Source organism: Amblyraja radiata, chromosome 8, assembly GCF_010909765.2.
Source record: "Amblyraja radiata isolate CabotCenter1 chromosome 8, sAmbRad1.1.pri, whole genome shotgun sequence".
Lineage (NCBI taxonomy): Eukaryota > Metazoa > Chordata > Chondrichthyes > Rajiformes > Rajidae > Amblyraja > Amblyraja radiata.
The window spans coordinates 71,505,472-71,577,560 of NC_045963.1; the positions used below are offsets into that span (position 1 = coordinate 71,505,472).

General features: G+C 42.8%; 1 protein-coding gene and 1 long non-coding RNA gene across 2 annotated transcripts; one reads left to right on the top strand and one right to left on the bottom strand.

Annotated features, from left to right (window-relative positions):
* Positions 1-27,171: 27,171 nt before the first annotated feature.
* LOC116976372 lies at positions 27,172-29,513 on the top strand. The gene is made up of 3 exons (XR_004412940.1): positions 27,172-27,219; positions 28,285-28,451; positions 29,308-29,513. It is a non-coding gene; the product is annotated as an uncharacterized LOC116976372 (long non-coding RNA).
* A 1,670-nt stretch (positions 29,514-31,183) lies between these two features.
* On the bottom strand, positions 31,184-35,322 carry foxa2 (forkhead box A2). The gene is made up of 3 exons (XM_033026210.1): positions 35,206-35,322; positions 34,278-34,693; positions 31,184-33,315 (listed from the first exon to the last, which is right to left on the bottom strand). Exons 2-3 carry the CDS (start codon positions 34,362-34,364, stop codon positions 32,116-32,118), a joined length of 1,287 nt encoding a protein of 428 aa, XP_032882101.1. The 5' UTR covers positions 34,365-34,693; positions 35,206-35,322; the 3' UTR covers positions 31,184-32,115.
* Between the last annotated feature and the right edge of the window lie 36,767 nt (positions 35,323-72,089).

A 72,089-nucleotide genomic window follows, 5' to 3' on the forward strand; every position in this document is an offset into this window, starting at 1 on the left:
TTTTACTCTTTCTTTTAATGTTTTTATTGTCGTTAAATAATTTCTTGTCCATGACTAGTCATGTACAGCACTTTGTTGCAACAGTGGTTGGTTTTAAAGTGCTCTATAAATAAAGTTATTATTATTATTATTATTATATAGAGAGAAATAAAATGAATGAAAGATATGCATTTGTTCCATATCTCTCTATATCTCTGTTTATATTTCTCGTTTCCCTTTCCCCTGACTCTCAGTCTGATGAAAGGTCTGAATCCAAAACATCACCTCATCAGGTCATAAGGGATAGGAATAGAATAGGCCATTCGGCCCATCAAGTCTACTCCACCATTCAGTCATGGCTGACCTATCTCTCCCTCCTAACCCCATTCTCCTGCCTTCTCCCCTCGACCTATTCTTTTTCTCCAGGGGTTATCATGTATTGTCTTAAGTCACGCAACCACTGCTTTTCACTGTTCCTCGGTACACCAGACAATAAACTAAAACCAAATAGGCCACCCACCTTCCATTGCACATTTTGCCCTGTCTTCCAAAGTCAAGGTTCACTGGTCTCTCTTCCCCAACTCTCATCGTGTGATGGACCTCAATTATCTGCATCTATAGCATCAGTAACGTAAACACCACGCAACAACACCACAAAAAAACGCATCATTCAAGGGTTTATTTTTTGGCACGTTTCCATATGAATTTATAGAAACATAGAAACATAGAAAATAGGTGCAGGAGTAGGCCATTCGGCCCTTCGAGCCTGCAGCGCCATTCAATATGATCATGGCTGATCATCCAACTCAGTTTCCTGTACCTGCCTTCTCTCCAGACCCCCTGATACCTTTAGCCACAAGGGCCACATCTAACTCCCTCTTAAATATAGCCAATGAACTGGCCTCAACTACCTTCTGTGGCAGAGAATTCCAGAGATTCACCACACTCTGTGTGAAATTTTTCAATCTTAATTATATTCCCTTCTTTAGGTTTCCCCATCACTCATCCATCATTCCTTGAGCAGACCACATCCCTCAGCAAAACACATAGCTGATAGGACCGTACACTGATCTCTGATTTTTATTTTTAATTTCTTTCCCTTCAAGTATTTTAATGGCGACAAAAACAAGCAATGAATTGTAGCTTTTACAGGCTGTACCAAATAAGCTTGAATAATAGTTTGATAATAATATCTAGGTTGCGTAGCTTTTGAGTTGCTGCCTTAAAGCGCCAGAGACCCGTGTTTGATCGTGACTACGGGCGTGGTGTATACTAATTGAAAAAACTTTTTCACCCAGAGAGTTGTGAATTTATGGAATTCCCTGCCACAGAGGGCAGTGGAGGCCAAATCACTGGATGGATTTAAGAGAGAGTTATGCCCCTGTCCAACTTAGGAAACCTGAACAGAGACCTCTGGAGACTTTGTGCCCCACCCAAGGTTTCCGTGTGGTTCCCGGAGGTTCCCGGAGGTTTTTGTCAGTCTCCCTACCTGCTTCCACCACCTACAACCTCCAGCAACCACCTGCAACCTCCGGGAACCGCACGGAAACCTTGGGTGGGGCGCAAAGTCTCCAGAGGTTTCCGTTCAGGTTTCCTAAGTGGGACAGGGGCATTAGGTAGAGCTCTAGGGGCGAGTGGAGTCAAGAGATATGGGGAGAAGGCAGGCACGAGCTATTGATAGGGGACGATCAGCAATCATCACAATGAATGGCGGTGCTGGGTCGAAGGGCCGAATGGCCTCTTCCTGCACCTATTTTCTATGTTTCTATTTTTCTATACAGAGTATGTACATTCTCCCCATGACCATGTGGGTTTTCTCCAGGTGCTCCGGTTTCCTCCCACACTCCAAAGACGTGCAGGTTTGTTGGTTCATTGACTTTAGTAAAATTGTAGATTGTCCCTATTGTGTGTAGGATGGTGCTAGTGTACGGGGTGATCGCTGGTCGGCGCAGAGTCAGTGGGCCGCGGGTCCTGTTTCCACGCTGTATCTCTAAACAATACTAAACTAAGTATTGAGTCTGAAAAATATAAGTTGCATTATAGAGTTAGGGATAAGATTATAGAGTTATGCCCCTGTCCCACTTAGGAAACCTGAACGGAAACCTCTGGAGACTTTGCGCCCCACCCAAGGTTTCCGTGTGGTTCTTGGAGGTTCCCGGAGGTTTTTGTCAGTCTCCCTACCTGCTTCCACCACCTACAACCTCCGGCAACCACCTGCAACCTCCGGGAACCGCACGGAAACCTTGGGTGGGGCGCAAAGTCTCCAGAGGTTTCCGTTCAGGTTTCCTAAGTGGGACAGGGGCATACGGGATTAACATTTCAGCATCATTTGCAGCGACTTTAAGTTCAAGTGTATTCTACTGAAAGGGGGAGAATGCTTAGGTGTAACCTACTATCTACTGATAAAATCAATCTCCCAGGACATATCTGAGAAGCAAATTCCAGACATTTTTTTCAAAGAAATGTTTGCCAACTTGTTGCACTCTACCCAGCTTCATTGATATATTGACTACCTTTTTACATTGCTCTCTGCTCTTACAGGGATTGCTGTGTTCGGGCTATTTTGAGCTAAGCTGTGTGACCATCCGGACCATGTGTAGGGGAACAGATGTGTCTTAAGCACACACCATCAGGGCCATCCATTATTGGACCTGCCACATTGCTGCTGCACTGGGTGAAAGGTAATTACCAAGTCGACTCTCACACCGAGATGTGACCTGCCCAGAATAAGACCAAGAGCATAAACTACGTGGTATCAGAACTGAAGCCCCTTCTTTTCTTCGAACAAAGCACTGAGGAGGAGGAATGCAGTTCAAAGGCGACGGGCGCCCATTCACAAAAAAAATCCTCAACAGGCCAACCCTCTACCATCAGTCATCCACACAGCTGCTGAAAGAAATCGTCTGTGGAAGGAATGGATGGAGAAAGTGAAGCCCAGAATTTTGCATCTCTCTGCAAGACAGCCGTACAGGAGACAGAAACTGCGCCAACCGAGCAGTCAGAAAGATTCTTTAAGCAACATGGAACAAGGTTCACTTGCACTTCCTCCATCTTGAACTACTTACATAGAAACATAGAAAATAGGTGCAGGAGTAGGCCATTCGGCCCTTCGAGCCTGCACCGCCATTCAATATGATCATGGCTGATCATCCAACTCAGTATCCTGTACCTGCCTGCTCTCCATACCCCCTGATACCTTTAGCCACAAGGGCCACATCTAACTCCCTCTTAAATATAGCCAATCAACTGGCCTCAACTACCTTCTGTGGCAGAGAATTCCACAGACTCACCACTCTCTGTGTGAAAAATGTTTTTCTCATCTCGGTCCTAAAAACATTTTTATCTCGGTCCTAAAGTCTCGAAAACCAAATTTCGTTTGAACCTCAATGAGGTTCAAATGACACAAATAAATTGTATTGTATTGTATTGTATTGTAAAAGACTTCCCCCTTATCCTTAAACTGTGACCCATTGTTCCGGACTTCCTACTGTGTCTGGTGTTCTCAGTGTGGACTCCTTGATATCGGCAAGACCATTTCGCTGAACACTACCGCTCAGTCCGCCTAGGCCTATGCAATATGAGATAGATAGTTTCTTGATTAGTACGGGTGTCAGGGGTTCTGGGGGAGTAGGCAGGTGAATGGGGTTGAGAGGGAAAGATAGATCAGCCATGAAAGACTTGATGGGCCAAATGGCCTAATTCCGATCCTATTTTTTATAACATTATGATTCCCTGGTTGGCAAAAATTTTAACTGCCCTACCCATTCCCACTTCCCATTACCTTTCTGTACTGGGTCTCCTCCACTGTCAGAGTGAGGCCACATGCAAATTGAAGGAACAGTGGGCAGCTCACAACCCAGCGATATGATTATTGATTTCTCTAATTTCAAGTGACCCTTGCATTCCCTCTCTCTCCGCACCTCCCCCACCCTAGTTGTCCTGCTTGTTCCACCTCTTCTGCACCCAGCAATAGACTATTGTGGGCTCCACCCTTCCGTGATCATTGGTGCCCGTTCTGATTTGCTTTGAACCTTTCCATACCTTTAGTTTCCCTCTCCCCTGACTCTCAATCTGAAGAAGGGTCTCGACCCAAAACATCACCTATTCCTTTTCTTCAGAGATGCTGCCTGACCCACTGAGTTACTCCAGCATTTTGTGTCTATCCTCAGTGTGAATTAGCATCAGCAGTTGCTTCCTGGTACTCAACCTGGTACTCAACCCATCAAAGACAAAAGAACTGGTCGTCGACTTCAGGAGGAAGAGGAGAGAGGAACCTGCTCCCTTATACATCAAAGGAGACATGGTGGAGAGAGTCACTGGCTTTAGGTTCCTGGGAATAAACATCTCCCAGGACCTCAAATGGCAAATGAACACCGTCACTCTCGTGAAGAAGTCACATCAGCGGCTGTATTTCCTGAGGTCTCTGCGGAGAGCAAACGTCTCACAGCCGCTGCTGCTGTCCTTCTACCGATGCGCCGTGGAAAGTATCCTCTCCTGAAAAGGATTATTAAAGGAATAATCTATGGAATCCTGGTGTGGTTTGCTAGCTGTACTGTGGCTGAGAGGAGGGCGCTGCAGGGAATTATAAAAACTGCACAGAGCATTACAAACGCTCAACTGCCCTCCTTGGATGATATATATAGGGCCCGATGCTTGCGCCGGGCCACAAATATCAAGCAGGACACATCCCACCCTGCCAACCACCTTTTCACTCTGCTACCCTCTGGGAGGCGATTCAGGTCTCTGAAGGCTCGCACCGGTAGACTAAAAAATAGTTTCTACCCATGTGCGATAAAAGAGCTTAATTCCAACAGAGAACACTGGGGAAGCCAAATGTAATTCCAAGAAATGCCGCCAAATTCTTTTTAATTCTTTTTAAATACTTATTTATTATTTTACTAATAAGTGTACATATGTGTCAATGGTTGTCGTGTTTGTATTTTTTTTAACCGGAGGAGATGTAATGGAATTTCGTTGCACAGTATTGTGCAATGACAATAAACGTATTCATTCATTCATTCCTATGCATTATGGTTCTTTCCCAGTGGACTCAGCCCACTGAGTCCGCGCCGACCAGCACCATCCTACACACTCGGGACAATTTACAATTTTACCTAAGCCAATTAACCAACAAACCCGTACATCTTTGGAGTGTGGTGGTAAACCAGAGATCCCAGATAAAACCCACGCGGTCAAAGGGAGAACATACAAACTCCGTACAGACAGCACCTGCAATCAGGATCAAACCCGGATCTCTGGCGCTGTAAGGCAGCAACTCTACCGCTACACCAACATTCCGCCCTTATTATAAAAATATATTCTTCATCAGTTGCTTTTGCTTCAGCGTCGGTTGATAATGTATGCCATTACTTTCACTGGACCCGATCGCTCAGTCCAATCTCTGTTCTCGGGTCGATACATGAAATAGCTAAGGCGGACCGCAGTCTAATGGTGCTGCACTTGGTAAAGGGAGAAAAATCAGGACGGGAGAGATAAAGAAGAAATGAGTTAATCCGCCTGTCATTACCAACCTGGGAGAGCAGGTTACAAACACTTGGTCATTTTAAACTATCAGAAGCAAATCAGATTGGATCATGTTACAGCGTTAAACTTTTTCAATAAACCTGACAATCTGTAAACAGCAGTCCTTGGCCTATATTTGCTGAACGTGTGTGAGTGTCTCCTTCCATCCCCCCACTGTCTGACTTGTGGCTAAAGAGTGGGTAAGTTCATTCAGATCTTCACACTAATTTAATTCCAACGCTCTGCTCCCCCCACCCCCCCTCTTCTCTCCTGAAGGATTCGATCTTTGCAAGGGTAGGTAGCATCTCGCAGCAATGGTTAAAGTGAAGTTTTTTCTATAAAGTAGGATCTTAAATACACCAAAGTATTGTAACCTTTGACCTCGGTCTTATCAGCTGTCTCTCCTTTGAGGCGAATCTTATTTTTCAATAAACAGCTGATTTTGCTTTGAAGTGATAAAGGTTTCCTTCGAGTAGATCTGTCACATTTTATTTTGAAAATCCCAGAGTTATAAGTAAGGAATGAACTATTTGGCCTTTGATAATTGTTTGATTTCAGTCCCCTGTTTGCAGTTTAGGGTCTGAAGAAGGGTTTCGGCCCGAAACGTTGCCTATTTCCTTCGCTCCATAGATGCTGCTGCACCCGCTGAGTTTCTCCGGCACCTTTGTCTACCTGCAGTTTAGGAATATTGTTTTGAGATATCATGTTTTTTTGGTCTGCTGCATTAACAGGTGGTTTTTCAGAATCTTGACAGAACGAGCAACTGGGAATTAAGCGATTTTATACAAGCTACTCTTCTAAATTGCGTGCCATCCATTGCCTGCATGAGGTCTGCAGAAGGGCCTCAGCCCGAAACGTCAGCCATTCCTTCTCTCCAGAGATGCTGCTTGTCCCGCTGAGTTACTCCAGCATTTTGTGTCCATGTAGTAATTCTTGTTACACAAAGGCTTGCATGGGTGATTTGCAAAATGGCATTTCCAACACACACAACCAGATTTGCTGGAAGAGCAGTCTTATTTAATGGTGCCTTATGCCCCACAGCAGTGCAGTTAGTTTTATCATCAGAATGGCAATAATGGCGATGGTCTAAGTTAACAGGATTTTATCTGATGGCACATACCTAATATGTGCAGTATTTATATCAATCACCTAAAGCAATATCAAACGCATAAAGAACTGGAAGCAGTAATGCTCATTTGAAGTGAAAGCATTTAGTCAAGGAAGTAATGAATTGACCCTTGATCCAATAGTTTTGATGTGAATTTTCCTCACTTGTGTTCTGGTAAATGATAGAAGTAACAATGGTCCATTCACTCCACAAACTGCTGTTCAACTAGTTACATGATATGTACGCCAATCTATTTACATCTTGAGCTTTTACACTACTATTTTTGCACGACTCCCTTTTCATCTGTGCATTAATTGCCTCATATTGTGTTTTGAATTGAATTCTGTCTTTACTTTGTGTACTAGTCATGTCTCTACTATTTATTTCATTCCCCTTACATGTTTTTCCTCTACCTGCTAAATTTTTGTAATGTGTCCTTGAGACTCTTGAAAGGTGCCCATAAATAAAATGTATTATTATTATTATTATTATTTATTTGTATTACTTTTACATATATACACAGAATGTTTTTGGTGTTTATTATAGGTTTTACAGAGTAATAGTTTTACATATCGATTCAGCTGCTCTTAAGTATGAATTACATTGTAGGCACAAAAAGCTGGAGTAACTCAACGGGACAGGCAGCATTTCTGGAGAGAAGGAATCGGTGACGTTTTGGGTCGAGACCCTTCTTCAGTCTAAACCAGCATCTGCAGTTCCTTCCTACACAGAATAACATTGTTCTGTTTCAGGACATTGAATAATAAAGCGGTCTTGGCTCTTGACTCTGAACCAACAATAACTAATGACCTTAATTTTTACTATTTTATACGGTACTTTTTTAAATTGCATGACATCCATTGCATGCATGCAGTCTGAAGAAGGGTCTCGACCCAAAACGTCACCTACTCCTTCTATCCAGAGATGCTGCTGTTTCGCTGAGTTACTCCAGCTTATTGTGTCTATATTAGCTTCAAAAGGTTCACTCATTTTGGGGAGATAAAACTTCTGATCCCTTGCTCTGGATTCCTCCAAAATAGGAACTACATTGGCTGTCTCTGCCCTGTGAGAAGGATTTAACAATTTAAACGCTACTCAACCTTCTTGAGTCACTGGAATACATGCAAAATATGTTTGTTCTGTCCAAAACTATTAACTCTTCAAAAACCATACTGTTGAAACTATATTGTGTCGGAAGGAAATGCTGGAGTAACTCAGCGGGACAGGCACCATCTCTGGAAAGAAGGAATGGGTGACTTTTCGGGTCGAGACCCTTTTTCAGATGAATCTGATGAGTCTGATGAATCTATATTGTTCCCTCCCCAATGTTCTGTATCAGTGACAAAAGCTTTTCACTGTACCTCAGTACACATAGCAATAAAGTAAATTATACCAAACTAAACTAAATTACCTCAATTGTTGAGTGGATGAAAAGGAACTGTGGTGAGATTAATGCACGATCTCACGAGCAGAAACGTAATCCATTTATAGGTGTTTTTTGCATTTTATTACAACTTAAATTCATCATGTAACTACAATCTCTCAATTATTTCCGCTTCCCATCTCCTTTGTGGGCATATGCTGCAGCTTTAATTTATAAAAAGAAATGCATACAGCTGGATCTTATTTATACCACTGTTCGAATTGTTATTGGGAATTAGATACAATTCCTTAAATTTTATTTCTTCCTCCATGTTTGAAAAATATTTGGCCTGCACTTGGAACCTTCTGTTGACTCTGTGCCTAAGATACTGAGCTTATACATGGGTGAAACACAAACTTGGATCGGCCTAATGCCGGACCTGAAGCAGTTTCAAGCACCAGGTATCATCTGAAAAACATGATGTGACTTTTGCTCCTCTTGAAATCTGTAACTCTTTTAAAATATATTTATATATATTATGCTAAGACAGAAACTGAAAATCCTGAGTAAGCTCAAAGTTTGCTCAGCGATGTTCTTTTGAAGAATTTGAACCATTATTGACTGCTTCTTTTAATGGTCTTTTTTTTGAATAATTCAAAGTCTTTTATGTTGCTATGCATAGGCACTGTTGCAAAACGTATTGAAAGAAAAGCAGACATATTATTCCTTCAATGTTCTTTGAAGCATCTTCCTTTTGAACACCCTTTCAGAAAGCAGCCATTGCTGCAACTTTTCTGTTGTTAGTTGCCATGGTAATCTTCCGTTGATTGGATTAATAAAATCGGTGTTAAGCTAAAGAAGGCTACAAATTCTTTGCTTGATTTAAACATGAAGCCTATCCACGGTGAGAGTCATCTAATTATATCTCCCAACATTAGCAGCTTATTCCAAAGAAAAGAGAAAATCAGCTAATAAATATAACGATTTTAAATCACTTTACAAGTGAGTAACACCTTCCATTAGATAGGCTCCCTGTTTCGACAGAATATAATGTTATTCTACAGGTCCTATGTTCTAACTATGTTTGCTATAATCTTGATAAACATATACCTTAAACAATGCATACGATATATATTCTTTGCCGTATAAGACAGCTAAAGTCAAATTAATATATGTTGATAGAAACCTACATCAAAGAGATTGTTGTTGGAAATGTTTTGCAGAGAGTATTATTCATTTTCTTCCCATTCTTGTTGATTCTGGGGTGAACACATCTAACTAAACCTCATTTGGAAATGATCAAGAAACAGACTGTTTCTATATCTGTATATTTGTACTTTCTTTCTCAGTAGATACTTCGAAATTTGTATCAGGTAAAATTTAGTATCTTCATTCCTATTCATTTCAATGAACAGAATATTAAGTTAAAGAGTGAATTGATCAATCCCAGCCAGGAATAATGATAATTGAAAGTTGTGCAGGCTAAAATATTATTAAAAACTGTGATAGATACTAAACAGCTGTAAACATCATTCATCTAAATGAAAACATTTCCCTTGTCCAATTGAAAGGGGAAAGACACAACTTGGGAACAAACTTTGGGCACATATTTATTGCCTTTAGAATCCTGGGTTAAGTATGAGTAAAGAAAGAATTGGAAAAGCTAGAATTATAAAACGAAACATAAGGTGCTAGAGAAGAAAATCACAAATAAACTAAAGTGGATAAAATGGCCAGAAATTGGTAGAATAATTGCTGAATATTATTTTATAATCAAAAATGTAACCAAAATTGAACGTAAGTATAAAAACTCAGAATGCAATGATCCAGCTATTAATAAATGCTAGAGGCATATATAGCTAAAAGCATATTAAATTATATTAGTTTATTAAAAAAGATACAGATTTGTTCACCCCAGCTGTGCAACAAAATACATCAAGAAAGGCAAAATGCAAATAAAATGAAGACAAATTAATAAAGAAAACATAATTCTTCAATATATTTATTCTAATAATTTATAATTGAATGCTTTGAATCAGATTATGGAATTCAAGCATACAATTGCAATGCATTTACTTACAGCGCTATCATTTATAGTGATGTATAAATATATACGAACATATATGAAATATACGAAAAAATAAATACACAAAAAAATAAAAAATAATAAAAAAACATGTTTCAATTTATTGTATAGCAGGATAACCGACAACAGGGAGAAAGTGAAAACAAAAGTCCTATATCATGTGACTAAGGATGGGTTGAGATTTAGAGTGAATTATGATTGATTTGATGGTGATTAATTTGTGTGATAGTCTAGGCTTTAGAGAGATAAAAAATAAAGTGAACAGAGTTTGCGTGTGTGTGTGGAAATACGCTCAGAAAACCAGGCCAGTGGGTGAGTTGTTCAGATATCTATCTGTACTTCTACCAGTTCTGTGAAGCGGCGAGAGTCTATGTTATTTTTTCCTGTTTATTTTTCCCCAAACCTGAGCTCAGGGATTGAGATGGAAAATAGTGAGTGTCAGGCGACCCAAAGAGTGAAATCAAATTGATAAAAGCAATTGCAAAACGCCGCGGAATAAGCTGTTGGGCCCACAGAATCCATGCTGACCATCTGACCATAGCCATTAAATCCAAACCAGTGAATTCATGTGTGGGTAGGAACTGCAAATGCCGGCTTAAACCGAAGATAGGCACAAAACGCTGGAGTAACTCAGCGGGACAGGTAACCTGTACGTCTTTGGAGTGTGGGAGGAAACCGAAGATCTCGGAGAAACCCCACGCAGGTCACGGGGAGAAGGTACAAACTCCGTACAGACAGCGCCCGAACCCAGGATCGAACCCGGGACTCCGGCGCTGCGTTCACTGTAAGGCAGCAGCAACTCGACTGCTGCGCCACCGCGACCGCCCGTGATGTTTGTTTTGGTTGTAATGTTTTATTTTTCGTTGAGGTGATGGGACGAACATGGATTAGGAATTGAACGAACAACTGCAACTGTGAAAAATGCTGGTGCTCTCTGATTAAGCAGTATTTATTTTCTTTAGATTTTGTCCTCTAACTTAACAATTGGGCATTTTCTAGGGGGTGGCTGTTGCTCAGTGTCGGCGATGAGTGTACGAGGTAGACTGTTAGAAAGTGGACACAATGGTAAAAAAGAAAGATGCAAACATTCCCGCTATAAACTCCATAGGATTTAAGGAACAGGCGGACACATTAATCGGCCGCAGAAACTGACGGACCGGATAGTTTCCACTGTAATTTAAAACAGGATTTTTAGGTACCGTGTGTGTGACTCTGATAGTTTGAATCTTCCATGCAACTGATCTTTTGAAATATATTTCATATTCAAAGGCTACCACTATATCAGCTCGATTTGAAACAAAAATGCAACTGCTTCTAGGCAACTTTGTTATAAGCAGCTATATGGAAGAGAGAGGGTGTGTAAACTTATGTGTGTGTGTGTGTGTGTGTGTGTGTGTGTGTGTGTGTGTGTGTGTGAATTTAAGCTTTTAATATATTCCACAGCAGAATCTGCAGTTCTTTCACATATATTTGTGTGTGTGTGTAATTATAATGCATTTTAATATCCTATGTATATAATATGAATATATATGTGTATATATAAGATTATATATATATATATACAAGATTATATATATATATATAATGCATTTCAATATCATACATATATAAGATATGAACATTATATATACATATATATAGAGCACACACACACACACATATGTGTATATATATACACACACACATATATATATATATATATATATATATATAGGGGGAGAGAGAGAGAGAGTGAAAATTGAAAATTGAAAGAGAGAGACCGAGAGAGACACAGCGGGAGAGAGAGAGGCAGATATAGACAGAGAGAGAGAGAGTGACACTAAGAAATGAATATTGAATTGCTAAACTTGCTATTGTGTTGTACTGCTTACAGCTGCAAGAACGTGTAGCAATCAATAAAGGGCTATAGGCCTATTGCGAGTTTATGTGCAGGGACATATCTATCCATGCACTGTATACTTGTATGTATACATGCATTTTAAATATGTATGTCATGTTTTATACTTTGGCAATATAACAATGTTATTTTATCATGTCAATAAAGTTTTTAGATTGAAATTGAATTGAATTGAATTGTGTGAGAGAGAGAAAATTATAGTATCATATATGACACTGAAATACATTATAATTCTCTCCTGCCAGAATGAGTTTGTTAAATTATAAAGGTGTTCAACAAATACGGGTAGCGAAACCTATCCCAGAAAATGATAAAGTAAGCAAACCAAAACTTTTTTTTTCGGTACAAACAATTCTCAAGGTAGAATTGCCAAGCCATTCTGTCTCTTCTGTTGACTGGCGAGGTCCGGGTAACACCGACCAACACTGTAATATATTCCTTTGTGCGCTTTGTCTGTCCGTGGTTTGGTTAATTTAAAAAATAAATGATTTGATACTATAGTGGAAAGGTAGCGTTGGAGAACAGCTGTGTCGGTACCTGGAATGTTTGAATCTGTCCAGCGGTCACAGCTTGCCAGAAATATTGTGCGGAGCTTGTTGCCTGAGATGGAAGGTTGGAACATAGTTACTTACATAAGCTGTGTAACACACCTCAAGGGAGACACGTTCCAGCGCGGTGTTGATTCTAACAATATTCGACTACAGACGCTGCCCGCTCACAGCTATCAATATAACTTCAACCTCCCAGCCCTTCCTTTTCCGAAGGCTGCTGCTGAAATGTCAATGCAACGTTTTACAAGCATGCTTTGAGCCTGCCTGCCATCTCCTCTCTCGCTGGGAAATAAAATAGCGATTAGCGCTCTCGATTAATTTACACTCAGATCTGCATGTAACAAGAGCTAATTCCATGGAATTATAGAGCGATATTGCAAAGTAGGGAGCCATTTTGCTACATCTTGCATGGTATAGGTGCGGTGGGCCGAAGGGCCTATTTCGTTGAAGCGTTGTAATTCTAGGACTTTATTGATGTGGACAAGGCGTTAGAGGCGTTATCCAATTAGATCCCCCTCCCCTCCACCCTTTTCTCCCTCCCATTATCCCCCCTCCGCCCCTTCCCCTCCTCCCCTTTCCCCCTTTCCGCCTCCCCATCAACGACTCTTCTCCTCCCCCTCCCCTTTCCCATCCCTTCCTCCCCTTCCCTTCGCCTCCCCCTCTCTCTCCCCTCTTTCCCGAAATTATCCCACTATTCTTCCAATAGGTGCCCTCCAGATTACAACAGCAGCATATTTAGTGACTGTATTTTGTCTTGTTGATTTTCCCAAATCGTTTAAATGACAAATCCGGTGACCCGGGTTCGATCCTGACAACGGGTTCTGTCCATGTTGAGTATGCGGGTTCTCTCAGTGTGACCGAGTGTGTTTCCCGCGGATGCTCAGCACCCCCCCCCCCCCCCCCCCCCCCCCCACCCACCCCTTCCCACATCCACATTGTACATGCCCCCCAGTGTATACGGAAGAGTTAGAATCTAGTGGCATTGTTGGCAATGTGAAGAAAAATAACATTGAATGAATGGAGAAACTCAGCGGGTGAGGCAGCATCTATGGAGCGAAGTAAATAGGTGACGTTTCGGGTCGAGACCCTTCTTCAGACTGATGTGGGGGTGGTGGGGGCGGGAAGAAGAAAGGAAGAGGCGGAGACAGTGGGCTGTGGGAGAGCTGGGAAGGGAAGGGAAGGGGAAAGAGGGTGAAAGCAGGGACTACCTGAAATTGGAGAAGTCAATGTTCATACCGCTGGGGTGTAAACTACCCAACGTGCTACTCCTCCTATGTAGGAATGTCGCATAGGTTCGTGTATTTGTGCTTATTGGTAGGCGTTGCTGACTCAATGGGCCGAAAGGGTTGCTTCCCTGTTTGACTTTTATAGTAAAAGACACAGCTTTTCCCCTTTTTACGACCACGATTGTCCTACTTCGTGCATTTCAAAAACACGTTGAAAATCATGAACAATTATATATCTGAATATTGTCACATTAACATGGTATCGTGTAAAGTGACCGGGGAGGAGTTTTCCACGTTATTCCTTCCTTAGTTGTCTCCAAATATTAATTCATTAAGTCTTCACCTCGCAGAGATTGCAATCTGATTAACGTTTGATAACATCAAGTAAAATAATAATAATAATAATAATAATAATGGATGGGATTTATATAGCGCCTTTCTAGAATACTCAAGGCGCATAGGCAGTACCGGCGGGTGGTAGAGATTATGGGCATCAGTATGTGTGGGAGGGAACTGCAGATGCTGTCTTAATCCGACGATAGACACAAAATGCTGGAGTAACTCAGCGGGACAGGTCGCATCTCTGCAGAGAAGGAATGGGTTTAGAAGGGTCTCGGCCCCAAACGTCACCCATTCCTTCTCTCCAGAGATGCTGCCTGTCCCGATGAGTTACTCCAGCATTTTGTGTCTAATGTACAATAACATCGGATAAGACAGTACCGCCACGTGGAACAGACTATGGGGATCAGTGGTTATTCGCTCTGTGTTTACTTGAATAAAATAATATCGTCTATACACTGTACTCTGTAACTCGTTTCCATCTGGCAAACAGCTAACAATGGCCTGTTTCCTTTATCATCGTTACTTTTTTGCATATCTTTCATTCATTCGTTCTATGTCTCTCCACTTCACGGTCTATATCTCTCGGTTCCCTCTCCCCTGACTCTCAGTTTGAAGAAGGGTCTCGACCCGAAACGTCAACTATTCCCTTTCTCCAGCGATGCTGCCTGACCCGCTGAGTTACTCCAGGTTTTTGTGCCTATCTTTAGTTTATAACAGATGTTCTCTTAGCTCTTTGTAAATAATCTCCTCTTACTAATATAGTTTTCATTCTCCTTTCCCTAATAATCTACTGAAGAAAAATGTACACGGGATAAAATTATTCGGAGCAAGTTTTAATGTTTTTAAAAGTAAACGGAGAATAATCACGTTAGATGGACACAAAAAAAATCTGGAGTAACAGGGGTCGGGGCAGCATCCATGGAGAAAGTGAATCGGTGACATTTCGGGTCGAGACCCTTCTTCAGACTGGACTTGACCCGAAACATCACCAACTCATTTTCTCCACAGATGTTGCCTAAACAGCTGAGTTACTCCAGCATTTTGTGTCTGCCTTCGGCGTAAACCAGCATCTGCAGTTCCTTCCTATTGAGCAAAACGCAACGAGCTGGTGTGACCCAGCGGGCCAGGCAGCGTTTGTGGCGGGAATGGACAGATGACCTTTCAGGTCGAGACCCTTCAACAGAATATGATTTCCCGTCCCCAAAGACACCCGCGTAGGAGGAGAACGAGTGTAGATGCAACAGTTCGCGTTGGGATAGTTTTAAAAGGGAGGCAGTTAGGCCAAACAGCCCATCAAGTCTACTCCGTCATTCAATTATGGCTGATCTATTTCTCCCTCCTAACCCCATTCTCATGCCTTCTCTCCATAACCTATGCATCCAATCAAAGCAACAAGGTCCAGAAATATATGATAACGTACAGTGTATGTGTAGCGAGGAATTACAGATGCTGGTTTAACCCGAAGATAGACACATAAAGCTGGAGTAACTCAGCGGGACAGGCAGCATCTCTGGAGAAAAGGAATAGGTGACGTTTCGGGTCGAGACCCTACTTCAGACAGAGAGTCAGGAGAAATGGAAACGAGCGATACAGATGGTGATATAGAAGGATATAGAACAAACGAATGAAAGACGACGCTCAAGGAAAGGTGGAGCCCACATTAGTCCGTTGTTGGCTGTGGGTTAGGTGTTAACGAGTTACTCAGACGGTACCTAGTACGACGACTAGGGTGGGGGAAGGGAAGGTGAGAGAGGGGATGCAAGTGTTACTTGAAGCTAAAGAGAAATCAAGATTAATACCGCTGGGTTGGTTGTAAGCCGTCCAAGCGAACTATGAGGTGCTGTTCCCTCCAGTTTAGAAGTGCCTGGAGACCATGCTCGAGGAAAGGATGTTTAGATGGGATGTGAATTTATTTGAAAGGGATAAAAAATACATGTTTAGATTTAGTTCCAAATATAAATCAGTCTTAATTGTGAAAACTTCCAAAAAATAATCTAGTCCATCTAGCCGCCTCACATAAAGTCTGGTACCCTTTCGCTTCGTACTGTCACATTCATAAAATCACTAGTTGAAACCGTTTGAATACCTTTTCAATACATCAGTGTGTACTGGAGCACTAAGTGGATCATTGTATTTTTAAGGTCGGTCCTAAACATTCGTGTGTGGTTTGCGTATTCTGCTCTTTGTAAATTATCCCTGTCGTGTAATAAAATGAAATGACCAGAGATTACAAGTTGAGGCAAAATGAGGATGGGGTTGTTAATGGGAGGCGACTCCACTGTTTACAAAATCTCAGGTGAGGTCGCTGGAAGGTCAACAGCAGACTTGTTATGTCCCATTTCACTTGGATAAAAGCGCAGAAACGCCGCACCAACATATTATACCCTGGAATAGTAGTAAATATCGGTTCTGCCGCTCCTAACCCCGCTGTCATACTCACCGAAGTCACATTGTCTGAGACACTCTGTCTGAAGGGTGTCGACCAGTAACGTCACCTATTCCATCTATATCTGAACTACATAGACTGTCATTGTTATTATTGCACTATTATTGTGTGTGTTTGTATTTTGTGTGTACGTATGTGTGCGCATATAATCTGTATATGTGTGTATTTGTGAGTATGTGTATATATACACACGATGAACTTTTTTCTCGTTTATTATATTGTTTACAGTGTACAAAGTTTACATATTGTGTTGTGCTGCAGCAAGTAAGAATTTCATTGTTCTATCTGGGACACATGACAATAAAACGCTCTTGACTCTTGACTCCTGACTCTTATCCAGAGATGCTGCCTGTCCCGCTGAGTTTCTCCAGTATTTTGTGTGCATCTACGTTATTATCGGGTTCTCTTTGGTTAAAGATGGACATGTGGAGCACGGCATGCTGCAGACAACTAATACACGCACGCATATAACTCATTGAGTGTACTCACATATATCTTGGCAAAGCATGTGTGTTTCACTTATTTATATGTGAACACACCGGGAATTCAATCAAACAATACGAACGAACACAGACGAACTCAAAAGAAAACATCCGCTCAAACACGCAAGCAAAGTGTACATCCATAATGTACACAACACAAGCACAGTCAGAGTACACAAGCGCGCACATGGCACACGAAATAAAGCACACGCAAACTGCCTCAAATACAGGGGGGTTGCACGGTTGCACACAATTAACACGAATTTCACTGCAGGAGACGAACACATTCCCACACGTAGCACACAAGTGATGCAACTATTTGCATGAAATGGCGCAAATATACCAGCACAAAGGTGTACACGCAAAGCGGAAGCGTCGCAAAGATCACTCATGCTGAAAGCAGATACTATCACACACTGTATATGGAAGCCCGCGCGTTAGTAACCATAGCGCTATACAACAAGGAAGCAAGCCCTTCGGCCCAATACGTCCATACCGACCAGTGTTCCTAACCGATCTAGTCCCACTGGCTTGTCCTGGGCCATATTAGAGGGAGGATAGTCGCATGCATGTATCCATGCACACATATTCGGGCACAATATGCACCCGCACACGCCGATCTGTGCACACACCCGCACCCAGATCATACATTAGCGCTAATCTGTGTCCGATGATACTATTTGCATGGTGCAGTTTTTTTTAGTGTGCAACAGCGGAACTGAATCGCAGCCAAGTTTTGCACATCAGTAAAAATATCAGAAATATCAAAAAAGAGACTCACATGCCAAATGCACCACCTGTTCGTTTCTGAGGCTCTAGTCCCTAGCTCAGTGTATCAAAAACCGGGGGCTTTACATTTAGTAACATGCAAATTTAATTATTTTTAAGAAGCTCGGATAAACCACATCCAAAACGTTAAACTGGAACAATGAAATATGAGCCATTCTCAATCGATTGTACAACGTTCGATGGCACACGCGTCCAAGGGAGAAGGAACCACGAAATAAATGTGTTGAAACGGTTCAACATTGAGGCGAGAACCCGAGAAAGTGGGATCGCTGATGAAAATGAACGAATTAAGGACGAATAATTTCGGTTTAAGGATGGAACGGGTCGGATATGCTATTCTTTTGAAGAAAATAAATTATTTGTTCTGGTGTATTTGTAAATTCTTAACGCACCCAGGAGAATATCCTCCACCCCCCCCCCCCCCCCCCCCCCCCCTAAAATCTCTTGCCGACCCAATAGGATATAACTGATCGGGAACAGAGCGCAGCAGCAAAATATTGACTGAAGCCGATTTCTCCATTGATTCCTTGCAGAAGCGACATCGCCTCTCTGCACCATTACAACCACAACAGATCAAAAGCCAATAAGTCAGCAATTTAAATAAAAGATCAATAATATGGTCTCGAAATAACCCCTCTAATCCCTCACAGCAAGGGGATACGAGCACTTTCTGCTATCCCTTTGTCTATGAGAAAAAGAGGGACCCTCGGTGTATTTTGGTGCGTTTCCTTGCAAGATTGATGATGCTCACCAAAAAAACAAAAAACGCCTGTGATATTTATTTCGAATGACTCGATCATCTTTCAAAACAAGGGAAGATGTAATGTTACGAATACGCTGCAATGGTGTATTACAAATACCACTCGTAAACATTTTATTTGGAGAAGGTATACCGTCTCTTCCAAACCTAGAACATGCACGCTATAAATTCCAACCATCCAGAGATGCTGCCTGTCCCGCTGAGCTACTCCAGCATTTTGTGTCTACCTTCACTATAAATGACAGTCGCCTTTTGCATACCTGGGAGCCGTATAAGACTGAGAAGCAACTGTTCCTATTTCCACTGCTGATTTCCTATTTCGCGCTATCAATTGAAAGCCCTAAATTAAAAGGGATAAGCTATACAAATTAGCCTTGTGACATGCTCCGCCGTAATATCATCAGTTTTTAATTATTACATGGAAAATACTATCTAGAGTTTGTGTGAAGGATAATGCAAAATCAAGCGATCGTTTTCACTGTAATTTTCCTTTTAAAACAATATATCTTGAACCACTTTGATTTGCAAATGTACCACGTACATTTCGCCGCCCTATTGAAACGTGCAATCATTAGAACTATATAACGTCTCGACTAACCCGAGCAACTAACTCACTTTTATTTTCATATTAATTGTCAACGCTATACATTCTGCGTTACTTAAGCTAAATCTATCAGAGCATGGGGACTTAACGCTAAGGATATTCCTGGGATTTCTTCAAATACGGATTGATGATGCAAAGATACTTCGGGGCAACTGGATAGAATTAGAGCGTGATGGTTCAGTAGAATTCACATGGCATGTCCGTCGCGATGTTAGATTCAGTTTGTGATTAAGATCTCTGAAAATTACGGTACAAAATGCGACCCAACATATTCATGAGCAGGCAGACGCCTTTGTGACGTTCTAACCTTTAGATTATGATACTAACGCGCTATCTGGTCACCGCTCAAACGAAATTTAACATTGCGACTTTATCGCCAATGTTTAAAGAATTTCCATTTACACCCAACATTTTTCCTATCCGCCACTTATTCGCTGCCTAGAACTGTGCTATCTGAAATAACAAGATATAGTTCAATTATTTTTTTTTAAATTTGAAACACTCTAACCCTCTCTCATCCCTCTCGTCTTTGTTATACGGTTCCTTTTAAACTCATCGGGACGTTAATAGTTCTTTTTATCGTTCTGGGCAAAAATTGCGCTTTAATTACCTTATTACCAAAAGGTCAAGTATAGAGAAGGGGCTGGCTGCGCTAGCCCATACGCCAGCGTGTTGGTAGCCGATTGTTCGATATGGTAAAAAACAAGGCCTATAAATCTATTCTAGTTTGAACGAGATGCCCGCAGCCCAAATTAGATAAAATGTAGTATGATGAGCAATTCGTAATGTTATCAATGGGCAGCTTTATTGAATAAAACACAAAATCGCCATTAAATAAAAACATCAATAGGAAGGAAATCAAATTATTTTCCTATTCATCTTTAACGTGTGATCTTTCTGCAAATTATAATACAAAAAAAAAGTCATTAATAATTGGTTTTAAACGATGCATAATTTTGACCAGGCTGAAAGGAAGTGGTGGGTTGATCATTGTGTTTCTGTGTGGCTTGTGGAGTGTGTAAAGCGGTGAGAATGCCTATAAAATGTTGGATGCCCCGTTTCCTCCCCGGGGTTTTAATGTACTCTGTGCTACCGACTGCTCCCCGCCGCTTAGATAGAAGGATTAGCAATATTTCAAAAGAAGAGGCAGTTAATGCGGGATAGTGTGAAACCTGCAATAGGCTAAAGCGGAATTACAGCTTGTATGACTGGTCTCCCCTCAGTCTCCCGGGAGACTGCGCGACTTGGGTGTTCCAGGGCACACGGGTAACCAGTTAAACACGGAGGGAGAGCGCATCTCTCTCCCACTTTACACACTTCTCTGACCACTTCCAAGACTCGGAGACAACAGGGACAGGGATGCGTTATTGGCGGGTTTTCTTATTGTTCTGAAAATGAAGTTAGTTACAAAAAATGCAAAGAAGAGAAGAGAACTGCCGCAAACAAAATATCGGGTCTTTTTTTCCTTTTCCGTTCACTTTAAGCAACTGATTTTAATTGGCAGTTTAGAGAAGAAAATGCAGTGAAATATTGTTAACCCGTCTGACATCAATTCTAATGAATTTCTCCAAAAGGGTGCTTTAAAAATGAGAATAGACTAAGTTCTAGTGATCTGGTGTGTGTGTGTGTGTGTGTGCGTGCGTGCGTGCGTGCGTGTGTGTGTGTGTGTGTGTGTGTGTGTGTGTGTGTGTGTGTGTGTGTGTGTGTGTGTGTGTGTGTGTGTGTGTGTGTGTGTGTGTGTGTGTGTGTGTGTGTGTAAAATGTGTGTGTGCGCGTGAGTTCATATATAGTAATGAATTTCCAAAAAGGGTGATTTAAAAATAATGATAAATTAAGTTTCAGTGTTCTGGTGTGTGCGTTTGTGTACGTGTGAGAGTAAGTGTTGTGTGTGTGAGCTTGTGTGAGTGCGTGTGTTTTGTACATCAGATGAGAGACGGCGTAATTGCGATGCGGGGTCTCACAGATTGAGTCTCCCCTCAGTCTTGGTCTCTTGCTGAAGTAGTCATCCCTGATTTTCTGCCACTGCTAACGCAAGCGAGAGAGCAAAAAAAAAAGTGCTGTCACATTTGCTAATTATATGCAGATAAAGTAACAAGTGCGAAATGTAATTATATTGCCCTGCAGAAGTAAACGGAGCAGTCAGAGTCTTATTATAGGCGGTAGTTGTGTCGTGTTACCACGACATACGTCTGAGTGTACAGTCTATAGTGTACCAGGTCTGAAACGAAGGCATTTTTGGAGCCGCTTCTGACATTTCAAATCTTTTTGGGAGAATCCCTGTGTAGATTTGGTGTTGTGAGTCGGATAGACATTCACAATGAGGCCCCCCCCCTCTTTCAGCTGGATTCGCTCTGCGATGCAAACGCCGCCACTTTATAACCTAATTAAACTCCTCCACCCCCTTTTCCAGGTTCTCGAAATAAAAAAGACAGCCGCTCTTCGCTGAGTCCGTTTTCTGTCCCACTTGGCACCATGGTTGCAAGTTATGTCTGTACAGAAATTCTCTTTTTATTCCATTGAAGGGTTAAAATAAAAGAAGAAGAAATGACTCTGCTTTTGAAGATACACTTTGTTCTCTTCGTTGGCCGGAGACCTTTCTGTTTTCTCCTTTCGGTTGCTAATTAATGCAATCCCCATCAAAAGGTATTAAGAAGTTCTTAGGTCCTGGGCCGACGAGATCAGGCCGATAACTTCGTGATAGCACATCATACAACACATCAAACCCAATTTACCGTTAAATGTTGCAGTATAAAACCAAGTTTCACCGCGGCATTTTTACACCATTCGGCATATTTCTCCTTCAGAAGGTCGGCGTTTAATTCTATAGTGAATTTAATGCCGAAAATCGATTGACCTTTTGTTCATTATCCGAGATCATCTTACAATCAAATCCTTACAAAATATTACTATTATACCGTGACGAGAAGGGGTTTATTTAATGTGGGGAGGGAAGGGCTGCTTTGAACTTAGATATCAAAAGGCCAGTTGTGTTTAATTCAGCGCTGGAGTGAGTTGACAAAAGGTTATTCGCCGTCAAACGATGTGAAATGAAGTGCGTGGACATACACTCATTTAATGACAAGTAATTGACAAATCCGAAGACTCGCATTACTAGAGGAATGGAACTTTATTAATTATTTAACAACGATTACCCTTTCCGCGTGTCCTGCACAGAACCGGTCATGTATTGGAAATATGACAAGTTAAATCACACATGGGGTGGCGGGGAGAGCGAGTGGGAAAACGCGGCAGAATGTCTACCCACGGGTCGATAACCACCGCAGATTCTGAAACAAATGATTTTTTTGTGTGACGCAAATCCGCTCTCGTTGGACGATTATAAATTAAATAGGCAAAAGACGATATATATAGAGATGGATAGACAGACAGAGAGAGAGAGAGAGAGAGAGAGAGAGAGAGAGAGAGAGAGAGAGATCAGAACTGAGTCTGTAGAAGGGTCTCGACCCGAAACGTCACCCATTCCTTTACTCCAGAGATGCTGCCTGTCCCGCTGAGTTACTCCAGCATTTTGAGTCTATCTTCGATTTAAATCAGCATCTGCAGTTAACATAGAAACATAGAAAATAGGTGCAGGAGGAGACCATTCGGCCCTTCGAGCCAGCACCGCCATTCATTGTGATCATGGCTGATCGTCCCCTATCAATAACCCGTGCCTGCCTTCTCCCCATATCCCTTGACTCCACTAGCCCCTAGAGCTCTATCTAACTCTCTCTTAAATCCATCCAGTGACTTGGCCTCCACTGCCCTCCGTGGCAGGGAATTCCATAAATTCACAACTCTCTGGGTGAAAAAAATTTTCTCACCTCAGTCTTAAATGACCTCCCCTTTATTCTAAAAAGACTGTGGCCCCTGGTTCTGGACTCGCCCAACATTGGGAACATTTTTTCTGCATCTAGCTTGACCAGTCCTTTTATAATTTTATATGTTTCTATAAGATCATCCTTCTAAACTCCAATGAATACAAGCCTAGTCTTTTCAATCTTTCCTCATATGACAGTCCCGCCATCCCAGGGATCAATCTCGTGAACCTGCGCTGCACTGCCTCAATCACAAGGATGTCCTTCCTCAAATTAGGAGACCAAAACTGTACACAATACTCTAGATGTGGTCTCACCACAGTTCTTTCCTACACATAGATAGCTGCCTGACCCGCTGTTACTCCAGCACTTTACATCTCTCTCTGATATAAAGTAGCAGCTGCAGTTCCCTGTTTCTATAGAAAGAGCGAAAGATAGGCAGACAGATAGGAAGACACCCTCGCAGGGTCCTCGACACGGAGGATGACTTCAATTCTCTGGGTGCTGAGTTGTGGGGTGAGGTCAACGTGTAACCCACTGATTCTGGGAATGAGGTGACTGAAGGGTCGTGCGGGTAAATATCGCGCTCTTTCCAATGTTTAATCTATATGCTACCGACGAATGCGCTCGAATTTCCCAATGCATCCTGAATGTCCCTCCTCCATTCTGACCGGGTTTAAGGATCTGGAATCCCGGGAGTCTTTGAGGGGGATGTTGAGCCTCTCAAGGAGGATTTAAGAACATCATTGACTTGTTCCCAAAGCCCACTTGGTAATCTAATGCCACGACGGAGCCGTAGAACAGAGTGTCTGGTGGCCTTCCAGTGGACATGCAGAAATGGATAGATAGATGGCCTGGATGGAGTGGGTATGGCGAGGATGTTTGAACTGATGGGAGAGTCCATGAGCAGAGGTCCAAGCCTCAGAATTAAAGGACCGAGGAAGTTATTTTAGGAAGGAGATGTGGAGGAATTTATTTAGTCAGAGGGTGGTGAATCTGTGGAATTCATTGTCACATGGCCAAGTCAATTGATATATTTATGGCAAAGATAGATAGATTCTTGATTCGTACGGATGTCAGGTGTTATGGGAAAAGGCAGGAGAATGGAGTTAAGAGGGAAAGATAGATCAGCCATGATTGAAAGGCGGAGCTGACTTGATGGGCCGAATGGCCTAATTCTGCTCCTATCATTTATGAACATGAACTTGTGAGATAACGTGTGTAGATAATGTTGGTGGTACATCTCCAATGTCGTCCTAATCCATTTTCAAGAGAGCAAGGATCACTGCTGCCCGGTGGACCATGAGTACCAGGATTGAATTGAAAATAAAACGGCAATATAATTCCAAGAGTAGACCATCCATCTCCTCAGCCTGTTCCATCATATAATGGGCCAACGTTTAACCATATCCTAAAGCCATCCGTCCACCTCGGCTCCTAGCCCCTTTATACCTTTGTCTAAGCAATCGCAACCAATCCCCATATGTAACGCAATTAATTGGGCAAGCAAGGACTATGATATCATATTATGTGGTAAAGATCACCCCACCCCCGTGTCCACTATACTAACCTCCTTGATGGTCTGCATTTGATCTGGTCGTGTCGCCTACTCCGAAATCCCCAAAAGATTTCAATACAACTTGATCCTAAATTTTAGGATTCTTGGCACAACTAATGGTTTGTAACCTTTATCGGGCCTCAGACAGATCATGCGACGCCACATTACCGACCCGAAACGTCACCCATTTCTTCTCTCCAGAGATGCTGCCTGTCCCGCTAAGTTACTCAAGCATTTTTGTACGTCGTCACGTTGAACTAAATAACCTGTTTCTCTTTTTGCGGAAACAGTCCAATACGTTAGTCAAAGGCAGATTTGCTCGTGTATCGGTTATTTTAGAACCCACTCGTTTTATGATTTTACGAGATGTTTACAATGCAGGCATATTTATCATTTATATTCTCCCGGCCCATAAAACATAATTTTATAAAAATGTAAAGTTGACATAGAATCATTTTGTTTTAGGAAAGTGAGGGTCTATGGTGTTAATTGCTCTCGTGTTGTTGGCTTGGTTTGATTAAAACTGCCAGAGCTATCGTGTAGGAATCGATCTCCACGCTATCTCTCTCTGGTTTCATCTTTCTCTTTCTTCGCTTAATCCCACTGTGACAATGCGACCCTTCGCACCCGCTGCTCGTTTCGTCGTTCAAGACATTCGTTTAAGACCCTGCCGACTTGTTGTTTAAATCACTTTAAAATATATACGAATCTAATTGGCATCGGTCAACATGAAATCACTGTTCAAACATCCGGGAGGCTAAATTAGAATAACTTCTCGGATTTTTATGGAAACCAAAAGACTAACAATAATGGGTCATCACAAAATAAATGCGGAGCATTTTAGTGTTTGAGTTATAACAGCGATGACCGAGTCGTTATCCCAATATGGTGAATTGAAGCATAATGCATAGTAACAGCAGGTTGATTAGGCAACGATGCTGATAAAACACTGTAATAAAACTGTTGTAATTAACCGCAGAGCTGGAAACAAGTTAATTTCCTTCCTTGATTTCTTTAAACCATATTTAACCCTGAATAAATAACGGGGATGCAATGGGGATTGGAAACATCCAGGTATTTCAGATTGTCATTTATTATACTTTCCGCTACGGCTTGACCCTGTAATTTTTCAAAGGGAAGCCGGAAAATATCATACGTCGGAGGGCCACGTTTTTTAAATGTTGGGGGGAAAGCATGTGCAGCTGTTTTTTTTCTGAAGATCACATTGGGGGACAAGTGCGATCTGTTTGTTACGTGGTCTTCTCTTCCTATCGCTCACACATCGACAAACAGGAGCCCTCTTCCCAATCCTTAGTGTACTCTTCTTCCTGAGGTTGCTTTCTGTTTCGCCATTATCTAACTCCGCTTGCCTTATCTGTTTAAAAAAAAACGATGCCCGGGCCATTGTTCACAGAGATAAAAAAAAAACAATCTCCAATTCCCTGAGCGCCACTTATTTAAAACAATGCATTTCGTATAATTAGCCGATGCATCAAAACGTGAATGTCTTGAAAAATCTGTTAGCTGCAATTATCTATGCATCCATCCCACTCCCCTTGTTTCTAATAGTTGTGCCCATATATCTCGTTCTAATTGTCTGCAAGTTATATGTGCTTATCTGACCTCCATTAACAGCTACTTGTCTGTCGGACATATTACGCTTTTATTTCTGAATCAATCCGGCCACAATAAGTCTCAGCAGTGACCATCACTCAGTCGAGTAAATCCAATTAAAAGAGGCATCTTTTCGTTATTAAGTTCGTCTCTTCATAGATGTCAATATAATTATTGTATGTTCTTTTTTTTTTAAACTTAAAAGTAACCTGGAACTCGAGTGGCTTCTTGAAGAGAAATGACTCTCCTTTCGAAAATAAGTAGCCTACTTGAGTTACGAGGCTCCAACCCGAATTTAATACTTAGCTACCGTGAAATTGAAAGATTCTCGTTTTAAGCTAAGATGCGAACAGATTTAGTGAGCGCGCGTTGATTGCTTCGTTCCGTCTGATTTCAATTTGATCGCAATCCCCTCTAATGCAAACCAAAAATTAAAAAAAATCTTCCAGGTTAAAGTAGCGAATGTTATTTCCAGTTACAATCTTAATTTAACAAACTAGGCCGATTCTCCCCCTTTCTTTATCGCACCCTACATATAATACTTAATAAAAGCTGTTGGTACAGGTGAGACGCCGACCATGGCGGGAAAGGTTTAGGATCAGTTTATCTGATATTAAACGGAATATATTTTTTTAAAACATTTCCTTTTCAACCTTAAACCCACTGGCGTTTTGTAGATAAACGTACCTGATGCTCATAGATCCAACCGCGCCGGTAGTCCTAACTCATGAGGCTCCGTTCTGACTGTAAAGAAGTCGATGCAATGCAGGATTATTTGAGCACCACACAGCCAGTGTTGACTTTAGCACAAAGCAAAGATTTCACTGCCCGGCGAGGTCCAAAATGATTATTTTACCAAGATATTGATCGGTGTCATAAAATTCCTTTAAACACATCGCACGAAAAATTAGGAAGAATAACGGATACCTGTGGAAACTGATTGCAGTGTGACGTGCAAGAGCAGATAGATTTTTCGTGTTTACTTTTCCCTATTTATTCACCGATCACATGCAATATCTTATTAATAAAGTCAGCATATAGTATGGAGTTTGGACTGAGCGCGGATGAAACAGGTACCAAAACACAGCAAATCTTTAATATCGGGACACATGGTGTAAAATGGTCTCGCGCTGTGTGTGTGTGTGTGTGTGTGTGTGTGTGTGTGTGTGTGTGTGTGTGTGTGTGTGTGTGTGTGTGTGTGTGTGTGTGTGTGTGTGTGTGCCTGACTGTTTTTGTGCCTGCCTGTTTGTGTGCATCTGTGCGTGTGTATGTGTCTGGCTGGTGAAAATATATATGTATGCGAGTGTGTACGTTTGTTTTAGCTGGTGACAAATGTGTGCGTGTGTGTGTGTTTTAGCTGGTGAAAATGTGTGTGCGTGAGTTCATATATTGTATGCCGGGGCGCGTTTTATAAACGCATTTGTATTTTAAACGGAACTGCACATACACAGAAGTGTTAACACACACACATATACATATATTGTTTAAATATATATAACAACTATTCTATGTGTGAATGTGTACGTGTGTGTGTACGTGCAAACATATAAACAGATACAAATATATAATTAGTTAACTATCGTTAACTATATATATGCTCTCTCTCTCTCTCTCTCTCTCTATATATATATATATATATATATATATATATATGTCCATATATATCTATATATATATCTATATATATATATATATATATAGAGAGAGAGAGAGAGAGAGAGAGAGCGAGAGAGAGATAGTATATTTATTTTTATTAAATTCGCCCACTGTGTAATTATATTATACACTGTCAGGATTGGATGTAATGCGGCAATTTATCTCGCTGGATCACTGAAGTGAGAGACATTTTTAAGTAGTTTAAAAGCGACCCCCTGACAATGGTCCTGTAATATGGAACATGCAGGTTACAGCATCGCATTCACATGTCTTTGTCGCCGGTCCTGGCTCATTCCTAGCTCCATTCTGTCTCTCCCCGGGAGGCCTTTATGTGATAATGAAACACATTTCATGGTTGGTTCGCGACGTGTGTGTCCTTAGAGCGAGATAGAAGTTGCTCCGCGGCGATTGCAGATGCAACGGTGTGTTGGGACAATGTGGATTTAGAAGAGGACTTAATGTTGTTATTTTTGATCGAACAGAAACACCATCGGCGCGTGGGAAACTATATCCGGAATTGGGAGATGACAACAATCTCATCCAATACCCTTTTTTATTAATGTCAAAAGTCCTGACTGTTTCGCCTCTCTTAATTCCACTTCTTAAGTTTACACAAGATTCTGAAACCAATTCCGTCCATTGGCAAGTAGTACGTTTACATATTTTCTCTAGATGGTCTTTTGAGGGCGAGAACGCCACCATACATTGCAACAGTGTGTTCCCTTTCATGTCATCCCAGTGCCTGCTCGAGAAATGCGTGGCCCGTCAGGCAACCCGTTTATCACGGGTCTAAAATCATGTCTTTCATATAACCAAGGCCCCTCGTTTTTATTCAGGGCCGTAGGGAAAGCAAGGCTAGTTGAAACAAGAACTGCAAAGCCGAGCATGGCACGATTTCAACTCATATAAAGTTGTCACTATCAACATAGCTCTTTTTGTATAGTGCTGATCTGCATTTATTAAATTCGACAAGCATATAGAAATAAGCGTAAAATTCCAGGGGGGTCTCCTGAAATTAACAGCGGACCTGGTCCTTGCATCTTTATACTGAATCCTGGCTTACATTGCAATTACATTGCGTGCCTTAGTAGAAACAAAAATGCTTCAGCTTCTCAAAATCGGTATTACACTTTGCCCTCAGCCTTCAGAATCCATGATGCTGTTAACGTCAAAAGCTTGAGGGGGGGGGGGGGGGGGGGGGGGGGGGGGGGGGGGGGGGATACTTTATGTAAAACTAAAAGTGAACTATTTTAAGTGTGCTACCTAATTGTTAAATGTATTGCAAACTGAAACCAGCTGGCATGTTCAAAACTCTATTATATCAATATTCTGAATGTGTCCATAAAACGTGCCATTTTGTGCGGTGGCTGGAATTACCTAAACCTGATTTTCGTTCCAGCCCCAGTTTTGCCGGTACTGTAATTGAAATCATTATTACTTTAAAAAATGAATTGTGTCTTGCGCTCGTGTTTTTAAAAAAAATCTTTATGATATTAACACGTCAGCATAGATAAGGAGAGAACAAGACGCGAGCTAATGAACGTATTATCTTACAAAACAATGATGCCGGCCGGGAGATGGAATGAAACAGATAAGAGGGAGAATCTGTCCCATAACTCGAACTTCAACCCCAGAATTCTACCAACGACTTCAGAACATGTTGAAGAGCAGCCCGATTTAAGTCAATAAAGCAGAATGATATCGGAACCAATTCATAATATCACGCCATTTTATTTTAAGATGCTTGAAGTGATGCTTGAAAGACAATTTTAATAATTCAAATTATTATCGCCACGCCATGCACATTCACAAAACAGGAATACAGTTATATCTCGGAAACGCAGAAACGACCGTGCGAGCAAATTGTGTGCGGTTGCTGGTTTAAACTGAAGATAGACACAAAACGCTGGTTTAACTCAGCAAGCCAGACAGCATCTCTGGTGAAAAAGAAAAGGCTAGCGAGTAGGCTGGGAATATTGGTTAAACGGGAAAGCTGTCAAAGCTGTCCCACTTTTCTTGTTCGAAATTAAATTTAAAAAAGTCAGATAGCATAATGACAAAATAATAATCGTATTTCACGACCCCGTATCATTAGCATCAGAGTTTTCAATCGCGACCATCCATTGCGACCGTGTCCATTGCGGCTAAGTGGTTGTGTTTAATTAAACAATTATATCTGTCTGATCTCATTGCAGACAATTCATTCAGGGCCAGTCGGTATCTGACCCTCTATCACCTGTATATCAAAGGTTTTCACCTACTGTGCACTGAACGTAACAAAAAAAAAATATCGAATGAATCTTTCCCAAATGTACGGAACAGCGCCCGTCAGCATTTCACGAGAATATTAGTAGGTGCAGCATATATCTGCGTTCAATATCCATTTTAGCTGAAAATTAATAGGGAGCGTAACCGTTTGTCAATCAACGCTAGCTGGGTTCTGTATTGATGCAAGATAAACATTCCTTTAAAATGCCATTCTACTGAAAGAGCAGTAATGCTTTTCTCAACTAGGGAAACCTACACCGTTTAAAAAAAAACAGAAGCAAAGACAAGAGAGGGACAGACTGACTAACCCTTCACCTGGCGCCTATCCACCCAGTTGCTACAGCACCATGACAGGGGGAATATAAACCGACACAGACTCTCCAGCGCTCCCTCCCCCTCACCTGCAACACTATTAAAAAGAAACACACAAAACTCTTACCTGAGTTGCAACACAAGCCTTATTAAAGCAAGCCTTCTTGGCTCCCTAAACAACTGCCCCCGTTCATTTAGCACAAGGTACGCGGTCACTCCGCATTAGTTCGGCTGGAGACACAAGGCACTGTAGGTGCTGGGATCTTGGGCAATAGAACCACAAAGTGCTGGAGGAACCCAGCGGGCCAGGCAGCATCTGTAGAGGGAACGGGCGGGCGACGTTTGGAGGTTGGAGAAGGGTCCCGACTTAAAACAGCCGACTGGTCCATTCCCTCCCCAGATGCTGCATGACCCGATGAGTCCCTCCAGCATTATGTGTTTGAGTTGAGCTGGAGTCCAGATCTTAACATTACTTGCGAAAGAAAAAAATAAGCAACTGGGAAACATCTAATTCTTTCACCTGAGTCGTATCACAAGCCAAACGTTCTCGGCACACTGTCTATAAAACTGTCCCCGTTCATTCAGTTACTTCAGCATTTTGTGAATTATGTTAACATCCAAATTTAGGTGTGCAAAGTAAATTATTTTCAGCGCATTGGTATTGAATCTTGCGACAATTAACCCTGCTGATCAGGAAGTCCCTTTCTATAAAGGTATTTTCAATCGCCTGATGAGATGGATTTAGTCAATAGGAACACAATGCGATCAGATCATTAAAAAAAAGAATCACATGTTGTTAAATCGGAGGAAAATATGTTCGTTTATTTTTTGTGTGTGTGTTATTACACTTGTCTTTTTTATAAATTGTTAACATTTCAACGCGAAAGAGAAAGAGAGAGAGAGGGAAAAAAAGTTTCTTTTTTAAATTTCTTACAACGGAAAGCAAAAAGAAAACATATATATATCCTCCGCACTAAGATCTACAGTTTAACAATAAATTAAGTCACTTTCGGGTCGTGTAGCAAAATGGGAATTATGAAGTCGCCGGCCCCCGGGATTGCGGGGAGCTTTGGACAATTTTATGAAATTACCAAAAGTGCAACGATTTGTGAACAATGAACTTTTCGCTTACGGGAGCTAGCGGGACAAAAGTCGCCACTGCGGTTTGACAGAATTAGTTGTGTACATCTAACATTTAACACTTCTTTCGAATATATATTCTGAAATGTTGGTAGTCCGCTACCAAAACAGACGTATGCAAGTCATAAATAAAGCATACACAAACCATAAATTACTCGTTGATTTTTTGGTTGTTGTCGTTTAAAATGGTGGCAATGTTCCTTCATGGGTTTGGTTATATTTAGTTGTGTTGCAAAGGAAAGGACTGCTCGTTTTGGGTCCTCGTTGGAAAGTTACAGGGTGCATTCTAAACTGTACACAGAAATATAATGGATACGTTGCCTTATTCTGAACCCCTCTGTAGTTTAACAAAAAAAAAACCCCATTTAAAACGGTGCTCGCAGCACAATACCATCTAACCTGCCCCCTTCCTTCCCATACCCACCCCACCCCTCTAAAACGAAATCGCTAAAAACAACCTGACAATTAACAGTTTGAAAACATCAAAAATATTTTTTTCCAATACTTGGCCACAAACAACAATTTTTTTTTCAATTATTATTACAAAATGTACACAGTCGCAAAGTCTTTATGTGCGTGGAAAGTTTTGTTTTTTAAGAGGAGTTCATGATGGGTCTGGAATACACACCTTGGTAGTAGGACGGGTCGCCCGCAATGGCTGTCGACTCTAAGACCGTTTTGGGGTTCATTGGGAGATTGGTAGACATTGGGGAGTTGTAATTGGAATAGTGCATCACCTGTTCGTAGGCCTTCAAGTCCATTTTGTGGTGCTGTTGCTCGGAAGACATTAAGTTGTTGATTGAGAACGGGTGGTTGAATGAGTAATGGTGGTCTGGTTTAAGGTGACCCTGGGCTTCCGCGGGGATGTGAGACAGGACCGAGTGGTGCTGGTGGTGCATCAAGTGTTGCTGGGCTTGAGACACCACGTTGACGGCGTGAGTGTGCTCCGGGCTGAGACCAGAGGTGGGCTTCAGGTCCACCATGGACCTCTTCTGCTCGCTTCCCGGGGAGCCGCTGGAATGCGGGGACTCGTTCCCGGCGCTGCTCTCTGAGCTGCTGTTACCGCTGCCGGCGGAGCCCGCCTCCGTGCCTTTCCTATTCGGGTCCTGAGACCCTTTTACCGCTAGCTTCTTGTCGCACTTGAAGCGCTTCTGCCTCCGGAGGTAGCAGCCGTTCTCGAACATGTTGCCAGAGTCGGGGTGCAGGGTCCAGAACGAGCCTTTCCCCGGCTTGTCCGGAGACCTGGGCACCTTGAGGAAGCAATCGTTGAAGGACAGAGAGTGGCGGATGGAGTTCTGCCAGCGCTGCTGGTTCTGGCGGTAGAAAGGAAAGAGGTCCATGATCCATTGGTAGATTTCGCTCAGGGTTAACATCTTGCTCGGAGATTGCTGGATGGCCATGGTTATGAGGGAGATGTATGAGTAAGGAGGCTTCGCGTGGGTGTAACTGCGGCGGTAGGTCTTGGGATCCCTTGATCTGTTGAGGTTGGACTGGCCGTACATCGGGCTCATGCTCATGTTGGTGTAGGAGGTCAGAGCGTTCATAGATCCGGCCTGAGCGTTCATGGGGCTCATGCTGGGGCTAAGGGCCGTCATCCCGGCTCCCATGCCGTTCATTGCTCCTGCACCGGGAGACATGCCGGTCATGGCCGGGCTCATACCGGTGCCCACGTAAGACATGTTCATGGAACCCGCCGTCATGTTGGCCGTGGTACCCATAGCAGACATACTCATGTAAGTGTTCATGCCATTCATTCCAATCCCCGGGTTCATGTTGCTCACGGAGGGATAACCCTTGAAAATAATAAAATAAAAACATGGTCAATGATACAAAATTCACCCAATGATTTGAACGTCCACTGTTCTCCGCACCAATGTGTTTTATGTTATTTTAAATATCTGAAGAGACCCGAAACGTCACCCATTCCTTCTATCCGGAGATGCTGAGTTACTCCAGCATTTTGTCTCTATCTTCTGTGCTTTATTTTGAAACGGCTGCAAATTGTCCTTTTCTGTGTTAGCAAGGCTAATTGATCATTTTACAATTATATATGTATATATATAAAATTGTAAAATGATCAATTGGCCTTTTTCTATATATAATTGTAAAATGATCAATATATATATATGTTTACAATTCTCATTTACAATGAGATATTTTCTTATTTTATAGGAATAAAAAGTTGCACTAATTAATGAAGCAATCGCCCAGTAGCTATCTCAGAACAAACCCACTTCTTATTGTTCAAATTATTTTCATTTCTACCTTAGGGTCCCCAATGAACAGAATGGTTGGTTTTAAATGGAAAGAAACGACGCATATACTTTGCTATTAATTTAACACGAACGACATCAGCAAAAAAAAAGTGTGTACATCTCAAAGCCCAGAGGCATATAAAGAAAAATTAAACAAGAAAAAAAACAATAGCCGACGGATTGTGAATACACTTTCATTAATATATATCCGAGCACCGCCTGGACGAAACTTAACATCTGTTTTTTTGCGTAAATAATGTGAGATATAATCGCCGAGTAAAGAAAAGTTGAATAAGTTATGTCTCCAGCGCATCGAAGTATTTAAATGCACAGCGGAAACTTTATTTTAGCCAAATAGAACTTTGTTTAAAGACTATTGCGTGCAAATCGAGGAGGAATTGGAGGCGCCGCAAGTCAATATTTGATCACAAAGTTAATATTATCTTAAGGCTAATATTATCTTGTACATAAAGAGGATTGCATTTTGTGCTGAAGCCTACCTCGGGCTCTGCATAGTAGGAGCTCCAGTCCGTGTGTTCGTGTCCTTCCATTTTCACTGCGCCTAGCATGCTGGAGGTAGAATGCATGCGAACAATCGGGAGGCAGAGAGACAGAGAGAAAAGTTCCTGCTGAGAGAGAGAAAAAAAAGATCCCGGGCGCCGGATCACCCCCCTGTGTCGGATTGCGAAATAGGGTTATTTGAAAAGCGCTGGCTGCTGTAAACTGCCGCCAGAAGCGATCCGAAGCGGCTTGTGATGACAGTGGCTTGAAGTGACGTGGATGGCTGGCGGTGAACTGTGATATAGCTGTGTGCGCGCCACACCAACCTCCAATCCAAATTTCCTCGCAGCCAATTTGAATAATCATCTCACACCTAGTCGTGAGTGCGTTTCGATTCTCCCCCTCCATTGTACACCTGCCAACAGCATCAAAAAGGCAACGTTTGCATAGATTCATTAAACCTTAATCGGATTTTGTTCCATTTAATAGTGGAGTTAACACAAAAACAGCTTCGAAGTTGCATCTTTCACAAGGCTGATTTATTTTTTCCAAAGTGTGGCGTAATAATTGGTTATACTATCCAACATATGGTGGGATATTATTTATTAACTAATAGATTCAAATACATAGACGGCTGTGGAGGCCAAATCAATGTATATATTTATGGTGGAGATTCGCAGATTCTTGACCAGTAAGGATATCAGGGGTTGTGGGGAGACGGCAGGTGAATGGGGTTGAGAGGGAAAGATTGAATGGCGGAGTAGACCTGATGGGCTGAATGGCCCAATTATGCTCCTAGAATGTGTGAACTTATGAACTATTAACTTACAGATCGAATTGATATTTTTTCTGGCTGTCATATCTAGTTGAGCGAGGCATCAGGAACGAAAAAATAATTGTTCGTTAACAAAATCGATCGGAACATACTTATTTTCCTACTCTGGCCGACGACATTCAGAGGTCACAGACTAACTGGCTTGGGCGGTAAATTGCTGCTCAGAGGAGCCCCTTGGAAGGTTACATCTCGAGGAAATGTGGACAGAAAAGCAAAGAAAGCATTTTTTTCGGGAAAAGATAAGGAAATTCGATAGAGAATTAAAGTACACTCATGTACTCTCTCGATAGTTACAAAATTCCGGAGTAACTCAGCGGGACAGGCAGCATCTCTGGAGAGAAGACGGGTCTCGACCCGAAACGTCACCCATTCCTTTTCCTATCCAGAGATGCTGCCTGTCCCGCTGAGTTACTCCAGCATTGTGTGTCTATCTTCGGTGTAAACCAGTATCTGCAGTTCCTTCCTGCACGGAGTTTAGGGTTGGCTTAGTCAGTCTGTGGAGGGGGGGGGGGGGAGGGGAGGAGGGAGGGAGGGGGGGGGGGGGAGGGGGGGGGGGGGTAATACAAAACTTTTCACTAGGGTGGAAACTTTATAAATACCGACTGATATCCCGTGAAGAAATTAAAATTGGCCTATGAGATGCTGGTGAAATTGCGAATCGGTAAATATTATTTGTATTTTTAAACATTTAGCTACCTACCTACCCCGGTACAATGACAAACACATGATATATATATATATATATATATATATATATATATATATATATATACAGACAATTATCATATTTCACATTATTATTATCAAGTATTATTCTGTTCAACCTTGGTATTATTTGATTATTTGAATTACATTCAAGTAACGTTTTGTACATATAATTACAGTCCACGTGCCCGTGTTTATCAACAGTTGTTTAATGGATTCACCAAGTTTAATACATTAAGAGTCTTCTGAAATATGCCTTCACTGGACACAGGGTGAGCTGGTGGCTTCTGTGAACGCACCACCTACGGGTACTCTGGGGGAACCTACACCACCGTGTGGTTTTAACAGCAATTAATAAACAAAATAGCACTCAGTTTATTGACCGTTTCGTTTACAGTTCAGTCAATTTTAATTGGCGGCGGGACAGGCTGAGGGGGGTTGGGGGGCGGTGGGGGAGGGAAAACTAGACAAAAAACATGCCTTTACCTTCCTTGTTGCTATCCAACAAGTCCTGCACTACATCTAAGGCCGTTGTGGCACAGTGCTGCTGTTTGGAGCGGTATTGTCGAGAGAAACATATTCGGCGTTTCAGATTGAGGACAACTTTCAGGTGGATTTTTTTTTGTCGAGTTAAGAGCCCATACGAAAAATAAGAGTAGTACAAGTTAGACCGAAAATGCTGGAGTAACTCAGCGGGACAGGCAGCATCTCTGGATAGAAATAATGGGTGACTTTTTGGGTCGAGACCCTTCTTCAGACTGCAGTCCCAGCCAGAACAAATAAATTCTTACTTGCAGCAGCACAACAGAATATGTAAAGATAGTACATAGTGGGGAATAATGTTCAGTGCAAAATAAAGTCCAGTAAATCTCAGATTAAATATAGCCCAAGTGGCTCCAATGAGTTAGATGGGAGGTGAGGACCACTCTCTACTTGGTAATAATCTGTGGAGTTTGGTGCGAGACTGACTCCAACTGAAAGTGTTATCTATATTCCAAGTGTTACCCTTGTCCCCGCTCTCCCAAGATGCTGCCTGACCCGCTGAGCTACTCCAGCACATTGGAGTTTTTAAAAGCTCCATTTGAAAGTTGTACTCAATCTGAAACGTCGATTATATTTCTCTCTCCACAAACTGCCTGACCTGCTGGTTACTTCCAGCATTTTAATTTCAGAATTCCAGCATCTGCCGATTTTTATTTGCTCTTTGATATTAGGAGAACGATAACATTTTCAAAGGTGTTTAATTGCCGTATGCACCGAAAACTGAACAATGGAATTCTTATTTGCAGCTGCATAACAAGTCTGTACACACAATTCTCACAGGTTACATAATACATCAAACAAGTTTAACACATTATTTTTTAAATCACATTTGAAAACAATTTAAAATCTTTTTGCTTTAAGATTTATGGTAGAGTTGCTGCCCTACAGCGCCAGAGTCCCGGGTTCGATCCTGACAACGGGTGCTGTCTGTACGAAGTTTCTCACTGTGACCGTGTGTGTTTTCTCCGGGTGCTCCGGTTTCATCCCACAGTCCAAAGACGTAAGGTTAATTGGCTTCAGTAAATTTGTAAATTGTCCCAAGTATCCCTAGTCCCTAGCACTAATAGGATAGTGTTAGTGGTCGCTAGTCGGCGCGGACTCGGCGGGCCGAAGGGCCTGTTTCCGCGCTATATCTGTAAAGCCTAAAGTAGGCTGAATTCTAGCTTAACGTCATCCGAGCTTCATTGCGCACTAATATGATATTCCACGGGATACCCAGCAAAATGGTGTTGATAGAGATTCCTCCCATCCATTAGCTCTGATTTGCCCCCAACGCGCCTCGTTGGTATCAACGCAAATTGCACGTTAGCCAGGATCACATCGAATGGCGGACACACAGGAGCGACCAAGTAACCCGTCCCTATCCATGTCCTCCATGTCCTCCAGAGATGCTTAGGAAGGAACTGCAGATGCTGATTTAAATCGAAAATGGACACAACATGCTGGAGTAACTCAGCGGGACAGGCAGCATCTTTGAAGAGGAGAAATGGGTGACGTTTCGGGTCTTTCTCTCCAGAGATGCTGCCTGTCAGGCTGAGTTACTCCAGCATTTTGTGTCTATCCTCCAGAGATGCTGCCTGGCCCGTCCTTTGAGTTACTCCATCACATTGTGCCTTCGTTTGTATACCAGCATCTGCAGTTCCTCGTGTCTACATTATACCCACGGCTTCTTTGGAGGGAGGGGGGGGGGGGGGGGGGGGGGGGGGAAGCATTAGAGGGTTATTGAAATGACAATTAAATCACCGCGCTCAGTCATAACTCTCGCGAGCCTCGCTAGAATCTATTTTTATGGTTGAAAATAAATGTGAACATTCACCGTGGATGGGAAAGGATTAGAGGCATGTGGGATAAACGCGGGCAAATGGGTGCTGGAGGAACCGCAGATGCTGGAATCTTGAACAAAACACAAAAGTGCTGGAGGATTGTGAGAGAAATATACAGAGTAAACGCACATAGCCATTGCACACAGTAGCGGAATCGAGGACCAGAGGAGTTAGGTTTAAGATGAGAGGGGAAACGAGTTAATAGGAAGCTGAGGGGTGACTTTTTACACAAAGGGTGGTGGGTGTATGGAACGAACTGTCAGAGGAGGTAGTGGAGGCAGTTACTATCGCAACGTTTAAGAAACATTTAGACAGGTACATGGATATACACGGGCCAAACGCAGGCAGGGGGTAGACCAGGTGGGATATGTTGGTCTGTGTGGGCAAGATGGGCCGAAGAGCCTGTTTCCATGCAGTATGATTCTATAACAAACTCAGTGGGCCAGGCAGCATTTGTGAACAGAAATGGTCAGACAAAGTTTAGGGTTTGGACCTTTCTTCGGATCTAGTTTGGATAGATCGTCTTGCTGGGTATGGAAGTGTTGGGCCGATCGGCCCCATTCCGTGCTGTAGGACTCTATGGCTCTAATAACTTGGGCCGACTATTGTCCTCTCTGCGGCGTGGATGCCATCCTGGGTGGAAGTGGGGTACCAGAGTGAGGAATGGTTGGAAATTTACCGCCCCCCCCCCCCCCCCCCACACCTAATCACATCTAAGATAGACACAAAAAGCTGGAGTAACTCAGCGGGTTAGGCAGCATCTATGGAGAAAAGGAATAGGTGATGTTTCGAATCGAGACCCTTTCTTCAGACTGAGGAAGTCTGAAGAAGGGTCTCGACCCCGAAACACCACCTTTCCTCTAGAGATGCTGCCTGTCCCACTGAGTTACTCCAGCATGTTGTGTCTATCTTCGGTTTAAAGCATGACCCGTGGTTCCTTCCTACACATCTAATCACATCTAACAGGTCGGTTCAGTCAATCCGATCGCGCATATTTCGCTGTCGCTGTTAGATAGAGCTCTAGGGGCTGGTGGAGTCAAGGGATATCGGGAGAAGACAGGCACGGGTTATTGATAGGGGACGATCAGCCATGATCACAATGAATGGTGGTGCTGGCTCGAAGGGCCGAATGGCCTCTTCCTGCACCTATTTTCTATGTTTCTATGTTAACCCGCAAGGCCTGTTAACGGTCGCGGCCAGGGACGAGGGAGAGCGGTGGAGTGTCCACATTGTTTAGGGAACAGCGCAGTTACACTGCAAGGTGAATGTTTACTGTGAAGCACCTCGTCTAGCCGCGCAGCAGCGAGGCCGCAGCGTGTATACTATTTGAAATCTGAAAGGCTCTGGTTCTGATTGTTATGTTCCCTTTCAGCTTTCCTTTACCCCAATCGGCTTTCCCAACTTAAACTGCAACTTAAAATGAACGTTAAGAGGTGTCGCGATCCTTTTACAAGAATGATCCCAGGAATGAGTGGGTTAACCTATGATGAGCGTTTGTCGGCACCGGGCCTGTACTCGCTGGAGTTGAGAAGGATGAGGGGGATTGAGGGGGAACCTCATTGAAACATAAAGAACAGTGAAAGGCTTGGATAGAATGAATGTGGAGAGGTTGTTTCCACTAGTGGGAGAGTCTAGGACTAGAGGTCATAGCCTCAGAATTAAAGGAGGTTCTTTTAGGAAGGAGATGAGGAGAAATGTATTTAGTCAGAGGGTGGTGAGTCGGTGGAATTCTTTGCCACAGAAGGCTGTGGAGGCAAAGTCAGTGGATATTTTTCAGGAACAGATAGATAGATTATTGATTAGTACGGGTATCAGGGGTTATTGGAGAAGGCAGAAGAATTGGGTTGGGAAGGGGAGATAGATCAGCCGCGATTGAATGGCGGAGCAGACTTGATGGGCCGAATGGCCTAATTCTGCTCCTGTCACTTATGACCCGAATCAACGCCTGTCCATTCCCTCCATAAAATGCTACCTGGCCCGCTGAGTTACTGCAGCACTTCGTGTTTCACTCGGGATTCCAGCATCTGCAGTCGCCTGTATCTCCTTTAAAGTATTCACCCGGCTTTCTCTCTCACTTTCCCCAAGAGATGAAGACTAATTTCATTTTCTGCCATTAGAAAGGCGGATTAAAAGAAAGAGGATCGGTTTACTGTCAAACAATTCAGTGATAAACCCCCGGTATGAAATGTTTTCTTATAGTGCTGCAAATGATCGCAATCACAATGTATACATAAATAAAGTTGGCCGAGGGTTCCCCCTGATGGCCGTCCGCTGCTAATTCAACCACCCGAGCCGCTGAGAATATTCTTCAATTAACACAAAACGCTGGAGTAACTCAGCGGGACAGGCAGCATCTGTGGAGAGAAGGAATGGGCGACGTTTCGGGTCGAGACTCTTCTTCAGACTTTCCTTCAACAGCTCAGAACTGTGAAACAGCACCTCACAATTAAGGAGTATCAATGTAGCACCCAGAGTAGTAATTGTGGGTCCAAACTCCATGGCTACTCCTGCACCTATTTTCAATGTTTCTATGTTTCAAACACCTATACATGACAATTAGCAGTTCATGGGGCTTATTCATAGTTACAGTGAAATTGAGTCACACAGCAATAAAACAGGCCCTCCGGCCCAACTTGCCCACACCGGCCAACACGTCCCATCTGTACTAGTCCCACCTGCCTGTATACCTGCCTACAGACATGTCCAACATGGCCATTGCCCACCAGTCCCATCGGCCATCATGTCCAACATGTCCCTTGTCCACTAGTCCAACCTGCCTGCGTTTGGCTCATACCCCTCTAAACCTGTCCTATCCATATAGCTGTCTAAATGTTTCTTAAATGTTGCGATAGTCCCTGCCTCAACTACCTCCTCTGGCAGCTCGTTCCCTACACCCACTACCCTTTGTGTGAAAAGGTTACCTCTCAGGTTCTGATTAAATCTTTGGCGGTGCTGGCTCGAAGGGCCAAATGGCCTACTCCTGCATCTATTGTCTATTGTCTTTCCCCCCTCACCTTAAACCTTTGCCCTCTGGTTCTTGATTCCCCTATTTTGGGCAAGAGCCTCGGTGCGTCTATCCGATCTATTCCCCTCATGATTTTGTACTGCTCTGTAAGATCACCCCTCATTCTCCTGTGATCCAAAGAAGATTTTCTGTTACGACAGACAATAAAGTTTTCTGAATCTGAATCTGAATCTGAATCTGAATAGAGTCCCAACCTGCACAACCGCTCCCTATAGCTCAGTCCCTCAAGTCCGGGCAACATCCTTGTGCTCTGGAATTATGAGTCTTTTTTTCGTAAACCATTATCTGCATTTCTTTGTTTCTACTCTTTTTTAATTGTCAAATGTACCGGGACCAGAATGCTGCAGCTTTACAGGTACATTAACACAACAACACAACAACATATTGAGTGAATTATCAAATTATACCAGGTAACCAGATCATAATAGTGATCTTCTGACTGAAGAAGGATCTTGACCCAAAACGTCACCCATTCCTTCTCTCCAGAGATGCTGCCTGTCCCGTTGAGTTACTCCAGCATTTTGTGTCTATCTTTGGTGTAAGCCAGCATCTGCTGTGCCTTCCTACTCACTTTAAATGTGGGCCTCCTCTGCTGTGTCTGTGACCCTGTGCCTCAGGTCAACTGCAACAATATTCCTTCCAATATTTAATATGTAAAAGAATATGTGTGTGTTCATGATTGTGGTTATAGTTTGTTTGGTTGTTTGTCTGTTGTCTTTTTGCCCAAAGTCCGCGAGCATTGCCACTTTTCATTTCACTGCACATCTCGTATGTGTATGTGACGAATAAACTTGACTTGACTTGGCTTCTCAACTGAAAGCCTTTCTATTGTTGAAGGGTAGTAAAAATGTACCACTAAGATCCACTTGGCTCTTAACGAGATGGGTACTCTGCTAAAACCTTGTTTGTTTAATACTGTAACCAAAGCAAATGTCTCATGATTAAAGAAAAGTTAAAAAACAAAATATTGTTTTTATTTTAATCCGGAGAGGATTAAGATGCCAACCAGAAATGTCAACTGTCCAGGTTCTCCAAAGATGTTTGAGTTTAGTTTATTGTCATGTGTACCGAGGTAGAGTGAAAAGCGTGCTATCCAGTCAGCCATCCAGAAAGAGGATACAATGATTACAATCGAGCAATCCACAGTGCACTGGTACAGGATAAAGGGAATAATGTTTAGTGCAAGATAAAGTGCAGTAAAGTCCAATCAAAGATAGTCCGAGGGTCTCCAATGAGGTAGATAGTAGCTCAGGGCTGCTCCCTAGCTGTTGGTAGGATGGTGCAGTTGCCTGATGACTGAAGATGTTCACAAAAAGCTGGAGTAACTCAGCGGGACTGGCAGCATCTCTGGAGAGAAGGAATGGGTGACGTTTCGGGTCGAGACCCTTCTTCAGGCTGGTGTTAACTGAAGATGTTGATAGTCGAAGATAGTTGAAGTTGCCTGATCCGCTGAGTTACTCCAACTGCATGTTCAGCACACAGTGAAGATGTGCATTCATAAACCACCTTCTCGATATCAGCATTGCCCCAAAGGGTTTGCAGTGAATGCATTATTTTTAAATGTTGCTTTGATGAAATATATGGCTATCGGAAAAGTGTGAATATAAAATGATGGGCAGAAACTATTCCAAAACAACTTGCTTTGATTTCGAATCCTGATATTTGGAGTTTTGTTTGGGTTTATTGTCACGTGTACCGAAGCACAGTGGAAAGCTTTTTTGGTACATGCTCTCCAGTCAGCGGAAATACTATACATGATTACATTCAAGCCATCCACAGTGTACAGATACAGGATAAAGGGAATGACATTTAGTGCAAGGTAAAGTCCAGTAGAGTCTGATTAAAGATAGTCCGAGCGTCTCCAATGTGGTAGATGGTAGCTCAGGACCACTATCTGGTTGGTGAATGGATGGTGCAGTTGCCTGATGACAACTTGGAAGAAACTGTCCCTCAATCTGGAGGTGTGCATTTTTACACTTCTATACCTCATGCCAGATGGGAGAGGGGAGAAGAGAGAGTGGCCGGGGTGAGGCTCAACACTTTCCTACCGGCCTTCCTCTATGTATGTGGCAAATATGTACCAATGCCTTTTGAACAATGAATGCATGTTTTACTCATTTACTTTCAAATGAACTGACTTCAGTAAGAAGTTTGGGGTTGTTACAGTAACACAGCAGAAGAGTTGCTGCCTTACAGCGCCAGGGAGCCGGGTTGAATCCTGACTGCGGGTGCTGTCTGTACAGAGTATATATGTTCTCCCTGTGACCGTGTGAGTTCTCTCCAGGATCTCCGGTTTCCTCCCACATTCCAAAGATATACAGGTTTGTAGGTTAATTGGCTTTGGTGAAAATTGTAAAATTGTCCCTAGTGCATAGCTTAATCTTAGTGTAGAGGGTGATGACTGGGCAGCATGGACTCGGTGGGTCGAAGGGCTTGGTTGTGTGTTACATCTTTAAAGTCTAAAAATTGGAAGTCTAATATTGGCAAATATTTGCTCAGAACAGCAAATTCTGCTTTGGCACTCAATATCCCACATCTCCTTAACTTCCCAGTTTAACTTTGAAGAAATAAACATGTAGAAATTGACACATGGAATGATGGAAGCCACTCGATGATCTCAGGTTGGAATTACAGTCCACATTCTGGAATTTGCATTCCATTGCTAAATTATTTAAATCAGACCCATTGTCTTTCCAGAGGAATAGGTTGGGATGTCTGTATGCCTGCACCTAGTGTGGGAATGCAGGACACAGTAAGAATGAAATCAGGAAATTAGAAGCACATGCAACAAGGATAATAAAACAATCATGGGAAACGTTAACTCTCCTCAAGGTATGCCTACTTTGAAGAAGTTCTCCTCCTCTCTCCGACAAGAGTTCTGCAATAGTCTTTTGCTGCACCCAGTCTGTGCTGAAGTAGTCTTTAGGCTGCAGGACATGGGGGCAGGGTGTGGTGGAGACTCCCCTCCAAAATAAGGGATGGGACCCACACCAATGGGACACATGAGTGGCAAGGGTGGGGGAGAAATGTGTGAAAGTTGTGTGTAAACAGTATTGAATGTCTGTATAGGCTCCAAAAATGTCGGATGAATTTTTTGCACAGTTCATGTATTGTATATATTTATTATTTGAATAAAGTCAATTTAAAATAAAAAGTACCGTCTATATCTCTCATTCCTCTTTCCCCAGCATCTCTGGATAGAAGGAATGGGTGATGTTTTGGGTTGAGACCCTTCTTCAGTTTGAAGAACAGATCAGACTGAAGAAGGGTCTCGACCTGAAACGTCACCCATTTCTTCTATTCAGAGATGTTGCCTGTCCCGTTGAGCTACTCCAGCATTTTGTGCCTACCAAGGGCTGAAAACACATGGATAAAGACGATGGAGTCACAAGGAACTGCAGATCCTGGAATCTTGAGTGAAACACTGAAACACTAAAACTGAAGAAGGGTTTTAACCCAAAACGCTACCTGATCCTTCTCTCCAGAAATGCTGCCTACCCGCTGAGTTACTCCAGCATTTTAAGTCAATCATTGCTGGAGTAACTCAACGGGTCATGCAGTATCTCTGGAGTGAATGGGCAGGTGATATTTTTGGTTTGATCAGCCCCTACCCTATTTCAGATGAAGAAGATGTTAGTGGTGAAAAGTACAATGTATTAATATATAATTCCTCTTATTTTGATGCTGATATTAACCTGTGCATGTTAAAGTCTTAAAATAACAGGCATACCAGTGTAAAGAAATGTATTCACTAATATCATCAATAATGACTTACAAGTTATTGTACAAGGTATAAAATCATGAGAGGAATAGATCGGGTAGGCGCATAGAATCTAGGGAGGTGAAACCAGCAAGGACCAGAGGCCATAGGTTTAAAGTGAAGGGGAAAAGATTTAATAGGAATGTGAGGGGTAACTTTTTCACACAAGGGCAGTGGGTGTATTGAACAAGCTGCCAGATGAGGTAGTTGAGGCAGGGACTATCGCAACATTTAAGAAACAATTAGACAGGTACATGGATAGGACAGGTTTGGAGGGATATGGGCCAAACACACGCAGGTGGGATTGGTGTAGCTGGGACATGTTGGCCGGTGTGGGCAAGTTGGGGCGAAGGGCCTGTTTCCACACTGTATCACTCTCTGCCTCTATGTTAAATTTATTTCTCAAAACAAAATGCAATTTACTTTCAAATTAAAGTTTAAATCTGTCGGCTGCTCTCCCATTCCTCGCTGTGATGGTTTCCAGTTAGAAATTAGTAATTCAATTCTATTTTGACCATGTTATCAAATCAGATTAAATTAAATTGGGCAGCATGGTGGCGTAGTGGTAGAGTTACTGCCTTACAGCGCCAGTGAACCCGGTTCGTTCCTGATTACGATTGCTGTCTGTATGGAGTTTGTACGTTCTCCCTGTGACCTGCGTGGGTTTTCTCCGAGATCTTCGGTTTCCTCCCACACTCCAAATATGTACAGTTTTGTAGGTTAATTGGCTTGGTAGAAATATAAAATTGCCCCCAGTGTGTGCAGGGTAGTGTTAATGTGCGGGGATCACTCGGTCGGTGCGGGCTCGATGGGCCGAATGGCCTGTTTCAGCATCGTACCTCTATACTAAACAATCAGAAAGATCTAACAGTTGCTAATCTTCCCCACTTGGTGATGGCTTACACCAATTAGTACCTTCCCCGAGACGTGTATTGAATAATCTAATTCCAAGCGGTCTGAAAGGATTTAAAAATTGTTTATTTCTGTTGCTGATTTCCTTCCTTCCCATTGTGACTCTGATGTGCATGGACACACAGTTTGTCCATTTATGCTGTTAGCGTCTGACAAAGTGGAAATGGAGCTAACCTAAGCAGCCGTCGTTAACTGAGTGCAATGTAAGCCAAGACTAATATGCCCAAGCAACAGGCCTCTGCCCTTTTGACATTTTGAAGTAAGCATTCCCTGGTGGAAGCCTTTTAGATCACCCTCCTTGTATGGTGTGGATTGCACCTTTGTTAAGTGTTGACCACTTTTTTTGGCTCAGTTACTGCACTGCAACTGAGAAGGGCACTGATATTAAACAGATTAACACCTCGTTGGCTCCCCGCTGACGTTCTCTAAACTTGACTTTCTTCAGCTAGGAAGTCGCATACTGCTCGTGACACAGAGCCCCTGGAGGGGGTTACAGATGCTTCCTGGCAATGCAATAGCACAGCTGTCCGCTCACCTTCTCCTCCACACAGGTTTTAACTTTAACAATGTGGAGCTTGCAAATTCATCACCGCGGTTATGGATTAGGTGATACAATGAAGGGCAGATGTTGTTGGCTTACACAACAATTATGGGGGTTGGGGGGTGGGGGGGGTGGGGTGGGTGGAGTGGGGAGAGAAAGCTGGAAGAGGTGAGTAGTAGGACAAGGGACCCGACCCAAATCGTCACCCATTCATTCTCTCCAAAGATGCTGCCTGTTACTCCAGCTTTTTGTGTCTAACTTGGGTTTAAACCAGCATCTGCAGTTCCTTCTTACACAAAACATCACCCATTCATTCTCTCCAAAGATGCTGCCTGCCCTGCTGAGTTACTCCAACATTTTGTGTCTATGTTTGAGTGATAGATGGATACAGATGAGGGATGGTGGAGGGGTGTGGAGGGGGGCTTGCAGTTCTTCTATCCTTATTTCACACCTTTTGTTGTTTCATCTCTGGCTTCTGTCCAACCATCTCCCATCAACACACCGCCCCCCTCGCTTGTATGACTCATCAGGTTTTGCCCTACCCCACCTCTCCTCCAGCTTTCTCTCCCCCCTGCCCCACCACAATCAGTCTGGCCTCTCCAGGCTTTTCTATGCTAACAGTGATTGGTATCTCCCTGATCTGTTCTCTCTGAGCTGATTAATTCTGATATAATTCAATAACAAATGAAGTCCCCTCTTGAAGATGTTAGTACAGTCTGCACTGATAATTTCCCACTTTGATCTCTCATGCTAGAGGATCTTGAATTGCAATCAGTGTAGTAGTCTGATCCAGTAGCCGGCGATGTCAACTTCAGTTCTGAAGTGGATCACTGAAGATTAACTATCAAGAAGCAATGTGGTTCTCCAGAATGCTCCCCTACTCTTCATTCCCACTGCTTATCTATTCAGAATGATAAAGAGCTAATGACTTTCTCAACTGAACTACTGGCCAGTTGTTCTGAAGAAGGGTCTTGACTCGAAACGTCACCCATTCCTGCTCCCCAGAGACGTCTGCCTGCCCCGCTGAGTTACTCCAGCATTTTGTGTCTATCTTCGATGTAAACCAGCACCTGCAGTTCCTTTCGACTCAAAGTGTCACTTTCCATGTTGGCCAGACCAACAGCCCTCACCAACGTCTGCAGATGCGCCTTAGAAAGCATTTTATCAGGATGCATCAAAGCAAGATCATGGGAGCAGCTCCATGCAAGATCCAGAAGAAATTGCAGAGAGTTGTGCACGTGGCCCAGACCATCAAACAAACCAACCTTTCTTCCATTGATTCTACCTACACTTCATGATCCCTTGGTAAAGCCACTACCATAATCAGTCTCACTCCCTATTCTCCCCTCTCCCATCAGACAAGAGTTACAAACGTTTGAAAACACACACCTCCAGATTCAGGGACAGTTTCTTCCCAACTGTTATCAGGCAACTGAACCATTCTATCATCAGCTCGAGCCTGCACCGCCTTTCAATATGATCATGGCTGATCATCCAACTCAGTATCCCATACCTGCCTTCTCTCCATACCCCCTGATTCCTTTAGCCACAAGGGCCACATCTAACTCCCTCTTAAATATAGCCAATGAACTGGCCTCGGCTACCTTCTGTGGCAGAGAATTCCAGAGATACACCACTCTCTGTGTAAAAAATGATTTTCTCATCTCGGTCCTAAAATACTTCCCTCTTATCCTTAAACTGTGACCCCTTGTCCTGGACTTCCCCAACATCGGGAATAATCTTCCTGCATCTAGCCTGTCCAACCCCTTAAGAATTTTGTAAGTTTCTATAAGACCTTAAGAATTTTGTAAGTTTCTATAAGACCGTAAGAATTTTGTAAGTTTCTATAAGATTCTATAAGATATATTCATTGTTTAAGAAGGAACTGCAGATACTGGAAAATCGAAGGTAGACAAAAATGCTGGAGAAACTCAGCGGGTGAGGCAGCATCTATGGAGTGAAGGAAATAGGCAACGTTTAGGGTTGAAACCCTTCTTAAGTCTGAAGAAGGGTTTCGACCCTAAACGTTGCCTATTTCCTTCGCTCCTTAGATGCTGCCTCACCCGCTGAGTTTCTCCAACATTTGTGTCTAACTGGGATTCATTCTCACTTTTATCGGGATGCATCACAGCATAGTTTGGGACCAGCTCCATCCAAACTGCACCCAGAAGCCCATGCAAACAGTGGAAGAAGCACCGTCTCCCAAATGACCCACCTCACCAGGCACCTTCTGAACCACCATTGACAAAGTCTTTGGCCCAATGACATTAACTATTTAGTTTGGAGATACAGGGCGGAAACAGGCTCTTCATCCCACCGAGTCCACGCCGACCAGCGATCCCTGCACACTAACCCTATCCTACACACACAAGGGACAATTTACAACCATACCAAGCCAATTAGCCTACAAAGCTGTACATCTTTGGAGTGTGGGAGGAAACTGAAGCTTCCCGTTCAAAACCCACGAAGGTTACGGAGAGAAGGTACAAACTCTGTACAGTCACGCACCCATAGTCTCAATCTCTGGCACTGTGAGACAGCGACTCTAACACTGCGCCACCATACCGCACTCATTATATATAACTATATTCTGCATTCTGTATCTTCCCCTTTGCTCTACCTAATGTACCTCAGTTTGACTTGATTGTATTTATGTATAGCTTTATCTGATCTGATAAGATGACATGCAAAACAAAGCTATTCACTGTACCTCGGTACACGTGTCAATAATAAGATCATAAGACGAATCAGCAGAATTAGGCCATTTGGCCCATCAAGTCTACTCTGCCATTCAATTATGGCTCATCTATTTTACCCTCTCAAACCAATTCTCCTGCCTTTTCCACATGACCTTTGATGTCCTTATTAATCAAGAATCTATCTATCTCTGCTTTAAAAATATCCAATGTTTCGCCCTCCAAAGCTCTCTGTGGCAATGAATACCACAGATTCTCCATCCTCTGATGAAATAAATGTCTCCCCCTCCTCAGCAATAAGCCTCAAAGTAAACCATAAACCAATGGGGTCCCACATTGGCACGTTCGAGCCCCTAGATCGGGTGTGGAAAGAACTCTGGGTCAATCCCAAGGTGAATATGTGGAATTCTATGCCACAGAAGGCTGTGGAAACCAAGTCACTGGAGATTTGTAAGGCAGGGATTGATAGCTTCTTGTTTAGTCAGGGTGTCAGGGGTTTTGGGGAGAAGGCAGGTGAATGGGGTTGAGAGGAATACATAGATCAGCCATGATCGAATAGCAGAGTAGACTTGATGGGCTGAATGGCCTAATTCTTCTCCTATCACTTCTGAACGCATAAACATCTAAAGAAAAGAAATAGATAATTAGAAATTAACCTTTTAAAAACAATTGTACAAAGGAATACCATGAGTAAGGCATAGCTCACATTCGATCACTCCATCCCCCACACACACACACACACACAGATTAGATGATAATATTTGTTTGCTAGCTGATAGCTGGCAAAATGGAGGAGGGAGGGGGAGGAGGGTAGGGGAGAGTTCAGCTGAGCAAATGTGACCTTTAGTTATAGGGGCTGGCCTTGAGAAAGGGGGCGGTCCAGCTCCGACCACAGCGGCTAACTACAAATTACTTGACCCACCTCACAATCACCTGTGAATCTCCGCTACAAAGTAAGGGAAGTTAAATTTGCTTGAAAAATTGTTCAAAAAATTCATCGGTATGTCAAACATTTGTGAGTTTGCTTGCTCATATGTACGGGTGCGGACAAGTCGGATGTTTGTAATCAGTGGAGGGACTTGTACGTTTTTGAAGTGCAATAATAAGTCAGGATGTTGTAAGACAGGTCTTTCACCCAGAGAGTTGTGAATCTGCAGAATTCTCTACCCAAGGAGGCAATGGAGGCCAATTCACTGGATGTTTTCAAGAGAGAGTTAGATTTAGCTTTTAGGGCTAAAGGAATCAACGGATATGGGGGTAAAAGCAGGAACGGGGTACTGATTTTAGATGATCAGCCATGATCATATTGAATGGCGGTGCTGGCTCGAAGGGCTGAATGGCCTATTCCTGCACCTATTTTTGTTTCTATGTTCTATGAATGTAAAGAGACAGAAGTCCACTTCATCAAAGGGGAAGATATATTTTATTGTCCTTTTGCATGTGTTGATATTAGTGCTGAGGGTTGATACTAGAGTTGGTTATCTGTTCAGATGGAAAACAAATAAATGGGGTGGCATGGTGGTGTAGGGGTAGAGTTACAGCCTTATAGCAGCAGAGACCCGGGTTCGATCCTGACGACGGGTGCTGCCTGTATGGAGTTTGTATGTTCTTTCTGTGACTGCGTGGGTTTTCCCCAGGTGTTCCGGTTTCCTCTCACACTCCAAAGATGTAAAGGTTTGTAGGTTAATTGGCTTTGGTAAAAATTGTAAATTGTCCCCAGTGATATTGTACGAGGTGATTGCTGGTCAGCACAGACTTGCTGGGCTGAAAGGCCTGTTTCCTCTCTGTTTCTCTAAACTAAACTGAATTTCAAGTATGAAGTTAAACGCCTAGATAGAGTGGATGTGGAGAGGATGTTTCCACAGGTGGGAGAGTCTAGGACCAGAGGCCATGGCCTCAAAATGAAAGGACGTTCCTCTAGGAAGATGAGGAGGAATTTATTTCGTCAGAGGGTGATGAACCTGTGGAATTCTTTGCCACTGAATGTTGTGGAGGCAGAGATAGTTAGATTCTTGATTCGTACGGTTGTCAGGGGGTATGGGGAAAAGGGAGGAGAATGGATTAAGAGGGAAAGATAGGACAAATTAACCCTGACGCACTGTCACTTTACACGTATCCACAACTTTTATCTTGTCTATATTTACAGTTTTTAATCTTTATACTTACTTTTAAGATCTATACACACTATGTGTGCTCGCAGAAATCTGTGTTTTATGACTGCTTATCAGTACATTGTCCTGGTTGTATGTTGAGCCACGTCAAAGAAGATTTTCTGTTACGACAGACAATAAAGTTTTCTGAATCTGAATCTGAACCATGATTGAATGGCAGAATAGACTTAATGGGCCAAATGGCCTAATTCTGCACTTATCATGTCAACATATGAAAGACAGCATTTAAGAAGACTCACATAATCCTTTCTTGCCTCTGACCCATGTTTGATAGTTTGAGTTTTAGTTTTAGATTTAGAGAAACAGGTCCTATGGCCCACTGAGTCCACGCCGAATGCAATCCACTAGTCCACTAGCACTATACTACACACCAGGGATAATTTACAATTTTTAACAAAACCACATTTACCTACAAACCTGTACGTCATTGGAGTGTGGGAGGAAACCGGATCACCCAGGAAAAACCCACACTCTCACAGGGAGAAAGTACAAACTCCATACAGACAGCACCCGTAGTCAGGATTGAACCCGGGTCCCTCTACCGCTGCGCCACCATGCCGCCCATCGGTTTTGGTTTAGGTTTAGATATTGGTGTGATCACTCGATAGCTGGAGTTGAATTTTAAATTCATTATTTAATCTTCTGCAAAAAAACTTCAAATCTAAGATCTAACAGGCCATGAAATTCACTGAGTGATATTAGGTCAAATGCATAACGTATTCATGCCAGATTCCTTGCGCTGTTAGTTTAATGGAAGTGTCAACCAATTAAAGAAATTGAGCTCAACCTCACTGTTAAAATAACTAACAGCGGAATCTCCCATAAGTATGTTAAATGTTCAGAGGCTAATCATAGAAACATAGAAAATAGGTGCAGGAGTGGGCCATTCGGCCCTTTGAGCCAGTACCGCCATTCAATATGATCATGGCTGATCATCCAAAATCAGTACCCCATTCCTGCTTTCTCCCCATCCACATACTATTAAAAGTCTCGACTTGTTTGTCTGTCTGTGATCTCAGGAGCTACACCAAAACACAATAACGCAAAAAGTTTTGCAGAATCTTACTCAGCTTTTTCCCGTGGTCGTTCATATCAAGTTTCTTCACATTTGGTGTTATATTTCACGTTATTGATATTTCAAAGTTTAAAAAAGCAAACTTTAACAAGATTTATACTGTTAAAATCCTTCCTGCCAGCTTCCAACAAGCTTCGATACAAAGTTGCAATACAGGAACACTCTGTGCTTCCATCAACTTTTCACCTGAGTGGGATATCACAGTCCTCCACCCGACATTTGCGATAATGTTGCCATCATACAGCACTTACTCCAGTTCCTGGCAGGACAGGAGGGGGAGGGTGAATTGGTATTGCAATTGAGGAAGAGCAATTGGATTTTTTAAAAGTCCAGTGCTGAGGGAGGCAGGGGAGTGCTGGAATCGTACGTTCAGCAACGGGTTGAGTTGGGGGACCATGCCTCCCATGGGGGCTATGGGTTAGTGGTGCAATGTTGCGTTGGGAAACGGGTTGCGGTGGGGTACCAGGCCTCCCGTGTGACAGGGACCCAACGGGTCCCACTTGGTCTAGTATTCCCTAAATCCTTGCACGATGATTATTTGAAGCAATGACGGAACTCTGATGTCATGGTAAGTCATAGAAGCAGTTCCAAGAGTTGGCTTTCAAGGTGGGGAGAGATTAAAGCAATACATTTCAGCTGGTTTACGATGGAGACAATTATATTGGATTCTGCCTTTTCATTTCGGCCCCCTGAGTTTTTTTGCACCTAGTGGATGTTGGGTGAAGGGAGGACTGTTGTGATGAACTCCACAGTTAATGCATCATCTCACTTTACAGAAGAACAGAAGAAAATGGGAGCTGAATTGGGCGGCACAGTGGCACAGCGGTAAAGATGCTGCCTTACAGCCCTAGAGATCCGGATTCAATCCTGACTATTCAGTGCTGTCTGTATGGATATTGCACATTCTCCCTGTGACCACGTGGATTTTCTCCGGGTGCTCCGGTTTCCTCTCACATTCCAAAGACATACCGGTTTGTGGGTTAATTTGCTTTGGGAAACAAAATTAATATAATGTCTCTAGTGTGTATAGGATAGTGCTTGAGTATGGGATGATCGCTGGTCTGCACGAACTCGATGGGCTGAAGGGCCTGTTTCTGCGCTGTATCTCTAAATTCTAAAAGTCTAACGTTCTCCTCCTCTCTCCGATGAGAGTTTTATCATCCCAAAGACGTGTTGGTTTGTAGGTTAATTGGCTTCTGTGAAATTGTGAATTGTCCCTAGTGTGTAGGATAGTGTTCGTGTACAAGGTGATCTCTGGTCGGCGTTGACTCGGCGGGCCGAAGAGCTTGTTTCCACACTGTATCTCTAAAGCCAAACGTCTATAGACTTGTGATAGCCTGATAACTCTCAGAAATGTTTTACCAGTTGAGCTGAGACAGAAAACCTTTACTCAACATCCATTGTCCACTCGACTACACGCTTCACAGAGCCCCAAGACTTCAGCCAAGTTGTGCTATCTTGCACACATTTTTCAATTCAGTTCAGTTTAGTTTATTGTCACGTGTACCAAAGTACAGTGAACAGTGTGCTAACCAGTCGACAGAAAGACAATTTTTTCCAAAATTAAACTTTATTCAGAATAATAAAAAAATATTTACAAAACAAGAACATGTAAATTGTCCCTAGTGTGCAGGATAGTGTTATGCCCCTGTCCCACTTAGGAAACCTGAACGGAAACCTCTGGAGACTTTGGGCCCCACCCAAGGTTTCCGTGCAGTTGCAGGTGGTTGCCGGAGGTTGCCAGCAGTGGAAGCAGGTAGGGAGACTGACAAAAACCTCCGGGAACCGCACAGAAACCTTGGGTGGAGCGCAAAGTCTCCAGAGGTTTCCGTTCAGGTTTCCCAAGTGGGACAGGGGCATTAGTGTGCGGGGATCGCTGGTCGGTGCAGATTCTGCGGCCAAAGGGCCTGTTTCTACACTGTATCTCTAACTAAACTCAACTAAACCAAACTAAGAACAATGCAAAAACTCTTCCAACATTCTCAGTGCTATACATTAATTCATAAGCATTATATTTGGTAGTGTTCACAAAAAAGATATCATTATACCGGGCACCCTTGCCACTCATGTGACCGCCTAGGGTGATATCCCTTGTCTTGTTTGAGGGGTGTCTCCACCACAACCAGCCCCCCAATGAGCAGCAACAGAAAGACCCTAGACTTCGGTCCGATCCCCCCCCCCCCCACCCCCCCCCCCTTCAGCCTCAACGTTGAAGAAATTGCAAAAAAACAACCTCCCTTCTATTGAGTCCATTTGTACCACACGCTGCCTCGGCAAGGCCAGCAGCATAATCAAGGACAAGTCACACCCCGGCCACTCCCTCTTCCCCCCTCTCCCTTCAGGCAAAAGATATAGAAGGTACACAAAAATGCTGGAGAAACTCAGCGGGTGCAGCAGCATCTGTGGAGCGAAGGAGATAGGCAACGTTTTGGGCCGAAACCCGAAGTGTGAAAACACATACCACCAGATTCAAGGACAGTTTCTTCCCAGCTGTTATCTGGCAACTGAATCATCCTACCACAACCAAAAAGCCGTGCTGGACTACTATCTACCACTTTGCTGACCCATGGAATATCCCTGATTGGACCTGGCTGCCTTTACCTTGCACTATAGGTTATTCCCTTCTCATGTTTCGATACACTGTTAATGGCTCGATTGCAATCAGAGAAACATAGAAACGTAGGAAATAGGTGCATGAAGAGGCCATTTGGCCCTTCAGGCCAGCACCGCCATTCATCGTGATCATGGCTGATCATCCACAATCAGTAACCCATGCCGGCCTTCTCCCCATATCCCTTCATTCCGTTAGCCCCTAGAGCTCTATCTAACTCTCTTTTAAATCCGTCCAGTGAATTGGCCTCTACTGCCTTTCGTGGCAGAGAATTCCACAAATTCACAACTCTCTGGGTGAAATTTTTTTTTTCTCATCTCAGTTTTAAATGCCCTCCCCTTTATTCTTAGACTGTGGCCCTGGTTCTGGACTCCCCCATCATTGGGAATATTTTTCCTGCATCTAGCTTGTCCAGTCCTTTTATAATTGTATGTTTCTAGAAGAATACTTCTCATCCTTCTAAATTCCAGTGAACATAAGCCCACTCTTTCCAATCTTTCCATGTGACAGTCCCGCCATCCCGGGGATTAACCTCGTGAACCTACGCTGCACTAGTTCAATAGCAAGGATGTCCTTCCTCAAATTATGAGACCAAAACTACACGCAATACTCCAGATGTGGTCTCACCAGGGCCTTGTACAACTGCAGAAGGACCTCTTTACTCCTATACTCAAATCAATTGACAATAAACAATAGACTATAGGTGCAGGAGTAGGCCATTTGGCCCTTCGAGCCAGCACGCCCATTCAATGTGATCATGGCTGATCATCCCCAATCAGTACCCCGTTCCTTCTCCCCATATCCCCTGACTATTTTTAAGAGCCCTATCTAGCTCTCTCTTGAAAGCATCCAGAGGCAGAGAATTCCACAGACTTCCTCTCGTTCTGAAGAGCAGCATGACATTAGCTTTCTTCACTGCCTGTTGTACGTGCATGTTTACTTTCAGTGACTGGTGTACAAGGACACCCAGGTCTCGTTGCACTTCCCTTTTTCCTAATCTGACACCATTGAGATAATAATCTGCCTCCTTGTTCTTGCCGCCAAAGTGGATAACCTCACATTTGTCTACATGATACTGCATCTGCCATGCATCTGCCCACTCACTCAACCTGACCAAGTCACCCAGCAACCATGTGTCGTCATTCCGCTGACTGGATCGCACGCAACAAAAAGCTTTTCACTGTACCTCGGGTACACGTGACAATAAACTCAGCTGAAACTGGGTGCACCAAGCTGCAGTGTACCCTCAGCAGGTACTCCTGCAGTCTGGAGTAGGCCAGTCTGTCGACCGCCTGAGCCTCTGGTGCACCTGGGTCAACGTACGACAAGGAATAATGTTTCCAAGTTACTTTCATGGCTAAGCAGAGGGCCACAGCTGTGTGTCCAGATGAGAATGGGACAGCTTTGCTAAAAAGGGCAAGCTCGGAATCGAATGCTTTCAAGGCTCAATGAATATTTATAAATGCTGCCGGGTGCAAATACGCTGTTTACAACTGTTGTAAGCAAAGGTTTTACATTTCACGTACAAATAGAATAAATCCACCATGCAATTTCATTTTCAGAACCCCTTCACTTATTCTGCTGAGATGAATATTATTACTTATATTTAATTCAACATTTGGAAGGCCTTTCAGCTCTCTCCAATTAAATCCACACACAATAAAGAACCATACCTGGTCCACTAATTTGATTTTCTTTCTTTGACTTCAGACTTTAGACTTTATGGATGCAGTGCCGAAAGAGGCCCTTCGGCCCAGGTTGAACAGTTTATCCACAGTTACTGCTGACTACTTGTATTCGCAGCTGGAGATGTTTGTGATGTTATCTCACCTGTAAAATAACTCACTTCATCAATGTATTCCAGAAAATTATTTCCATGGTGCAGAGTTTATAAATTCATAAGTTCATAGATGATAGGAGCAGAATTAGGCCATTCGGCCCATCAAGTCTATTCCGCCACTCAATCATGGCAGATCTGTCTTTCCCTCTCAACCCCATTCTCCTGCCTTCACCCCATAACCACCGGTACCCATACAAATCAAGAATCCATCCATCTCTGCCTTAAAACGACAGATGGCACAATGGGCTAAGTGTTCGGCTGGCAACCGGAAGGTAGCTGGTTTGAATCCCGCTTGGAGTGCATACTGTCGTTGTGTCCTTGGGCAAGACACTTCACCCACCTTTGCCTGTGTGTGTCCTTGGGCAAGACACTTCACCCACCTTTGGCTGTGTGTGTGAATGTAATTATGTGAAGCACTTTGGGGTCAATGCAAGTTGACTAAAAATGTGCTATATAAATAAAGAAATTTAATTTAATTTAATTTTAATTTAAAAATATCCACAGACTTGACCTCAACAGCCTTCTCTGGCAATGAATTCCACAGATTGAGTGCAGCGTAGGTTCACGAGATTGATCCCTGGGATGGCGGGACTGTCATACGAGGAAAGATTGAAACAACTAAACTTGTATTCACTGGAGTTTAGTAGGATGAGGGGGTATCTTATAGAAACATATAACATTATAAAAGGACTGGACAAGTTAGATGCAGGAAAAATGTTCCCAATGTTGGGCGAGTCCAGAACCAGGGGCCACAGTCTTAGAGTAAAGGGGAGGTCATTTAAGACTGAGGTGAGAAAAAACTTTTTCACCCAAAGAGTTGTGAATTTGTGGAATTCCCCGCCCACTAGGGACAATTTACACTTATACCAAGCCAATAAATCTACAAACCTGTACGTCTTTTGGGGTGTGGCAGGAAACCGAGGTCATTTAAGACTGAGGTGAGAAAAAACTTTTACACCCAAATAGTTGTGAATTTATGGAATTCTCTGCCACAGAGGGCAGTGGAGGCCAAGTCACTGGATGGATTTAAGAGAGAGTTAGATAGAGCTCTAGGGGCTAGTGGAGTCAAGGGATATGGGGAGAAGGCAGGCACGGGTTATTGATAGGGGACGATCAGCCATGATCACAATGAATGGCGGTGCTGGCTCAAAGGGCCGAATGGCCTCCTCCTGCACCTATTTTCTATGTTTCTATGTTTCTATTCAAGACCCTCGGACTAAAGAAACTCCTCCTCATCTCCCTAAAATAAATTCCTTTTATTCTGAGGCTATGACCTCTGGTCTTGGACTCTCTCACTCATGAAAACATCCTCTCCACATCCACTCTACCCAAGCCTTTTGCTATTCGGTAAGTTTCAATGAGGTGTCCCCTCATCCTTCTAAACTCCAGCGAGTAGAGGCCCAGCGCCGTCAAATACTCATCATATGTTGACCGGCTCTTCCTGGGATCAAACCTCCTCTGGACCCTCTACTTACGTATCTGCGAAATTTAAAACATTTTGTGCTATTATTTTTTTTTTTGAAATGAACATATCTAGCTCTCTCTGTCTGATCCCAGTGAGAAGGGGTTGAAAACCCACTTGCTAAGCCTTCTCAGTGTTGGGGAGAGATTGATTGCTGTGGTTAGTCAACAACTCCGATATAGTTTTATCATGCATGTGGCAGGATAGTAAAGGACAAACTCAATGGACCTTGGTCTCTCTTTGTCCTGCAATGACATTGGCATCTCATTAGCACTCAGAACCCCAGAGCCAGACCGATATAAATCAAAGCATTCTCAATCAGGTTACATTGACAACAACTGCAATTGCTCTCCTTCGCCAGACTATTCAGGTACTGCACAGACATCACCAGAGTATTAAAATAATTGCAGACATGGTATTTCAAAAAAAAAGATTGTTATACTAACATTAAAAGTCTGAATAAAACACCTTAAGTCATTTAAATTTCACTACCCTTTGCCTTCTACACATAATATTGGTTAACTTGCAAAGAAAATGTGCCTTTGTATGCCTGTCCATTGTGACTGAGAATTCATTGTAATTTAAAAAAAGGGTTTAATGTACATATGTAGGAAGAAACTGCAGATGGTGGTATGAACTGAAGATAGGCACAAAAATGCTGGAGTAACTCAATGGTTCAAACAGCCACTGGAGAAAAGGAATAGGTGACGTTTCGGGTCGAGGCACTTCTTCATATTATATATATACAGTATATACAGTATATACTTATATATACATATATATATATAAGCATTAAAGTTTTCCTCTTGTTATATTTGAGCTGGATATTTGCACTGGATATTTGAGATATATATATATAGGCAGGCAGCATCTCTGGAGAGAAGGAATGACATATTTGCATATAATCTAAATTTCAAAAACAGTTCAAAATTAGTTTTCTTTGTGTCTCTCTATGTTAACCCAGCATCTGCAGTTCCTTGTCCACACTTAAACGTAGATGTTCTACTAACTTGTCCGTGAAGTGCATTGTAAAGTTTTTCTTGTATCAGGTTACTTTTCACATGACAGCTCTTATTGATGAATTACCAATGGCTGTCTTCTTTGCAAGACGAGGTCAGGGTAGAATTCTAGGAGAGGATACAAAGTGCGCACTGTATTGCAATATTTCACTGAGATCTACATACTGATATTCATGGTGAACTCATCTTGATTACGTTTCTGATATTTTCGATTCTGATCCACAACTACCCGAGAATGATTATTCTGCAACAAGCTCTCCCGTCTCTGTCTCTGTCTCTGTCTCTGTCTCTGTCTCTGTCTCTGTCTCTGTCTCTGTCTCTGTCTCTGTCTCTGTCTCTGTCTCTGTCTCTCTCTCTCTCTCTCTCTCTCTCTCTCTCTCTCTGTCTCTGTCTCTGTCTCTGTCTCTGTCTCTGTCTCTGTCTCTGTCTCTGTCTCTGTCTCTCTCTCTCTCTCTCTCTCTCTGTCTCTCTCTATGTCTCTTTCTCTCTTTCTCTCTCTCTCTGTCTCTGTCTCTGTCTCTCTCCCTCTCTTTCTCAATTCAATTTTCAATTAAAAAACTTTATTGGCATGATAAAAAAACATTGTTATATTGCCAAAGTATAAAACATGACACATATTTGAAATGCATTAGTATAAATACAAGTATACAGTGTATGGATAGGTATGTCCCTGCACATAAACTTGCAATAGGCCTATAGCCCTTTATTGATTGTTACACGTTCTTGTAGCTGTAAGCAGTTCAACACAATAACAAGTTTAGCAATTCAATATTACTTTCTTAGTGTTAGTTAATGTTGATTAGTATGTGCGTATATATGTGCATGTTTCATTCACCGTCTCTCAGGTTATGGCATGCTGTTACGTATTGTGCACCAAGATGTGCCGTATTTCTTTCGCCAAGGATTATTCTTAGTTTTGATGTATCATCTAGTTCTTTAAAGTTCTTTAAAGTCATTCTCTCTCTCTCATTCTATCTCTCATTCTATCTCTCTCTCTCATTCTATCTCTCATTCTCTCTCTCTCTCTCTCTCTCTCTCTCTCTGTATATATTCTGCATGTATATAAGTGCATTTTCACATCTGCATATTATTTGTGCATGTATATTTTGGTGTATTCATAGGAAAATGAAGGAGCAGATCGCTGTCATGGGTGGCACGTTGGCGCAGTGGGAGAGTTACTGCCTTACAGTGCCAGAGACCCAACTTCAATCCTGACTACGGGTGCTGTCTGCACGGAATTTGTAAATTCCCCCGGTGATCACGTGGGTTTCCTCCGGGTGCTCAGGTTTCCTCCCACACTCCAAAGACGTACAGGTTTGGAGGTTAATTGGCTTCTGTAAATTGTCTCTAGTATGCTAGTGTACGGGTGATTTATGACTTGGGCAGACTGTGTACCATAGGGCCTGTTTCCATGTTGTATCACTATATTAAACTAAACTAAAGTAAACTAAACAAAACAAAATTAAACTAGACTAAACTCAATAAGCGTAACTAAATAAACTATACCAAACTAAAATGAAAGGTAAAGGAACTTTGGCTAAAATGTGCACAATCTTTCAATTCACTGGAAATAATTTAATCATATAACATACAGCAGCAAATCAAAATGTTTCACCTTAAACATTTATTAGATTTATTATAATAGAATAAATGCATTTAATGGGTGATAATAATAATGTAATTCTTATTGTTTAGCGGTTGGGCCCTTTCTGCCACCACACTTGCAAACAGCAACTGGGACTTGGTGAAAATGTATCGTCTGCAATCTATGTAGTTGACTTCGGAAAGATAATTATTTTGGAATAAGAACATTTCGTATATGTGCGTACAGTTTATGTCATTGTGTCTCCAATCAAGAAACTAGGAAGTGCATGGCAACCGTGGAACTGCTGACTTATGAATTCCCCATCCCTCTAGACTAATAAGATAACGGCAATTAATAAAAGGTGCAGAGATTGATTACCTTTGTGTTTGTGTCATTGTATTTGACCAGCCTCTTGGAACATTCATCAGCAGGCTGAGAAAGAGCAAACATGTCCCAGCGTGAGTTTGGAGGCTATTGTGTAGGAAATTGCAAGGTAACAGCTTCTTCTTTTACGTGAATACCTCGACTGATGGTGTAGGCAAGTGAGTGTTATTAATGCAGGGTTCAGCGAAAAGTTAAAACCCAATTGCTTTCGATTAGATTTAAAAATAATTTAAAATAGATTTTCTTTGATCAATTTAAGTTTCTTCAAAAGTACATAGTTTTCAAAAAGAGAGTAGGAAGGAACTAGTTTATACCCAACCTGACCCTGGGTTAGACCCGAAACATCACCTATTCCTTTTCTCCACATTCCCTCCCTCCCCCCCTTCCCCGACTCTCAGTCTGAAGAAGGGTCTCGACCTGAAACGTCACCTGTTCCTGTTCTCTGGAGATGCTGCCCAACCAGCTTGGTTCTTGGTTTCTTGGTCCTCCAAAATATTCCAAATGGAATTTAAACTGACTTACTCCAGCATTTGGTGTCCAGCTTTCAAAAAGAGATTGCTCTTTATTTAGGAAATGCAAGGAACTGCAGGTACTGGATTAGAAAAAAAAAGGATACAAAGTGCTGGAGTAACTCAGCGGGTCAGGCAGTGTGTCTGGAGAACATGGCGAGAGGGCATTTTGGGTTGGAACGCTTGTCTGAAGAAGGGTCCTGAACTGAAATGTCACCTAACTATGTTCTCCAGGGATGATGCTTGCCCCACTCATTTACTCCAGCACTTTTGTCTTTTTTTCTCTTTATTAAACTGATTCAAATCTGCGAATATGTCAGAATCCACCTGACACTAGTTAGATTTCCCCCCACCCCTTCCCCTCCCCTCTTTCTATCAGTTTTCTCCCTGTACTTCATTAGTCTGAAGAAGGGTCCTGACCTGAAACGTTGACTGACCATTTCCCACCTGAATCTTGCCTGACCCACTTAGTTCCATTAGCGGTTTGTCCTTTCACTGTCAGAAACGATATTTGAAAAGAAAATGCTCAGAAGAAAACCAACAGGCGTTACCCAGTTATTAATCACCTTCCCTCCATGGAGGTGGTGGGGTCAAGGGTCAAAGGTCAGGCTGGGTGTGTGTTGTTAAGGTAGAAAAAGTTTCAGGTGGGAATGCCAGAAGCTGCATTTCATCACACAGGCTTTAGAGATACAGCGTGGAAACAGGCTCTTCAGCCCACGAAGTCCGTGGCGACCCGCAATCACCACCCCTCCTCCCCCCCCGTACACTAGCACTATCCTACACACTTGGGGCAATTTGCAATTTACAGAAGACAATTAACCTACAAACCTGTTCATCTTTGGAGTGTGGGGGGGGGGGAACAGAGCACCTGGAGAAAACCCATGCAGACACTGGGAAAATGTGGAGGCGAGAAAAGACCAGGACAAACTAGGGTGCATGCGGTGCAGAACGGGAATAAGCTCTTCATCCCACAATGTCCATGCTGAACATGATGCCAAGTTAAACTAAATTGTTCATAGAGTTACATTGCAAAAATGGGATCCATACTATGCAGGGAAATAAAATCTCCAAGCAATGGTTAGGAAGCTGTTCAGCTAATCCGATGCTGATGGACTACTTGTTGGCTCATCAACGAGGAACCCTTTCTATATTTCCCCGAGTCGAGTTTACAACTGGACCACTACAACAGCTCGGTTTAGTTTAGTTTAAAGTTCAGTTTAGTTTAGAGATACAGCGCAGAAATAAGCCCTTCAGACTAGCAAGTCCACGCTGACCAGCGATGGCCCTGCGCACTAGCCCACACTACGGATAATTTACCATTTTACCTCAGCCATGTTGACTTTTTTCACCTAACCCTGTAGAATTCTCTATCACACTCGACTTTGGAGGCCAAGTCATTAAGTATATTCAAGAAAAAGTGAGATCTAGTTCTTATGGCTTAAAAGTCCAAGGGATATCGAGTGAAAGTATGATCAGGGTATGAAATTTGAATAAACAGCCATAACCATATTAAGGTCATAAGGTCATAAGGTCATAAGCGATAGGAGTAGAATTAGGCCATTCGGCCCATCAAGTCTACTCCGCCATTCAATCATGGCTGATCTATCTCTCCCTCCTAACCCCATTCTGCTCTCTCCCCATAACATCCGACACCTTTACTAATCAAAAATCTATCTATCTCCACCTTAAAATATCCACTGACGATCTCCACAGCCTTCTGTAGCAAAGAATTCCACAGATTCACCACCCTCTGACTAAAGACATTTCTCCTCATCTCCTTCCAAAAAGAACCTCCTTTAATTCTGAGACTATGCCCACGAGTCAATCCAAGCCTTTCACTATTCTGTATATTGAGTGGCAGAACAGCTCAAAGGGCCGAATGGCTGACTTCTACCAATACTTGTGACGTTTGTCTGACTGAGCTTAGGGCTGATGAACAATGTATGTTTGCAAACTCATTTGGACCTCACTTTTAGTTTTGTGGTTCTACCCTGGAAGGACGATGAGCTTTTGTCGGCACTAGGCCACTAGGCCTGTACTCGCTGGAATTTAGAAGAAAGCGGGAGGGGGGACCTCATTGAAACATACAGAATAGTGAATGGCATGGATAGAGTGGAAGTGGAGAGGATGTTTCCACTAGTGGGAGAGTCTAGGATTAGTGGTCATAGCCTCAGAATCAAAGGACGTTCTTTTAGGAAGGAGCTGAGGAGAAATTTATTTAGACAGAGGGTGGTGAATCTGTAGAATTCTTTGCCACAGAAGGCTGTGGGAGGCCATCAGTTGATATATTTAAGGCACAGATAGATAGATTCTTGATTAGTACGGGTGTCAGAGGTTATGGGGAGAAGGCAGGAGAATGGGGTTAGGAGGGAGAGATAGATCAGCCATGATTGGAGGGCAGAGTGGACTTGATGGCCTAATTCTGCTCCTATCACATGATTTTATGAATGGTTACATTTGAAAGTGCACCTATTTTTTTCAAATAAATGCTAAACCATGAGGCAAGGCATGACCAATATGAGATAGGCTTTTGGCCTATTAACACTTGCTATATGCGCTCCGTAAAGACAACATGACTGTGTGCAACAGGCAGTGGCGGACTGGGTCTAAAAATATTGGTTGCCAGGAGACAAAGGGGGCCCACCCACAACTACAATGCTATCATTTAACCAGGGGCCCACTTGCCATCACTTGCTATCACTTCATCAGGGGCCCACTTGCCATCGGGCAAGCTGACACCCTGGCCAGTCCGCCACTGGCAACAGGATGCCTGCCACTTTACAATTCACATGTAATTTTCTCCGCCATTTCCTCAGTACTGCATCAAGAGTCAATTTACCAAGTTCTTACTTGCAGGCACGGTAGAGTTGCTACCTTGTAGTGCCAGGGATCTGGGTTCTCTGGCGCTGTCAGGCAGTATCTCTACCGCATCTGCAGTTCCTTCCTACACATCAAGAATCGTACCTCCAGCAACAAGGGCCTTTGTTTTCAGTGAGACTGGTGGCTTGTAATTACTCCGCGCAGCCTGCAGTGAGAACAAACATGGCCATAAAGCGCAGGACCTTCAGGGTAATATCACTAGCCACAGCTGTGACAACTGAAGTGAAAGAATGAGGCTTGTTGCTCGTCCACTGTTTGTTTGCCCGCAGTTGAATCTGAAAGACGTCAGGACCGGGAGCAGTTACAATAAAGGGCTCAATAAAATGTATCCAAGTGTGGGATTCCATCAGGACCTCTCCAAGAGCTTTAGTCACATTGATAATGTGTAAATCACGTCTTCACCGAGTAAGAATTTCCTCAAATAAATTCCTTTTGATATTGAAGGATTCACCCTAAAGATATATCATCCGGTGTGTACAGAGAGCAAACAGGACCACCATCCAGGGAGTTTCTCCTGCGATTTGCATCAGCCTGTTTTGTGAATTTGGAATTTCTGACCTACTAGTTTTCCCTCAGAGACTTTCTCATGCTAATGGCCCTGCCTTTGCTTCCAGCACCTGCATTACTATGAGATGGGCATTTGAAGGAGAGACTTAGCTTTCTGCCACAAGTGGCCCAGCGAGAATGGGTTGGTTCAGCAGCCAGGATGTGAGATTCCAAACTTAATCCTTATTTTCTTAATATTTGTTTTAAAAATATTTTTGCTGATTATATATTTGCTGGGGTCGCTGCCTCAAAAAGGCAGCCAGCATCATCAGAGACCCACATCACCCTGACCACCCTCTCATTTCACTCCTGCCATAGGAAAGAAGGCACAGGAGCCTGAAAACTGTAATGTCCAGATTCACACACAGCTTCTTCCCGACAGTCATTCGGCTATTAAAAACTACAACCCCCAATAACCTCTGAACAACATAGACTTTTATTGTTATTATTAATAATAATAATAATAAATTTTATTTATGGGCGCCTTTCAAGAGTCTCAAGGACAACTTACAAAGATTTAGCAGGTAGAGGAAAAACATGTAAGGGGAATGAAATAAGTAGTAGAGACATGACTAGTACACAAAGTAAAGACAGAATTCAATTCAAAACACAATATGAGGCAATTAATGCACAGATGAAAAGGGAGGGGGATGTGGGGCTAAGGATAGGCAGAGGTGAAGAGATGGGTCTTGAGGCTGGACTGGAAGATGGTGAGGGACACGGAATTGCGGATCAGTTGGGGGAGGGAGTTCCAGAGCCTGGGAGCTGCCCTGGTGAAGGCTCTGTCCCAAAAACTGCGGAGGTTGGACTTGTGGATGGAGAGGAGACCGGCTGATGTGGATCTGAGGGACCGTGAGGGTTGGTAGGGGGAGAGGAGGTCAGTGAGATATGGGGGGGGGGCAGATGGTGGAGGGCTTTGTAGGTGAGGATCAGGATTTTGTAGGTGATCCGGTGGGAGATGGGAAGCCAGTGAAGTTGTTTGAGGACTGGAGTGATGTGATGCCAGGATTTGATGCGGGTGATGAGTCAGGCGGCTGTGTTCTGGACCAGTTGGAGTCGGTTATTGCACTATTATTGTTTGTTTTTTGTATGTACGTATGCATGCATGTATATGTGTGTGAATATATATATATATATATATATATATATATATATAGTGGCGCCACCTGGTGGTTAGGCCACTTACTGAGCGAACCCTCGGCACTTGGGCTGGCAGGGTCACGTGACTGTGTTTTGCGGGAAAGAGTCGTCACGTGGTTAAGGGGTTTGCCTTGGTATATATAGAGAACCCTGGGAGAACCATCCCCAGTCCCGTGTGTGCTGTTCTGTCTATTACCTTAATAAAGATCACTTTGATTCACAATGCATGGCTCGCTATAATATAATGTACATTTGTGAGTATGTGTATATGTACACACACACTGAACTTTTTTTTCCATTCTTGTTTATTGTATTGTTTACAGTGTACTAAGTTTACATATTCTGTTGTGCTGCTGCAAGTAAGAATTTCATTGTTCTATCTGGGACACACGACAATAAAGCACTCCTGACTTTTGATTCTTGACCCCCTCCGCTTCTCATTTAACATGCAAAAAAATAAATTAATTAATTAATGAACTGAATGTATAGGAAGGAAGTGCAGATGCTGATTTATACCGAAAGATAGACACAAAGTGGTGGAGTAACTCAACGGGTCCGGCAGCACCTCTGGAGAAAAATAATGGGCGACGTTTCAGCTCAGGACCCTTCTTCAGACTCCTGAAGAATTCCATATTTTTCCATGCCCTGCATATTCATGAGCTTATCTGAAAGTTTCTTAAATGCCTCTATCATATATGCCTCCACCATCACCAAAAACATCACCTACCCATGTCCTTTTTCTCGAGAGATGCTGCTTGACCCGCTGAGTTACTCCAGCACTTTGTGTCTAAATGGACTGAATGTTGTGAAGTTACATTTCTCCATACATTTCCGTTTTATAATACAATGCCTTTGTTGGAACAATGTACAAAATAACTTTGCATAAATGTGTTAAGTAAATAGTCAGTGAAAACTCTTACTGTATCTTTACTGTTCCAAATCATTGTTGCATAACTTGAATGTAATAATGACTTGGAGACACTCGGAACTGTAGATTTCCTGGAGCCTTGATTAGAACACAAAATGTGGAGTAACTCAGGCAGCATTTCGGATCTGATGATTTAGAAACAAGGAATTGCAGATGCTGGTTTACACAAAATGCTACAAAGTGCCAGAGTAACTCAGCCGGCCGGGCAGTATCTCTGGAGAACATGGATAGATGACATGTTGGGTCGGTCCTGACCCAAAACATCACCTATCCACGTTCTCCAGAGATGCTGCCAGACCTGCTCAGTTACTCCAGCACATTGTAGCGTTTTGATTTGATGATTTGCTGTATTGTACAATTTTAGGATAAGATTTTGTTTAACTTTGGTTGCTTAATCTTTTCCTTGTTTGCGACTGTTTTTAAATACTGCATTTCTACTTCCCTTAATCCTCCAAGGAGCACAGTATGGTACAAGGAATTATAACGCAAAATACTGCTTATGCAGGGATGGGGGGGATATGGATCACGTGCGGCAGAGGAGATCAGTTTAACATGGCATATGTTTGGTGAGGACATTGTGGGCTGAAGGTCCTGTTCCTGTGCTATCCGACTGGCACTGACGATGGCTCCCTGCTGTTTTGTATGTGTTTGATCGTTTGTGTTATCCGTGAAAACCCCTCAAAGATCGTTCACATGTTTAAACTATAATGTTTTATTATTAATGTTTTATGTGTCATTCTTAATTGTTACTTGCGAGCAGAGCAACAAGGCAAATCCCTTGTATGTGTACATACTTGGCCAATAAACTTATTCAAATAACTGCAGATGCTGGTTTACAGTTCTACTCCTGTTCTACATAATGTGCTTATGTATATTATTGCAGCATTGATTCTTTTGCACATCAATGTATAATGAAACATTTTCAGCATCCCTTGATCCATAAGTAATTCCCTGGGAGAACAAGCCGGAGAGTTGAAGACCTCAGATGCTCAATTAACCCAGTAGTTTGGTAAATGACTGGAGGTCATAGCCTCAGAATTAAAGGACGTTCTTTTAGGAAGGAGATGAAGAAGAATTTATTTCATCAGAGGGTGGTGAATCTGTGGAATTCTTTGCCACAGATGGCTGTGGCGGCCAAGTCAATGGATATTTTTTAAGGCAGAGATAATAATAATAATAATGGATGGGATTTATATAGCGCCTTTCTAATACTCAAGGCGCTTTACATCGCATTATTCATTCACTCCTCAGTCACACTCGGTGGTGGTAAGCTACTTCTGTAGCCACAGCTGCCCTGGGGCAGACTGACGGAAGCGTGGCTGCCAATCTGCGCCTACGGCCCCTCCGACCACCACCAATCACTCACACACATTCACACACATTCACACACAGGCAAAGGTGGGTGAAGTGTCTTGCCCAAGGGCACAACGACAGTATGCACTCCAAGCGGGATAGATAGATAGATAGATTATTGATTAGTACAGGTGTTGGAGGTTATGGAGAGAAGGCAGGAGAATGGGGTTAGGAGGGAGAGAGATATCAGCCATGATTGAAAATGGCGGAGTAGACTTGATGGGCCGAATGGTCTGATTCTGCTCCTATCACTTATGATCTTATGATTTAATTTGAAACTCTGCTCTATTAGTCGTCTGACTTCCATTATTTTGCAAGGGCTTATGATTCATAGGTTCATAGGTCATTGGAGCAGAATTAGGCCATTCAGCCCACCGAGTCCGCTCTGCCATTCAATAATGGCTGATATGTCTCTCCCTCACAACCCCATTCTCCTACCTCCAACCCATAACATTTGACACCCTTACCTATCAAGAAATTGTCAATCTCCGCCTTAAAAGCACCTAATGACTTGGCCTCCACAGCTGTCATAAGTGGCAATGAATTCCACAAATTCCCCACCTTCTGACTAAAGAAATTCCTCCTCTTCTCCTTTCTAAAGGTGCTTCCTTTTATTCTGAGGCTATGGACTCTGGTCCAAGTCTCTCCCACTAGTGGAAACATCCTCTCCACATCCACACTATCCAGGCCTTTCTCTATTTGATAAGTTTTAATGAGATGTCCTCTCATCCTTCTAAATTCCAGCGAGTACATAGAAACATAGAAACATAGAAAATAGGTGCAGGAGTAGGCCATTTGGCCCTTCGAGCCTGCACCGCCATTCAATATGATCATGGCTGATCATCCAACTCAGTATCCTGTACCTGCCTTCTCTCCATACCCCCTGATCCCTTTAGCCACAAGGGCCACATCTAACTCCCTCTTAAATATAGCCAATGAACTGGCCTCAACTACCTTCTGCGGCAGAGAATTCCAGAGATTCACCACTCTCTGTGTGAAAAAAGTTTTCCTCATCTCGGTCCTCAAAGATTTCCCCCTTATCCTTAAACTGTGACCCCTTGTTCTGGACTTCCCCAACATCGGGAACAATCTTCCTGCATCTAGCCTGTCCAACCCCTTAAGAATTTTGTAAGTTTCTATAAGTCCCCCCTCAATCTTCTAAATTCTAGCGAGTACAAACCGAGTCTATCCAGTCTTTCTTCATATGAAAGTCCTGACATCCCAGGAATCAGTCTGGTGAACCTTCTCTGTACTCCCTCTATGGCAAGAATGTCTTTCCTCAGATTAGGAGACCAAAACTGTACGCAATACTCCAGGTGTGGTCTCACCAAGACCCTGTACAACTGCAGTAGAACCTCCCTGCTCCTATACTCAAATCCTTTTGCTATGAATGCTAACATACCATTTGCCTTCTTCACTGCCTGCTGCACCTGCATGCCTACTTTTAATGACTGGTGTACCATGACACCCAGGTCTCGTTGCATCTCCCCCTTTCCTAATCGGCCACCATTCAGATAATAATCTACTTTCCTGTTTTTGCCACCAAAGTGGATAACCTCACGTTTATCCACATTATACTGCATCTGCCATGCATTTGCCCACTCACCCAGCCTATCCAAGTCACCTTTCAGCCTACTAGCATCCTCCTCACAGCTAACACTGCCCCCCAGCTTCGTGTCATCCGCAAACTTGGAGATGTTGCATTCAATTCCCTCGTCCAAATCATTAATATATATCGTAAATAGCTGGGGTCCCAGAACTGAGCCTTGCGGTACCCCACTAGTCACTGCCTGCCATTGTGAAAAGGACCCATTTACTCCTACTCTTTGCTTCCTGTCTGCCAACCAGTTCTCTATCCACATCAATACTGAACCCCCAATACCGTGTGCTTTAAGTTTGTATACTAATCTCTTATGTGGGACCTTGTCGAAAGCCTTCTGAAAGTCCAGATATAACACATCCACCGGTTCTCCCTTATCCACTCTACTAGTTACATCCTCGAAAAATTCTATAAGATTCGTCAGACATGATTTACCCTTCATAAATCCATGCTGACTTTGTCCAATGATTTCACCACTTTCCAAATGTGCTGCTATCCCATCTTTAATAACTGATTCTAGCAGTTTCCCCACTACCGACGTTAGACTAACTGGTCTGTAATTCCCTGTTTTCTCTCTCCCTCCCTTTTTAAAAAGTGGGGTTACATTAGCTACCCTCCAACCCTCAGGAACTACTCCAGAATCTAAAGAGTTTTGAAAAATTATCACTAATGCATCCACTATTTCTGGGGCTACTTCCTTAAGTACTCTGGGATGCAGCCTATCTGGCCCTGGGGATTTATCGGCCTTTAATCCATTCAATTTACCTAACACCACTTCCCGACTCACCTGGATTTCACTCAGTTCCTCCATCTCATTTGACCCCCGGTCCCCTGCTATTTCCGGCAGATTTTTTCTGTCTTCCTTAGTGAAGACAGAACCAAAGTAGTTATTCAATTGGTCTGCCATGTCCTTGTTCCCCATGATCAATTCACCCGTTTCTGACTGCAAGGGACCTACATTTGTTTTAACTAATCTTTTTACAGGCCCAGTGCCATCAAACGCTCATTGAACGTTAACTCATGTATTTATGATACATTTTATTTAGGCATGGTATGAGTCTCTGGTATTATTTGATTGATTATTTCTTGCAGATTACGGCCATTAATTTGGTATTAGAGTCATGGAGTCACACAGAGTGGAAACAGGCCCTTTGGCCCAACTTGCCCACACTGACCATGTCCCATCTACACTAGTCCCACTTGCATGCATTTGGCCCATACCCTCTAAACCTATCCTATCCATGTACCTGTCTAATTGTTTCTTAAATGCTTCTTTAATTATTTTAAATAATTAAAATATTAATTATTTCTTGAAATAACACTAACTGATTCTCCCTCATTTGGACCAATAGTCAGAAAAGTAAATATGTTAGTCACAGAGAACGTATAATTTATATATATATATATATATATATTTCTAAGTAGCTGCCCAAGGTCAGTACAGTGTATTTGTTTTAGGCACAAGATCCTTGCTTTAAAACTCTCTAACCTGGGCTGTCACATTAGTACAAAGCAATGCTATCTTTCTGGTCTGAAGGAGGGTCTCGACCCAAAACGTCACCTTTTCTCCGAGAGATGGTGTCTGACCCACGGACTTACTCTAGCTTTTTGCGGCTATCTTTCAAAAGGTCATTTCGGCTGTTTGTTTAAAGCCTGCCTTCTCTAAGCTTCCGTTGGCAAAGTTTAGCCTTCAGTGAATGTCACATCAAAGAAAGTAGATTGAACTTTCAGATTCATGTACTGTCAGCATCCCAAGGCAACATTCAAAGCAAAGCCGGTCAGACCATCCTGATGTCTCGTCTCACAGTTAGACCCTCAGCAAAGCATAATACAGTAGGAGCAGTCAATATTCATATCGTTGGGGTGTA

Bases quoted from the DNA above. Each gene is read 5' to 3' on its own strand.
- foxa2 (XM_033026210.1), bottom strand. From the start codon at position 34,364: ATGCATTCTACCTCCAGCATGCTAGGCGCAGTGAAAATGGAAGGACAC. The intron at 33,316-34,277 runs GTAGGCTTCAGC...ATTATTTTCAAG, and splicing joins CCTACTATGCAGAGCCCGAG to GGTTATCCCTCCGTGAGCAA.